This window comes from Lissotriton helveticus, chromosome 5_1 (genome assembly GCF_964261635.1).
Source record: "Lissotriton helveticus chromosome 5_1, aLisHel1.1, whole genome shotgun sequence".
NCBI lineage: Eukaryota > Metazoa > Chordata > Amphibia > Caudata > Salamandridae > Lissotriton > Lissotriton helveticus.
Window position 1 is genome coordinate 1,962,548,481 of NC_136065.1, and position 72,089 is coordinate 1,962,620,569.

The following is a 72,089-nucleotide window of genomic DNA, read 5'->3' on the forward strand; positions in this document are numbered from 1 at the left end:
AGCAGGGGCTTCAAATACCCCAATGCACAACTTCGGGATACCTCAGGAAGTAGGTGCAGCAAAAATGCAGGATGTCCAGGAGTTCTGGTCCCACGTCTCTCGTGTCAGCTACGGGTCTCAGCTTTGCTGGGAGCTCGGGTCAGCTTCAGAGATGTCTGGATGTCCATGTCCTGTGTCGCAGATTCTTCGGGAGCCTCAAAAATGCAGACCGGCAAAAATGCAGTTGGTGCCTGTTTGAACAGGGTGGTCACTTCTTAACCACAAGGGAGATTTCTTCCGTCTTCCAGTCGATATGGAATGTCGAAGGTCAGAGATATATGTTGCAGAGTTTCATCCAGGGTAATCTAAAATCCTAGGGACTGGGATCCTATTCTAACTCTAAGGTCCCACCTATGGGTGGACCTGGGGAGGGGGTGGTTACACCCCTTCCCCTTTGTCCAGTTTCGCGCCAGAGCTGGGGCTGAGTGCCCCAGCAACCGGGTTGAACTGGGAAATGCATGGAGCCCCTTGTGTGCCAGAGGCGGTGTCTGAAAAGCATTCACTGAATGTAACCCACCCTGCCCCAATACACTAAAGCCTGTCTGGGGAGGTGCCTGGACAGGAAACCTATTGTCCAGGCCTCCCCTGCCGGAGTTTCGTCCAGCAGCAGGAGGGCAGACTCGTGTCTGTGGCAGCAGCATCCATTTTGTGATGCTGGGGCTCTGTTTAACTTTAACCGGGTTTACCAGTATGTACATGTCTTCTCCCTCTAGAAGGGTGGAATGCTACCCCCGCCGCCAGAACTGGCGGGGGTGGGGGGGTAGTATTCCAAAGTGTTTGACACCTTACACGACATGTTTTGATAAAGCCAAACCAAAGTTAGCATTAACCACGAGGATTATAATGCACATAAGAGTATAGGGTCTGGCTATATCATAGAACAGCTATAAGGAGATGGTCCCAAAAGCTGCAGAGGGGCTCAGCTCATGCTAGGGCACCCTCTCACACAAAACCAAGCACTCTGCCATCAGGATTGTCAAGGCCTGCCATAGGAGTGGCTTATAGGTTACTATGTGTCTATATATAAAGGTAGATATAGGTATACTATGTCTACGTAAGGGGTGCTTACACCACCTTACCCAGGCTGCAAGTGCAGACCTGTAGTGTCAGTTTGGAAGGCTAACCAGGGGTGGCACAATACATGCTTCAGCCCCTGGTAGGCCTCTGGGGTACCTATGCCCTGGGTACCTAAGGTACCATATACAGGAACTCATAGGGGTGACCCAGTAACCAATCTGGTATGTACCTAAAGTACATGGTATACATTTAGAGAGAGAACAGGTAGGCTGTGGGTCTGATTAGCAGGGCCACAGCCATACTAAAGTCGAAAAACCAGTGAAACACAGCAAAAAGTGGGGATAACCATAGGAAGCAGACCCTAAGGGAAATTAGGTAGTCCGGAACACCCCCAGAAGGCTAGTCACACCCCTAGGATAGGCTACCTGGTCTGTGAAGCCATTTTAAAGTGGCAGAATAGAGGCTTCTGGGTCGAAAAGATGCCACACACCCATGGAAGTAGTCACCCCAAGGGTGGATTAGCTGCTGGGGCTAGTAGCCCATTAGCTACTGGCACCTTCACCCCTAGGTTTAGGATTCAAGGGGCTCCTCTGGCACCAGAACCTCAGATCTAATGGACTTGCAAAAAAAGGACAAAGAAGAGAGCAGAGTCTGCAACTTCAGGACCTGCACAAAGCAAAGGTGGCACAAACTGCACTTTGGCAACCATGCTGCAACTACACAACTGCAACTCATCCTGGACCAGAGACCTGGTTCTAAAGGAAAGAGAACCTGTCTCTAAGCCAAAGGCAGCTCCAGCACTCCTTTGGACTAGAGGTTCTAGTCCCCTGCAGCCAAAAACTGCTCCTGGACCAAAGAATCACTGGCCATTGGGCCTGACGAGGGTATCAGCCAAAAGTAAATGATCTAATGCATTGTGGGAAACACAGTCCTGACCTCCAGCAAGTTTCAGGTGGCTACCGTTTTCCCATGGACTACAGGACATCGTAGTGACCACAGGCTTAGCTTGCCACTGCCAAGGCTTGTTGGCGGCCAGTCTGACTACCACCACCCTTGTTCGACACGATGCCTTGAGGGAAACTCTGAAAAATCTTAACCCTGATGCCTACTTGGCTCCTCTGTTGAGTTTCAACGGGGTATACCCATACAAAACTACCTTGGCTCCTCTGTCAAGAGCTTACATCCCCTTCCTTACCAGCACCATCTAAGAGGTAAAAGCAGCAGCTGCGGCTCCCGTTCTGCACCTGTGCCCTACGAGCCAGGTAAAAATCAACTGACTGTCCAAGCCTGGTCCTGGGACCTGTCTCACCTCTACACCCAGTGGTTTCCACTGAACTCAACCTGTAAGTGACCGTTTGTTACTAGTGTTTTTTACAATTGACAGCAACTTTAAAGTTTTGCAAGAGTGAAATGCACTGATTTCACTCTTGCAAATTGGCAGCTATGTAGCCAATTTTAATCTGCACATTCCAATCAACCTTTTCCCTTTCTAAGTCAGGCAAAGGACAATACCCAACCATTTCACTTTGAACGGTTTGAGTACAAGATCTTTGGCAGAGGGGCCCCTTGTAGGGGCCCACTGGGCATTGCAGTACCCGCCCAGCGAGGAGCACATACGATGATGAAGTATGCCATCTTGGTGGGGGAGGGAATTGACATCCTAAAAAGGATTACTTTAGTGTCAGATCTGCAGTACAAACACCAGTGTTGTGTTGACTTATCTAGGTAACAGTAGACTATTTTGCAGAATGTAATAAAGTATATATACATAAAAAGCAAAATGTGAAATAAAAAATGTTAAAACACTGTGAATGTGAAAAAAGTTGAAATTGGAGGCTGAAAATTAAATTAGCATCCTTAGCTTCATTCCTGGTAGGAATGCATGTATGTCAAACAGTATCGACGATTGGTAGCTTCAAATAGAGAATTGATAGCACAGACAAAAAGAGTGCATGCAAAAAGATCAATAAAAAGAAAGTGATATACTATAATCTAGCACATGGCTTGTTCTTTTAAAATAAAAACATATATCGAAAAGCGCCAACCCTTTGAAATTAAAATTTCGTATTTTTTTTGTTTGGTAATTCATAAAATATTTTGTAATCTGTGTATTTGCTGGATATAAACCTTTTTCTAGACTTATTTGCATTTGTCTTGAGGTTCAAACCAAGGAAATTGCTTAGTGGGGGGGAGTGGAGGGGGGGTGCACAGCTTCCAGTAGTGATTCCTTGAGAGTCCGCAGAAGGGATAAAGTTAGGAGCTGCTACCCTACTCACAGGTTCAAATATCAGCAGCTCAACTAGGCCTTTCATCGTTGTGAGGGTAACAATACGTGTTATCCATCAACAGCACTAGAGACCTCCCCAGATAAATCTACACTACAGATACACGTTATGTTATAAGATGGTGCAGTGAGGGGTACCAAGAGGTGGAGAGGACTATTATTGTTGCAGCAGGAGAAAATATGATCTTCAGCAAGGTAAACGTTTTAGAAGCCAATTTATTCTATCTATTGGTTGAGGTCAATTTGTTTTACGAGAACAATGTTGAGAAAAGCAAATAGAAGAGCGAGTTGAATATATGGCATGGAAATTGTGTTACCTGTGCGTCACCTGCACTATTACAAGGTAGACTGCTCAGGAAATTGACTGTTACACTCTGTACCCTCCAGGGTGTATTCTGTAGGGAGATTCTATAGATCACAGGTTCTACTGCCAGCAAGATACACTGTCCAACAACAGCCAGCCAATCAGTATATTTTTATAAAACGCCACGTTCACCAAAACCTTGTTTCCTGTGCACTTGGCAGTGTATAATGATTAATTGTAAAAAGGCGTAATTACTAAAAAGAAATGGTTGTAAGGCCTTTCTGAAGTGAATTATAGAAGTTAGCTCACGAAGGAGCAAGAGGGAGTGCGTTCCAGGTTTTAGCTGCCACTACTAAGAAGACTTTCTTGCTGAATCGAGTGATTTGAGTTTTAAGAATCAGGAGAAGGGAGAGGTAATACGATCTTTGTTTTCTAGATAGTCTATGGCTGCAGAATTACTTGCCCATGAATTCTGGCAAACTGGAACAGATAGCTTTGTAAACTATTGTCCTGGGGTCGAACATAATTTTGCTATGTAGCAAGTGTCTACTTTTAGTTGCTTCTATTCTATTTTTTTGACGCCACATAATAAACATGTAGTAACCAGTGGTCCTAGTTGGTAGTGGGTGAGGGTGTTTCTTAAAGACGGCTAGCAGTACTGAGTAACCACAGTCTATCCACGACTGAACAAGGGCATGGATTACTTACTGGTACTCCAAGGTTTTTATATAAAAGCAGTAAGATGTAGCATGGCACTTTTCAGGTGGAAAAAGCACATTTTGAAAGTGTTAGCAAACTAGGTGGCTAAATCCAAGCTGGATCCCAAGACTGGAAATTAATTGCTCTGGAATAGGGTGCGGGACCCCTGTGATGGGGTCCAGTGGAGGTCTTCAATCCTATTTTTCGGAGAGGTGGGCAGGAGTTCAGTCTTGTTGAGGTTACACTTTAAATAGTTAGCGTACATCCATCAGCAACTTGCCGCAAAACTGTCAGGGGGAAGGGAATCTGTTTTATTAGTGGGTTAGGACATACTCCAAAAATAACTTGAGTGTTGCCTGAAAACATAAAGAATGTAGTTCCTAACTGGTGCAGATGTGCCGATGGACGCATCTTAGTGCTGAAAAGAAGGAGGGGGAAGCATGGAACACCAGGAAACACTATGTCTGGTGGATTTAGGAGCACATAAAATACAGTGCTATTGACATAGCTTCCGGTCTTCTAAATACGAGTTTAACCAGGCATTCGCTTTTCCTTTGAATTCTGTATCAGTCTGACGTCAAGTTAAGATACCGTGGTCTGTGACGTCAAAGGCAGCTGAGACATCAGGAGCGCTAAGGGCCCTTACCTCAGGTATCCATCATCCTACAAAGATCATCAATGACCAAGATGACGACTCGTTCAGTACTAAAGCCAGGTCGACAGCCCGCTTGTTGACAGTTTAACAGCTAATTTGTTTCTACATATTTCTGAATTTGGGAAAAAGATTTTTTTAAGAAGCTTAGGTAAATAGGGGAAACGAAAGGATAGATCTGAAATCAACATGGTCGGCTAGGTCCAAGGATTTTTTTTTTTTAAACAACGGTCTGATGACTGCTTCTTTCCAACAAATGACTTTAATTCTAGATCTTAGGGTCCTGTAAGTAACTTTGAGCCGCCAGGCTGCACTAATACCTCTTAACAAAATCCTGCTCAATACTCTAGGCCATTACAGCCAGAGCTGCAACTTTGGAGCTGGAGAACCAGGTTTGAGTCTCGGTGCCAGCTCAACATCCTGTGATTCTGGGCAAATCTCAATCTCTCTTTGCCTAAAAAAATGAATGCATACCAGTGTAATCTAACTGGTGCTCATGAAAAGTGCTCCGGTACCTTGGGGACGAGTTTGTGCATTGTAAAACTGCAAAAAAATATATATATTTATCTTTAAGTACTGACAGCCCAGATACTTCTGTTTAATAAAAAACAAATCTCTCCTAGTTCCTGACTGTTAGACCTGTCAGCCCTAGGGTGGTATTTCCCTATTTTGTTTCGCCCTTGCCTCATTTTTCCACCTTCTTTTTGTTGCCCTTAGGTCTCTGGGCACCTTCCCATTGCTAATCAATGCTAAGGTGCAGGTGCTCTCTTCCCCCAATATGGCTGCCACTGACCCCTGCTACTGCAGCATGGTCTTTTAAACGCACTCTAGTAGCCAGGAGCTGGCTGGAACCCCTAAACATTGTTGCGATACCAGCCTACCTTCCCTGCCCATAGCTAGAGTGAGGAAGCTCCTGGAACTTTCTGGAATAGGGGAGTGGTCACCAACTGCCATCTGAGAGAGTGGTCACCTGACCCGGGACTATAAAAGATAAGGGAGGGAAACTTTCCAGTCGGTTGGGGCATCACTGACCTGGGGGACCCTGCGCAGGAGACTTGGGCGGTAGGGCCTAGTCAGGAACCTATACCACTTGGGGTGACAGGGTTTAGGCGCTGCCCACCAAGCTGTGTGAGGAACACTGAACTAGCCCACTGATCTGGCCCGGCGGGAGGGGAACCCAGGTACCACCTGAAGTGACCTGCTGAGGAAAGCCTTCAACTCAACCCCCCCCTCCTCAAGAGACCAAGAATCTGTTCTCTACAAAGGGCGTACGAACCATCTAGCGCCAAGAAGACCTAACTGCCCACATGACTGTTGGGGGACCAACCAGGTATTAGCGCTGTGTCACCCCCTGCGCTCTCTGTCTCCAGCTGGGCCCCCTTTGCTGTTTCACCACTGTCGTGTGGCCTGTCCTGCCTTGACTGAAATTGAACTGACCTATCTGCCCAGCGCCCTCCTACTGTGCCCCGCTGAGAAGCGCTGACATTTCAGAGACCATTGATGCCCTGGAGCGCTATGGCGGAGCGCTAGCTGCTGAACTGCCTAATTTGTTTGTAGTGCTAGTGGGGAGGCGCTGTGTGCTCCTTTGAAGCGCTGCTTGGGAAGAGCGCTGTGTGACCCGGAGCTCCACCTCAACCCCGCGCTGCCTCAGGGAAGCGCTAGCAGGCCAACTCACCGCCGCAGCCCTCGCTGTGCTGACGCGGTCCCGCCGCGCACCAAAGGCCGTCAGACCCCGTAGCAGCCTTGGCACTTCCCCGGTGAGCCTGTCTCTTCCAACTGCAGCCCCTCGGCGGCCCCCTGAGCCAAGAGAGGGCCGCCGCAAAATCACGTCAGGCCGCGGTAGGCCTCACTGGGTTGAAGCCTGCATCACCCTCGTCACGTGGTGGGGGGAACGCCGGCGCGTCACTGGCCACGCCCCCACCTTGCCCGCACTGCGGATTGGTCTGCGAGTTCGCGCCCCTAGCTGGCCGCGCTGCTATTGGCGGCTGGCTCCACATCCTCCGGGGGCCGCGATCCAAAGGAGAGAGTCAGCGGAGCAAGCTGGAGGGAGGCCCGAGAAGAGGGCCGGAGCCGCGCGGGCCTCCCCTGACTGGCCTTCACGCCCCCTCATCTGGATCTGCGCAAGGACTTTAAGAGCCGAAGAACACCAGGTAATTCCCCCGGGGAGGAGGGCAGAAGACTCGGAGGACAAGCGGGGCCCCTAGGAGTGGAAGGAGGGGCCCCGTGTTCGCACCTCCCCCGGGGAAGACTGTGGCCGGGCCCCGTTGGCCCCACAAGTACTGTAACTGGGCCAAGGCCCCAAAAGGCACTATGAGGGGACCTCAATTAAGGAAAGTTAACCCTTGTCTAGGGGGATAGTTAGTTAAAGTCTGCTTTCATGGAAAACCCATTGTTCTTATCTCTACCCACCAGAAGATTTTCACTAGTGGCCTAGTGAAGAGAATGAAAAGTTAAGGCCTGCTCACTCTGGTTACCGGGATTGCACGTCCTTGCCTAAGGAAATGTTCATGTTACTTTGATGCATGGTTTATTAGTGCCTAAAGAGATACCTAGTGCTGAGTAATGAAATGTTTTACTCCTATCCTGCTGAAAGGGTTATTTCTAATGAAATGTTTTTCTCCTATCCTGCTGAAAGGTTTACCTTTGCCTAAGGAAATGCTGACTAAATGCTTTGCTAACTGAAATGTTACTCAAATGTCTCTATAAGGAATTCCTTGCAGGTGCTGTCTAGGAGCAAGGCTGAAGCCAGGCCTATAGTTATTGAATATTTAATATTTATTTATTTATATAGTTATGGCTGAGTGATGACAAAAATGCTCTTTTAAGGAAATGTGAATGGAGTTAATGCTACCTTGATTACTTGATTACCCCGAATGAACTATCAACCGTGACCTTATTCTAGATAAAAGTACCTTTTTTAATCCATTTCACTGGTGTGGTCTCAGTCATTGTGAGTGGTACCCGTCTCAGTGGTTGTGTGTGCTGTATAGTCACTTTACACCTAAGCTTTCGGGTGCCTACCTGCTCGTGCCAGGCTACCCCCGGGGAACTGGTGACCCCAGTTCCTACACTGACCCTATGGAAAACTACAGACCTGTGTACTAGTTACCTTTTCTCACTAAACTGGTTGTGTATCAGGGTCTGCTTTTGTGGAGACCCAGGTACAGCCACATCTATTCAAGCAGGAATCCTAGCAGGATGTATCACAGAAAGTGTTTTTATGGCAGCACTGGATGATTTATGCTAATCTGCAGACAGGAATATCCCTCTTTCAGTGATCTGGTCAGCAGCGCTGGATACTATTGGCAACCAGGTGCCGCTATAGTGCCTGGCTGGATACGGTATTAGATAATCAGTAGATTGGTTTAAAAGCTTTTTACAAAGTTGCTCCTTTGCCGAAATGCTTGCCAAATATGCAAAGTATTTGCTCAAACTGCTCTAGAAATCAGCCTCTAGATCGATATTAAAGAAATTTGAATCAATCTCTCTTTCAATATTGAAATTGCATTGGTTGCCAGTCAAGCAAAGGATAAAACGGGATTCTCTTTCTCTGGTACATGAAGCTCTTTATGGTGGAAGCCAGATTTTTTTAACTAAGAGATTTTCTTTTTTTTGTACTAAGACATCATAGATCTTAGTTAGCCAATCTACTAGATGTGCAGAAGTCTCGATGAGTCACTATGGGTGACCGATCTTTATCTGCAGCACAGGCAACACTATGACCTGCTACAGGTCTGCAAAGAGCGAACGTAGCTAACATTCAGGAAGTGCTCAAAGACCAGGTTATTTCCTGTTAGCTAAGTACTTTGTATTGTGATTGAAGGGTCCCAAACAGAGTCTTAGAGTCAGTCCAGATACCCTCGTGCCATGGTACCTCCAAATGAAGGTCTACTCTTAATAATTAAAAAATAAAATAAGTGACGCGTGAAGTTTCGAGAGACCAGGAAAAGAAGATCAATTCCACGTAGTATTAGTGCAAGTTGTTGAATGTATTTAGGCGCACAGGATGCGGATGGAAAGCCAGAAAGACGCACTCCTAAATCAGCACAATGAGATCAGAGGGAGAGCAAAGACTAAAATTTCCTAAATACATGGTGGGCCCCTTGGTCTGCAGGAAGGTATCTAAGCAGGAGCTGGGCGAGTAATGGTTTCTTTTTCAATATTGGATCTAATTTTGTTAATCTTTTCAATGAAAAAAGTTCAAAATGTTGTTCACGTGCATTGTGAGAGGGAAATAAATCACTGTTGCAGACGCCTGTTTTCCGGAGCTCTTTATTGGTTTTAAAATTAGTTATATCAGCAGCATTTGAAAAGTAATTCAAGCATGCTTAATTTGATCTTGGGTGTTCTTCAGCTTCTAAGAAAATTCTTTTGTTACTCAGTTTTAAAGGTTTTTTGCCTTAGCCTTTCAGCTCTCTGCAGATCCAATACCCTTTGAAGGTGTTCACAATGTACCAATAATTAACTTTCCTAGGGTTGGATTCAGACCCCGTTTTTATAGGGAATGTTTCATTCAGGGTTTGCAGAATAACACAGCTCAAGGTTTGGCGCTATCTGCTTCCCTTTCCTCGGGTCTCATAAAGGTTAGTGCAGCGAGGGCGAGCTGTCAAGAGAGCAGAGTTGCCCAGAGATTGATCGCCCACCTCCTTTTGCTTTCTCGGGGTCAGTTTTTATTTCAAAGCAGCAGGTTTGCCTCTCCAGTTCCTCTTTCATTTCTTAAAAACATTGCTTCCCCGAACCTAAGTTTTAAAATCGTATCCAGGATCTTCTAAATTGGTCCGAGACCCAGCACATGAAGTTGATTTTTTTTCTATATTTCATGAGAAACTGGCTCAGGCACACCCAGAAGTAACAAAGGCAGCCGCATGGCAGCCCGTATACTCACAATCTGATGGCTGCAGCATCCCTGAAGCATGCAGCGTCCCCTGACCACGTCCCCTCCTGTGCTCCGGGAGCAGCTTTGGGGAAAGTGTCCTCAGCTCGCCCTGCCTTGGCATTGTTTGATCCGAAGTCCAAACCAGAACTGAACATGCGTGCACCTGGCAGGAAGCTTTGCCCAGCCTCCCAGTGCTTTAAAAAGCATGCTAACTACCAAAGGCATGAAGTAGACTTTTCTCTCTGCCGTCCCACTCAGATGGGCTAGGGTTGACTTGCTGCTGTGGTAAAAGCTTTCTTATCTTCTTTATGGGGCGAAACAGATGGCCCCATAAAGATAAGAAAGCTTTTACCACAGCAGTAAGTCAAGTAAGCCAGTCTGAAAAGGACAGGGCTTACAGAGAAAGAAGAACGTCACTAGGAACTCTTCTCTAATGGCTGGCCGCCGTTTTGCATGAACGGTGACGCCAACCTTGCTGGTGCAAATTACTCTACCTCATTAAATCTCGACAGCTCGACTGCGCATGTGTGCAGTCTTTCGCAGGCCGAGACCTAAAAAGGTAAATATGTTTAAATACTATCTGTTTATGCTAACTCTCTTATCCACAGGACTTATAGTATGGTGAAAAGGATTGGTAAATTATGGTCTACAGGTATAAGTCCTAAATCGGAGCTCTGGACAAACTGATAGAGTTAATAAATTAGTATATTGGTTAGGCAGGACTACTAGTTCAATGTGTGAATGTTGTATGGGCCCAAGTTGAGTATGGTAAACTGAGCTAGTTGGTCCCTGCACGCTCTATCACACTTCTAAGTGCCCACCCCTCTTTCATGGCCTGCCCCGTCCCCCAACCACCACACACACACACACACGCAAGTCAGTCATTGAAAAACAAAAGGAGTTATATTATCATTTTATTTTTCTGTGACCGACTTCAACGAGTGGGGTGACGCTTCTCCACCATTATAAGGAGCTGCCCCGATCCAGCATATTTCAGCTAAGAATTTGTCCCAGATGGTTTAATGAGACTTTGGGAATTAATCGGATCCTGTGTAGCAGACTGTGTATCTACAAAATGTAGGAGTAGGTAGAAACATGTTATCAACATAATGTAGTGAAGAAGTCAATGATACATAGCTCAGGGTTATTAGAAATACAGCACAGGAGAATGAAGGGGGGGTTTTATACAAATAGGGGATGGGAGATGTGGGAAAGAGGAGAGCTACAAGTACGAATGGCAGGAGTGGCAGGTAGGACTGTCACAGGATTGCAGAAGATACCAGGTAAGAGAAAAGGGATGAGTGCTGATAGAGCAACCAGTAATTCTATCCTGCAGCAACTTTTGTAAATCCAAGTATATGCACAGTATCTTAGGTTAAAAAAGGGAATAATATTTGTGATGATGTGGAGGGTGTGAAGTAGAGAGCCTGGTTCGAATATAAGATGGGCACTGATAAGAGGAAGGATGGTAATGAAGGTGTACAGTGAGTGACAAGAATGGAGATTGGGTGTTGGGGTGGAGGTGAGCTGTTCATGAAGGAGATGGAGGACGGGGTTGTGTTCAAAACTGGGCTTTTCATATGGTTGCGTTGTGTATGGGGGGGGAGGACAACATGGAAAAATAGGTTAGTAAACATCATAGGCTTCATTGAAAACCACCAGCTGTCCGATCCTGCTCAATAGGGATTTCAACCGTCTCATAGCAAGAAGACTGCCTTAGTTTCTGTCAGCAGGTAAAGGTCTACAAAAGAAATCAAACCAACGAACCACTATGGGAGTGACTACATGAACTCAGAGGAAAGAACACGAAAAAGGAACCACCAACTAAACCAACAGATGATTAACCTCTCTAATTTCAACCGTACTGAATACCAGACCAGAAGCAACCAAATTACTAGATACCGATTGCTATAGATAACTCAATAAGTATATCCAGATGAAATGCAAACTACCTGTTTATAGAACACCCTACAGTGCCCACATTTAACTTACTTCCTAAGATACACAAAGAGGGATTCCCACCCCCAGAATGCCCGGTCATAGCAAGAATTGATACTATTTGTTTCCACATGGGGAAATACATTGATCACCACTTTCAGGCTTTAATTAAAAAGCTTCCGTCCTACATGCAGGACTTCAACAATATTCTACGCAAACTGGACAGTGCACTATGACTATATCTTGACCACTATCGATGTGGATTGTCTTTATACCTCCATCAGACACAGATTGAATCACCGCAGAACATTTCATAAAACCCAACGAAATCATAACGGAGATGTTGTTACACTTCTGCTTCTCCAGCAAGGTTTTTAGTTTCAATTCAGATTACTATCTCCAGATACAGAGAATGCTACTAGGAGACAAATTTGCGCCACAATATGCCTGTATTCTGATGGGAGAGGTTGAGAAATTCTGGAGCTGGGGTGACACATAAGCAGAATATACACCCCATATAAGTTGTGAGGGGCTGAAACATTGACATCCTCTGTATTTGGCAAGGGACATGGTCCACGTTAAAACTCTAGGAAATCAACAAACATCCACATTACTTCAGATACACCTAACAGAGAAATAGATTCCCCGAGCTCACTATCTATATCAAGGACAAAAAAAATACAAACCAACCTTTACAGAAAAAGCACAATGACAAACTCAATTTTACGAGCAGACAGGTGCCACCCACAAAGTACCATTAAGAACATCTCGAAAGGATAATTCAAACACATTTAACGCAACTACAATGAAACTTAGTCCTTTATAACAAAAGCAAAAGAACTGATTGAGGACCCAGAGGATACCAAAAAAGGCAATAACAATTTGATCTGAGCATCAAAAACCGAACCATCCTGACAGACTTTCCTTATGGGCATTCACAAATCAGAAAAAAATCTTAAAACGCCACTGGTACTTACTCCGCATGAAGTCATCCATCAACACCAATATTTTACACCTACCACAAATGGAAGTTCGCAGAGGCAAAAAAACCTAAAACTACTATGCAAAGTGAATCCATTGACAAAATAAAAACGAGCATTGGCAAAGCCAATAGGTCTCGCCTATGGGACCTTATAAGTGTTTAGCCATAGCTATTGGCTTTGCTATGTTGTAGAGCAGTGAGGCTTGTGTGCAGCACGTTGCAAAGTAATAATAAAAAAATCCAGTTATAAGCATTTTTGTGACCTTGTCCTTAATTAAGGCGAGATTATGTATATTTGAACGACCTTATTAAAAATATTTAATATAAAAAATGTTTACTGTATGGTTGAACAGTGCACACTCGTCCGCAGCATAAGAAGAGCCTGTGCTCTCAGTAGGAGAGGGGAGACACACACCCTACATCAAGCTACCGAAACAAAACGCCGCTCACAAACTTGCATATTCTGCACAGAGGAAACACTGCATGCACCATGCGGTTCTCGCAATGCAGTGCACATAAGGCAGATGATGCAAATTAAACTTTATATACTACTGCAGCACAGCATGGCCATGTATTTTACTCTGCACACAACATACACCGATGTCAGTAGTCCAGCTGATCTAATGAAAATCATGTTGCCCTGAAGCTCCTCTTCAAAATGTTGTCCAACAACACTTCAATGTTTTGTCTAGCACTGAAGTACATATCAAGTTTATTGTTCCAGAAATCAATATAAGCAATTTGTGAAATCAGATTGGGACCCCGGTTTAAATGGGATGCAATAACGAAGGTAGCTTTCTTCATATTATCTAGGCATATATGGCAACACTCAGGGGTAAGGCCTGCCTCATCTGGATGGCCATGAACCAGGAGGCGGTGTGGGGATTATTGCTACAGAGCTCCAATTCACTTGCCTTCCAACATAACAATCGTTATTGACTCTCTACAATGAAAAAGGGTCAGGTATTTCAGGGCTCAAAACAGAGGCTTGGGGCTGCATACATCTCAGCAGAAAGTTACATTGCTAGGTAACTGCATATCCCATGATCGACACCATTGGGCGTATATGTGCACATAAAGACGTAGATTTATAGAAATAACAAAAAGGAACCAGGATATGTAAATGGATCCAAATGTTCTCTAAGAAAGCCCGGGCATCTATATCTGAACGCTACAATTCGCTAGTTTTCTCGGGTAAGGGTCAAATAGTTAGAAAACGGCAATACATGCCAATCGTAGAGAACAAATAACTGGGAAATTTACATACAAAACGGTAACATTGTATATCCTCTTTAACTTGCATTATACCTTAGGTAATTAAGAAGCAGCACTACAAAACGTCATAAATGGCTTATAGTAAAGCAGTAGCTTGGAAAATAATTTTGGGGTCTGAAAAGAAACCTGCCTGGTCCCACTCGAGTTAGTAACATAATACTGCCCGGCCAAGTTGGACGCTCTACAGGCCAAACACGTAGCCACAGAGTAACGTCACAATAGAGTGCGGTGCACAGTACGCTGCCACTAAGCACCCTGGGAGCTGTATTTCATGAAGGTGAGCCTAGCAGCCATGATAGAAACAGAGAGAGGACTACGCATTACAAGAGGCAGCTACAGGAAAATACTATTGACACAGAGAAAGGACTGTGCGCGCATCTGGCATATTATTTGAACATGAAATCAAGGCTCTCTAGTTATTGGGTAAGGTTACACCGAGTCAGTAGAAAGTATGATATTTTATGTACTTTACCCCCTGGAACATAATACTTGGGATATGTATTGAAGAAAAAACATTTGTCACTTGTACTAACCTGGATGTAAAAGTAGATTAAAAGCGTCCAAATGTATTAAATCCGTCAATAAGATTAACAAGGAATGTGCGAGTGAAAATGCACTGAAAGTAAAAAAATAAATAAAAGAGGAATGCGAGTCAGAGAGAGGGGGAGCAGGAGGTGAGCCCGGGAGTGGTGCGTGGTCGGTTCTTTTTGGAAGCACTGCACTCATGCTTGTGGCATGCCCCTGCTCGCTCCCGCAAGCTGGATGCAGCCAAAAGCACGTGTGTGCTTCTAAAAAGAGCAGAGCGACGGCTAAAGGTCCTCCTATGCAGCTCATGCGTGCTGCATAGGCGAGACCTAATAACCAGCTTCCTGGACTAGTCAGTAGACTTGAACACATGCCAGAATTGTGGTTTCCAAACTGGTATGCAGCAAAAATGAAAGAATTCTCACCAGTACCAAGTAACACATTGAAAATCTAAGACTGGATTAACTGCAACAGCAGTTTTATGATCTACATCATTGAATAACATATACACTACTCAAATTACTTCACATTTTACTATACTAACTTTCAACACTAATCCTTTATGGGTTTCGGAGTGGCGTGCTACTAGCCAGAAAAGCGCTTCAACATCCATCAGGGGTAACAAGTGCTATATGAATGCAAACCTTTCTTCCCCTTTTATCTCTCCGCTATCCTTCTCACTCCAAATAACTGACTAATATCCTCCACTGAAATTACTTTCACATTTCACCATATTTCACCACTAATCCTTTATGGGCTTCCTGAATAGCAACACCCCATCAGAGGTAACAAGCGCTATATGAATACAAACCTTTTTTCCTCCTCTCTCCTTCTGCTATCATTCCAAATCTAAATAACTGACTAACCTTTCCACCACTTAAAATGTACTTGCATGTTTCACTATACTAATTCAACACTAATCCTCTATGGGTCCCGGAGTAGCGTGCTACTCGTTGAAAAAACGCTTTGACGCCTCGTCAGGGGTAGTAAGCGCTATATAAATGCAATTACAATACAATTCAATGACTGTGCAATAAACTATGTTGGTAGCACATTCAGAACTCTACAAACCCAAATACAAGAATACTATCGAAACTAAAACTGGAATTAGTCTCTCCTTTGACAGGACACATTCAACAAGATCATTTCCATAAAAAAACTTCATGTTCTTTACACTAGAACACATCAAACAGCACACCATATCTGCCGACAACCAAAGAAGGAGGAGATGTGAAAGTGAGTTAATCCTTAGGTTGGGTTCTACCAAAAAGGGACTGAGTAACAATGCAGAAATGTGCTACAGGTAATATAGCAAGCAGTATATGCAGTGGCGTACAGAGGTGTGGAGTAGAGCGAGTGGCAGGGAGTAGTGTCGTAGAGTGGAAGGGCATACAGTGGAGTTGAGTTGCATGGAGTAGTGTTGTGGAATGGTTTGAAGTAGTGAAGGACAGTGGCGTGGCATAGAGTGTTGTAGAGTGGAGTGGTATGGAATGGAGTGTTGTAAAATAGAGTGAAGTAAAGTGTCATGGACTGACAGAGGGCGTTGCGTAGAGCATCGTAGATTGGAGTAGTGTTGTAGATTGGCAAAGAGTGTAGTATCATAGGGTGGAGTATAATAGTGTAGTGTCGTGGAGTAGAGAGGCCCAGAGTGAAGTGCCAAATGTACAGTGGTAGAGTAGATTGGCGTTGAATGCATTTTGAGTAAAGTGGTGTAGAGTGTATGGACATAAAAGGCAGTGGAGAGAATAGAGGTGCAGAGTAGGCTGCAATTGCGTAGAATGCAGTGGTTCAAGTAGAGTGAAGTGGTGCAGAGTACAGTGGCCTGGAGTGATGCAGAGTGCAGTGGCACAGAGTGCAGTGGCACAGAGTGCAGTACAGTGGCATAGATTTGTGTGGTGATGAGTAGAGTGCAGTGGCATAGAAAAGAGTGGCGTAACATGCAGTGGCATAGAGTGCAGTAGTGCAGAGTAGTTGGTGCGGAGTGAATTGGTTTTGAGTAAAGTGGTGTTTCACTGGCAGAATGCAGTGATTTCGAATATAGTGGCGTGGGGTAAATGGCAGTGGCATAGTGTGGGGCACACTGGAGCAGAGTAGCACAGCGTAGAGTTCGGTGGCAGAGTGCAGTGCTTCAGAGTAGACCGTCATAGAATGCAGTGGTATATAGTATTGTGCAGTGGTGTAGAGTGGTGAGGCATGGAGTGGAATAAAGAGCCGAGGCATAGAGTTCATTGGTGCAGAGTAGAATAGAGTGGCGTAGAGTGTAGTGATGTAGAGTACAATGGTGCAGAGTGCAGTGGCATAGAGTTGTAGGATATAGTGACAGAGTACAGTGGTGCAGAGTAGATTGGCGTGGAGTGCATTGGGTTTGAGTAAAGTGGTGTAGAGAGCATTGGCATAGAGTGGAGTTGCACAGAGCAGAGAGGTGCTGAGTGCAGTGGTGTAGAGTAGATGGTTTCAGAGTTGAGTGGAACACCGTAGAGTACAGTGGCGTGGAGTGCAGAGTAGATTAGAGTGCCATAGAGTGCACTAGCATGGAGTGGAAGAGTGCAGTGTTACAGAGTAGAGTGGCATAGAGTGCAATGGAGAAAAGTGCAGTAGTGTATAGTAGAGTACTGTGGGGTAAAGTGCATTAGCATTGAGAAGAGTGGTGTAGAGTAGAGAGGCGCAGGGGGGAGTGGCGTGGAGTAGAGTGCAGTGGCGTAGAGTGGAATATGATAGTGTGGTAGCCATTACAGACAAGGCATCGACAATTGAAATAACCATTACATGTGCACAAACATACAGTTTTACTGATAAAAGTTTACAGCACACCAATGATGTGTGGAAATGCTATCACCTAGTGTATTGATTTGTTTAGATCGTATTAAAATATTTGTTTCCACCACACTTCAGAATGACCCAAAAATGTGCTTCGTTTGTGCTTTGCTAGCTAAGATATATTCTGATATTTATCTGCACAGTCCATTTACAGACGTTTACATTTTGTTGTGCGCTAGAAAATAAAATAACTTTGTACAGCGTTCCACGAGCCCTCCCCAAGTAGCCAGAAAGATTGCCACATAAATCCTCTCACTTTGAAGTTGGAGAGAGAATGTAAACACCAAACTCATTGGAAGGCCGAGACGGACATTTGACCTCCGTATTGGAGTACACAGCAAATGTGACAAGGTAAGAACAAGATTTAAAGTCCTGTTTACAGAAATCCAGTACTGGTAGAAAAATACAGTAAATAGGGTTTGGGCAAGGCAAGCGAAGGACTGAAGCTGGAGAGCCTAAAACAAATAGAGCCAGCAAACAGAAAGCAATCAAATGTGAGTCACAAAGTTAATGGTAAGCAATGGGCGGAATGCATTCCAAGGGAAGCTTTTGTGAATGTCCCTAAGATGCCATTAGCAAACCACACGGATGTGCTGTCTTGTAGTCTTTGAACTAAACATTTAAAAAAATGAATTAAAAAATAAAAACAATCACTCAAATGACCCTCTGATCACCTGTACAAACACCACCCCACCCATTCCTGGACAGCTATTATCCATTTCACTTTTCAACTGATAAGAGTGGAACATGGATAGGTTCACCCTACAAAACAACTTTACCTAGTAAATGATATGTGATTATGAATTCGTTTTTTGTAGTCGGATCAACTCGTCACCTATTGTGAGAAGTTGGCCTGATAGGTGATGTTTCCAATTCTGGAACCACCTGTTATCAGACCAAACAATCCCTTATGGTGTCTGGTTGTAAGTCAACCTTATTAGACAAGCTATCCTAGGGGTAGCATGGACTAAGCAGCCTAAAGGCTTAACTTAAGAGGTCGTGTTAAGCGAGCTGTTTTACCACATACAATCCTGTAATATCAAATGAAAGGACACCACACAAGTATATATTATAAAAATATATGTATTTATTACTAAAAACAATCCCCAGTATTCTTTATGAATAAAGGGGCACAAGCGTTAAATCAAAAGCACAGTATAACATACAAAGTTGCACAATTTTGGATGAGGCGTAGGGGCCACTCAAACCATATACTAAACAAGTGGTATAAGAGATACCAATCGAACAGTGCTAAGGCCTAGGGCCTAGGGAATCGCTGGGAGCAGTCGGGACAAGCAATGCTGAAGTCGGGAAAAGCCCGCGGGATTCGGGTGCAGTGCAGAAAGTGCACGCATGCATCAATGTTAACCAATGGTGCGTAAAAGTTACAAAGTTAAAGTTTAAGGACACTTCCGCTGAACCTAGAGGAACAAAACTTAAGACACAGACCCTAGAGGTGTGTACCAGTGTGGGAACACCGGCGTTGCAAAGTTACCTCACCCACAGGAAGTGGGTGCACAGGGTCGAAGTTGAGTCGGGTTTCGTCACGCAGGTTCTTGGTGCTTGGAGCTGAAAGGGCTGCAGGCGGGGTGAAAGAGAAGTGTCCGGTGGAGTCCAAGGGTGGACTCAAGTCGAAAAGTACCTGAAAGCAGAGGGGACAGAGTCTGGGTCACTCAGCAGTGACCAGGGTGGAACCAGGACGGAACCAGGCAATGTCGGGCGCAATCAGGTGGTTGTCGAGGAGCTTCTCTCCGCTGCCACGTGGGCTCTGGGGCATCTGAGACGTCCAGGAGCGGGTCACGATCTGTCCCACGTAGGCTCTCGCCGTCGGCGCTGTCGGCTTCAAGATTGGAGCAAACAACACTTGGCAAAAGCAATCCACGCGAAACCGGAGATTGCTTCTCACTCGAACCAGGAGGGTCAGAGTGGGGGCTCCTTTTCAGGGGAGCTGGTGCAAATCTGGAGCAACCAGAATCGCAGGTCGAATTTCAAGTTTCGTCGGTACAGGGGCCACAAGCCGGCTGGCAAGTGACCGGACCAACGCGTTGAGCCAAATGGAGCAGAAGGGCCCCACGCAGCACTCGTCGAGTGTGGAGGGCTGAACTTCGGTGCAAGAGTGGCTCAGGGTTGGGGCTTCTCAAACCCCGGTGCACAGCTTCGAGGGTCACTCGTGGGCTGCACGGTCAGCGTCTCGTGGTCAATTCAAGATGGCGTGCCCCACGCTTCCGGTCGCCTCCACGGGTCTCAGCTCTGCAGGGACTGTGGATCGGGCTGTTGGAAGGCAGGCAAGCTTGATCTCGTCGATCTCTGTCGCTCGAGTTCCGGCGGGAACTGCAACAAAGCAGACGTCGAAGGCTGGATGGTGCCTGCTTGCACAGGGTGGTCACTCCTTGACCACAAGGGAGATTCTTCAGTCTTCTACGTTGAGTAGGATGTCGAAGGGTCCAGAGTTTCGTTTCTTATGTTTCATCAGGATAATCTGAAGTGCATTGGCACTGCTCCCAGTCTTATACTAATCTAGGGGGCTGGATTACCTGCTAGGTCCCCTCCTATGGGTGGGACCCAGGAAGTGGGTGGATACACCCCCTTCCTTTGATCCAGGCCGCCCTGGCACGAGGGCTGGAGTGCCCCAGAACCGGTTTGGCCGGATTATGCAAGGGGCAGCCTTGTGCGCCCCAGGCAGTGTCTGGTTTCTTTCAAACCTCCCTGCTACATCCTGTCTAGGGGGGTGTGACACCTCCCTGCGACAGGAAACCCTTTGTCCAGGCCCCCTTGGCTGAGTTTCGGTCAGCTTCAGGGGGTCAGACTTGTGTCTGTGGCAGAAGCATCCATTTTGTGGATCCAAGGTCCTTTTAGAAATTAACCGCATTTAAGTAAAGTAACATGTCTTACCCCTCTAGAGGGGTGGAATGCTATCCCCGTCGCCAGAACTGGCGAGGGGATAGTATTCCAAATCGTATGACACCTTACACGACATGTTTTGATAAAGCCAAACCAGAGTTGCTATATAACCGCGAGGATTATAATGCACTTAAGAGTATATGGTATGGCATTATCCTGAAACAGCTTAGGGAGTTGTTCCCGACAGCTGCAGACAGGCTCAGCTCATGCTAGAGCTCCATCTCACATTAAACCACGCACTCTGCCTCCAGGATTGATGAGGCCTTCCATAGGAGTGGCTCACAGGTTTATATGTGTCCAGATATAGGTTTAGATATAGGTATACTATATCTAAGTAAGGGGTGATTACACCACCTTACCCCAGCTGAGTGATCAGCCAGTTGTGTCAATTTAAGAACCAGCCAGGGGTGGCAAAAGATATGCTGCAGCCCCTGGTAGGCCTTGGTGGCACCTATGCCCTGGGCACCTATAGTGCATAGTACAGGGGCTGACAAGGAGTCCATTTCCAATTATGGTATGTACCTAGGGTACATGGAATCCATTTTACAGAGAGAGCAGATGGCCTGGGGCCCTGATTAGCAGGGAACCAGGTCAACTAAGTCAAAAACCAGCTAAACACAAGGCATAAAATCTGGGGTAACCATAGTCAGGTAGCCACCTTCCTACACAACCCCCCCCCCAAACGAAAGGAGATAAGGCTATCCTTGGCCAGGTAAGCCTATATTGCCTGAGTGGCCATATAAGGAAGTACCTGCACTAGCATGGGTACCCCCTGTCTCATGGTCCACTAAGCAGTCCCTCACCCTTGGGGTATTAGAGGGTCTCCACCATAGGGAATCACTACCTTGGGTGTGTTTATGCAAAGTTAAAGGCTGGTTTGGATATGGAGTATTGAAGTGAGGCTCCACTAATGTAGGGCTCAGCTTCCTCCAATTATCTTCCACCATGTGTGCCTTTCTTTCTTTAACTGAGTTGCACTGTGCTCTCAGGGTCAACCTCTGGCTACCTAAAGCTGGAGGCTGGGTCCCTCTGTTTGGCTTGCTGGAGGGACAGTTCAGGTTTGGGCCCTTTGGGTCCCAGGTTTGGCTGTGCCCAACAGAATCCATCTGTGGGAGGTCCCTAACTGTTTTTAAGGGGGCTCCCTCAGGAGTTTTTAAAGTTTTCACCTCACTAGGGCTACTAGTTTTGGTGCCCCTAATCTGTTGATGGGGGTGCTTTATTTGACAGGTGGCCCTCTGGGTCTCACTGTCTTTCTTGTCCTCTGCAGCCCTGGGCTGGCTAAGGCAAGAGAGAGAGGGGCAGGTTACCTGCTCCAGACTGGGTCCCACCTGAGAAGGGTCCACTGACATCAGAGGCTCTGTCAGGCTAGGCCCAACCACCTCTGGGGCAGTTCCTTCATCAGGGGTAAGATCAGTTCCCTGAGGAGGCTGATCCTGTCCTAAAGTCTGGTGAGGGGGAGATTTCTCTTCCTCCTCCATGCTCTCAGTTAATGTGGAGTTATCCATCATTTCAGGTTTCACAACACACATATCAGTTTGAGTTTGGGCTGTGGCCATCACAGCCCCACCAACCTTTTCAGGAGGGGACTCAGTTTGGGTTTCTGCTGTTATCATAACAGCTTTGCTATTCTGTTCAGGAAGAGCTTTTGCTAAAGATGGGGCAGAGAGTTGCTCAGCCCTACGAACCTTTTCAGGAAGGACATCTTGAATTGGGGCTGTAGCTATTACAGCCCCACTAACCTTTCCATTGGAATTCACCATTCTAGAATGGGTTTCCTGTTCAACCTCAGCCCAGGCTGAGATTTCCAAATCATTACCAAGTAGGCAGTCTACAGGCAAGTTTGCTGACACTGCCACTCTCTTTGGGCCAGTGACACCTCCCCAGCTGAGACTTACTACTGCCATGGGATGATTTGTTTGGATTCCATCAATGTTTGTTACCTGGTATGTGGCACCTGGTAAAAGTTGCTTAGAGGGGACTATACAGTCAGCCACCATGGTGATGCTAGCCCCTGTGTCTCTAAAGGCTTCAACTTTCAAACCATTGATGATGGGTTCTTGTCTATATTTGCTCAAAGTATTTGGGCAATCAGAGAAGTTGGCAAACCCCCTGCCAGTCTCATAAACAAGATTATTTGGGGAGGGGGACCTGGATAGGCCAGGGTCCTCCTGGGCTCCAAAAGTAAACCCACCCAGATTCCTGGGTGTGCTCCCACTTCCTGGGGGATTACTGCTGACAGTAACAGGAGGCGTTGGAGCTGGCTTTGGAGGTATATTCTCTTTATTGTTATTCTTGGGACAACAGTTGTCTGTTTTGTAATGCCCAACCTGTTTACAGGCATAACAATAAGGCTTTTTCTCAGTTGAAGAAGTGTCTTGGGACCCACCCCCATTCTTGGAGTTTTGGGGCCCTGGGGAAGTCTTTTCTTTACTTTTATCCCCACCCTTATCTTGAGGCTTGGTAGACTCCTTCTTCTGGTTACTGTCCTGATTCTTAGGCCTAATCCTGGTTCTGACCCATTTATCTGCCCTCTTTCCCAATTCTTGGGGAGAGGTCAAATCTGAGTCCACCAGGTGCTGGTGTAAGAGCTGGTTCTGACAATTACTTAGGATCTGCTCCCTCATAATCAAATTATACAATCCTGTAAAGTCATGTACTTTGCTGCCATGTAGCCAACCCTCCAGAGCCTTAGTAGCACAATCTACAAAATCAGTCCAGTCCTGTGTCTGTGTCTTCTGGGTGTCTCTGAACCTCAACCTGTACTGTTCAGTGGTTAAGCCAAACCCATCTATTAGGACACTTCTCAGGACTTTGTAATTGTTTGCATCCTCATGTCTAACAGTGAGGAGCTTATCTCTCCCTTTCTCTGAAAAGGAGTACCATAAGATTGCTGCCCACTGTTCCTCAGGAACCTGCTGTACCATGCAGGCTCTCTCAAGAGCAGTTATCCATTTGTGGATGTCATCCCCTTCCCTGTAGGGGGGCACAATCTTTGTCAGGTTTCTACTATCATAGGACCTGGGTTTCTCTTTAGGAATATTGCTGCCACCAGTGGCATCTAAGCCACACAATTTCTGCTCTCTTGGCAAGGCAAGTCTAGCTTGGGCCAGGGCTACCTCCTCCCTCTCTATTTGGAGTTTGACAGCTCTCATCCTGGCCTTATGCTCTATCTTTTGAGAGGCAGTCATACCTCTGTGAGATTCTCTTGAGGCACTAGAAATATGAGAGTCCCCTGAGGGAGATCTCACTCTTCTGTTACCTGGGAGAATGCTCTGGTGGGATCTGGGGAGGTGCTGGCCCTCTCCATTCCCCAGTAGGTTTAAGTTAGCCTGGTTAAGCCTGGCAACTACAACCTGGTTAACCCCTAGTTCCTGATCTTCAGGTTCTTCTAAGTCTGAACCATCCTCCTCCTCTTCCTCCTCTTCTTCTTCCTCCTCTGGAGTGGTATCAGTTACAGGGGGGGTTCACTCCATCTCCTGACTCTAAGGGAACTGCATTCGCCTTTTCTAAGTCATCCTGTTGTAGAATGGCTATCAGGGAAGGACTGGTGGGACTTCTGCCCCTTTTTAACCCTCTTGAGATGCACAAGGCAACCAAGTCTTTGTGGGTTAGCTTGTCATAGCTGGAAGTTGCCTTGGTAAGGTCAACTGTCACAGGAGCAGACCCTGAGGCTTTTCCTGTGTCAGACATGACTCTAGTGTGGTGTAAGTGATGCACCTACCTACACTAAGTGTTTCCCTACTGTACCTTGCTAGTGAGTTGTAGTCAGGGTGTGCTAATCCCTTTAATCTACAACTACTAAGTTCAGTAGAACTTAATATGCTAAGCTTTTGATTTATATGTACCTAGAGGTACTTGATGTGATCTTTCAATTTGATAAAAAGATTGCAATGGTAAAACAACAGCAAGCTCAAATCCGCACCGCTGCTCACCAATGTGAGAAGTTGGCCTGATAGGTGATGTTTCTAATTCTGGAACCACCTGTTATCAGACCAAACAATCCCTTATGGTGTCTGGTTGTAAGTCAACCTTATTAGACAAGCTATCCTAGGGGTAGCATGGACTAAGCAGCCTAAAGGCTTAACTTAAGAGGTCGTGTTAAGCGAGCTGTTTTACCACATACAATCCTGTAATATCAAATGAAAGGACACCACACAAGTATATATTATAAAAATATATGTATTTATTACTAAAAACAATCCCCAGTATTCTTTATGAATAAAGGGGCACAAGCGTTAAATCAAAAGCACAGTATAACATACAAAGTTGCACAATTTTGGATGAGGCCTAGGGGCCACTCAAACCATATACTAAACAAGTGGTATAAGAGATACCAATCGAACAGTGGTTAGGCCTAGGGCCTAGGGCCTAGGGAATCGCTGGGAGCAGTCGGGACAAGCAATGCTGAAGTCGGGAAAAGCCCGCGGGATTCGGGTGCAGTGCAGAAAGTGCACGCATGCATCAATGTTAACCAATGGTGCGTAAAAGTTACAAAGTTAAAGTTTAAGGACACTTCCGCTGAACCTAGAGGAACAAAACTTAAGACACAGACCCTAGAGGTGTGTACCAGTGTGGGAACACCGGCGTTGCAAAGTTACCTCACCCACAGGAAGTGGGTGCACAGGGTCGAAGTTGAGTCGGGTTTCGTCACGCAGGTTCTTGGTGCTTGGAGCTGAAAGGGCTGCAGGCGGGGTGAAAGAGAAGTGTCCGGTGGAGTCCAAGGGTGGACTCAAGTCGAAAAGTACCTGAAAGCAGAGGGGACAGAGTCTGGGTCACTCAGCAGTGACCAGGGTGGAACCAGGACGGAACCAGGCAATGTCGGGCGCAATCAGGTGGTTGTCGAGGAGCTTCTCTCCGCTGCCACGTGGGCTCTGGGGCATCTGCGACGTCCAGGAGCGGGTCACGATCTGTCCCACGTAGGCTCTCGCCGTCGGCGCTGTCGGCTTCAAGATTGGAGCAAACAACACTTGGCAAAAGCAATCCACGCGAAACCGGGAGATTGCTTCTCACTCGAACCAGGAGGGTCAGAGTGGGGGCTCCTTTTCAGGGGAGCAGGTGCAAATCTGGAGCAACCAGAATCGCAGGTCGAATTTCAAGTTTCGTCGGTACAGGGGCCACAAGCCGGCTGGCAAGTGACCGGACCAACGCGTTGAGCCAAATGGAGCAGAAGGGCCCCACGCAGCACTCGTCGAGTGTGGAGGGCTGAACTTCGGTGCAAGAGTGGCTCAGGGTTGGGGCTTCTCAAACCCCGGTGCACAGCTTCGAGGGTTACTCGTGGGCTGCACGGTCAGCGTCTCGTGGTCAATTCAAGATGGCGTGCCCCACGCTTCCGGTCGCCTCCACGGGTCTCAGCTCTGCAGGGACTGTGGATCGGGCTGTTGGAAGGCAGGCAAGCTTGATCTCGTAGATCTCTGTCGCTCGAGTTCCGGCGGGAACTGCAACAAAGCAGACGTCGAAGGCTGGATGGTGCCTGCTTGCACAGGGTGGTCACTCCTTGACCACAAGGGAGATTCTTCAGTCTTCTACGTTGAGTAGGATGTCGAAGGGTCCAGAGTTTCGTTTCTTATGTTTCATCAGGATAATCTGAAGTGCATTGGCACTGCTCCCAGTCTTATACTAATCTAGGGGGCTGGATTACCTGCTAGGTCCCCTCCTATGGGTGGGACCCAGGATGTGGGTGGATACACCCCCTTCCTTTGATCCAGGCCGCCCTGGCACGAGGGCTGGAGTGCCCCAGAACCGGTTTGGCCGGATTATGCAAGGGGCAGCCTTGTGCGCCCCAGGCAGTGTCTGGTTTCTTTCAAACCTCCCTGCTACAATCCACTATCTCCTGTCTAGGGGGGTGTGACACCTCCCTGCGACAGGAAACCCTTTGTCCAGGCCCCCTTGGCTGAGTTTCGGTCAGCTTCAGGGGGTCAGACTTGTGTCTGTGGCAGAAGCATCCATTTTGTGGATCCAAGGTCCTTTTAGAAATTAACCGCATTTAAGTAAAGTAACATGTCTTACCCCTCTAGAGGGGTGGAATGCTATCCCCGTCGCCAGAACTGGCGAGGGGATAGTATTCCAAATCGTATGACACCTTACACGACATGTTTTGATAAAGCCAAACCAGAGTTGCTATATAACCGCGAGGATTATAATGCATTTAAGAGTATATGGTATGGCATTATCCTGAAACAGCTTAGGGAGTTGTTCCCGACAGCTGCAGACAGGCTCAGCTCATGCTAGAGCTCCATCTCACATTAAACCACGCACTCTGCCTCCAGGATTGATGAGGCCTTCCATAGGAGTGGCTCACAGGTTTATATGTGTCCAGATATAGGTTTAGATATAGGTATACTATATCTAAGTAAGGGGTGATTACACCACCTTACCCCAGCTGAGTGATCAGCCAGTTGTGTCAATTTAAGAACCAGCCAGGGGTGGCAAAAGATATGCTGCAGCCCCTGGTAGGCCTTGGTGGCACCTATGCCCTGGGCACCTATAGTGCATAGTACAGGGGCTGACAAGGAGTCCATTTCCAATTATGGTATGTACCTAGGGTACATGGAATCCATTTTACAGAGAGAGCAGATGGCCTGGGGCCCTGATTAGCAGGGAACCAGGTCAACTAAGTCAAAAACCAGCTAAACACAAGGCAAAAAATCTGGGGTAACCATAGTCAGGTAGCCACCTTCCTACACCTATCACTGATTTGTGGACACTTCAGTCATCTGACTGCTACAATTCACCATTGATTGACACATGAACAGAATACCCATGGGACTTCTATTGCTTACAGATAAACTCGTTGATCAGCAAATATGCATTCTTGTGCAATAATACCACCATATGTAAGCCGGCACTTCATATGGGATCAATTGCGTCAAACCGAAAATGACAATGATACCGGCACCCAGAACCAGTACATATTACTTTAGCTTACTTTATACTTTGATTTATTAACACACGTCACTATCAGTAGCAAACACTGCTCATAATACCACAAATAGCCCTAGCTTTTATCTTGTACACACTCTGCTGCCATTGTTACTGCCATCCTCAAACTCTTTGTAGACCCTGCTATACCCTGGAACTATCAGCCAGTTCCATTTCTGCCCTTTGTGGTCAAGACCACAGAAGGTATAAACACCCAACTATCGTCTTCTACAGATATCAACTGCATTTTAGATCTTGCCCAGGTGAGCTGTAACCGGTTAAAATATCATTGTTTCCAGAACCACTGGGCAATCTTCACTACTTTGGAATAATGGCAAATCGGCGATTATGGTAATGTTCAAATCTTCCCTCCAAGATAGAAAGCAAAGTTTCTCGAAGTCTGTTTAACTGAAGCAAAAAGATGACCTATTGAGCAATTAAAGAAAATATATGTTAAAGTGCATCTATTTATAAGTTTTATCTTACTTAGGACAATAGTGTGTACCATCATTGCGAATAACACCCTGTGTTTCTAGATATGGTTTATGGTTGGCGTCCATTCTTATTGGTCCCATTTATGGCAGTGTTGGTTTTTTCATCATTAACACAAATGTATTTGCATTTTTGCAGTGTCTTCTTTAAACTGTCTTTTAAGGATTGCAATAATCTGAATAAAGATTCATTTGACTTGACATGTTGAGTATTGTAGGGTTCTTGAATTGGCCCTACATTCTTATAATTTATGTCTATTCAATAGCCCAGCCTCCATGATCGCCTGGGTTTTATTTTATGAATAAGCAAATGATAATCGGCTAATCGTACAAATTAAGGAAAATATAAAATGATGTAGAGATCTCACACATGTATGCCAGCTACTGGTAGTTGAATACATAACAATGAATTGCAGTAAGACAAAACGGTGGTCCTGGTAAATGTGGACTGGGGATTGGGGAAAGAGCTCAATTGGCCCTTGAAACAGTTGTGGAAGTCAGAAATCACGGTTTAATTGTTGAAAGCAAATTCATGTTTAAACCACAAATTAATAAACGGTCATCTTCACTTTTGAATATTTTGACAACTCTAAAGAAAAATGACCTTCCACCTACATTACAGGAAGCATCGGTATGTTAGTCTTCCTGATTATCGTGGACACTACTGATTATACAGAATGCAGCTGCTGGGCCGATTGTGGGTTCTAAGCACAACAAACCAGTTTCCTTGCACCTTTCAACATTGGTTACCTGTGGCAAAGCAGGTTTTATGCGTTTCCGAAAAAACAGTTTACCACTTCAGGTTCCAACTGGTCCTGTTCAACTTTAGCAGATATTCCTCCGTCAAGATCCCTTAGCCTTAGTTTAGCACTAAGCTTCTATAACTTCACAGAGTAAAAAAACTGATAACACACTATATATATATATATATATATATATATATATATATATATATATATATATATATATATATGTGAAGAGTTTTCAGTAGTCTCCTTTCCTCTTTCTAAAGTTACCTTCCGCTTAAAATTTAGGAAACTTTTTTCAAAACTTGGTTCCTGATGGGTGCCTTATAGAAAAGCGTACACTTACTACAGTAGGCTTGACTAGGTCATGGTGACAAGCCAACAATAAAGACTATAGGCCGGATTGGATGATTAGGAAACGTTAGGTCTTATTTATTATGAAAACTATATAGAAAAGTCATGTATTTAATGGTAGACTGTGCTAAATCCTGTAGCCATTTTATTTTGTTACATGGAGTCTCACATTCACTTTGTAGGCAAGGGTCTTGACAGTGAGTAGACCCTTTGTGGTGGATTTCCATTCTTTCCTTATCTCTATTTTAAATTCTGTAAAGATTTCTAGAGCTCCACATATCGGTTGCTTGCAGCTCATTTCATCTGCAAAGCACCACACCCGACCATCATAGAATGGTACTGTCCATGGAGTATCGGTGTTTTATCATTCCAAGATAAGTGCCAACCATGTTGGTGCTTCACAACAATGATACAATTTGCACAATACAATTTCAAAATGGCCTCCTGCTGCTAGTTTACTTTTGTTATCGCAAGCATATGCCCACCATGATTAGGCTGCAACAGCAAGTTTTGTTTTTTACTGTAGTGTTGTTTGTGTGTTTTATTGTAGTTGTGAAAACGGGTTAGTACCACAATGAGTCAACGGACCCATGAATATACAGATGAGCGAAAGTTCATTATGATGGTTTACTGAGTGCCTTAACCCATCAGTGACTCCAGAAGCACTTGCATATACAAGCCAGGCCCTGTGGAATTGCCAATACTTGCTTTTATTTTTTTAAGACTATTTGTATACCGCAGTTAAACATAGGGCGTGGATGTACACTCTCAAGAGGCAGAAAACAGGAAGCATGAGACAATCCCCCTCGCCTAACACAGACTTACAAATCTAACATTAATGCTCGGTATGACATGTTTTGGTTTTCTCCAACAATGCCCAGAATTGTAAAAATATTGGGTTTGCCCAACATGGCTTGTCTTTATTGCCATCGTTTGGGAAAAAGGCATTTTCCTCCCACTTTGTGATATCACTCACCAAGACAATATAATGTTCTACATCATTGTGACATCACTAATTAACATGGTATTTGCTCAAGACTGGCGAGGTGATGGGGAGAAAGTTTCTTTTCAGTACAGTATTGGTGTAGATAGAAGATTGTGATACGAGAATAGCACCAAGAAGCTCCAAATGGCCTTGAGATCAGTGGTGTGGAAGGGAAGGTTAAAGCAGTAAATGGGACTACAGAGCACCCAACACTCTTATCCAAACACCACAAAAACCCAAACGGAGGTCACCTAACAGCACAACCCAGAACATGTATGTAAAATCGCACCAGAGTACACACAAAGCTCACATCCTCATACCACCAGCATCAAAATCCAGACAGAAGCGGAGGTTATACTTTCCAAAGGCACATTTGTTGAATCAGATACTAAGTGTAAAGTCCTACAAATCACCCGCTGAAAAATAAAATGTAAAGAAAAACACTGCAATCATCAAAATACTTCAAGCTTGCTAAAATGTGTCTACCACGTGGCCCTCAATAAATGCTATGGTGAAACCCCGCAACCCAGTAACCACAGCGCTCAGACCATTACACATTACTACACGTAGTATTCATGGCATGATAACTTATTCAAAGTTCATAACACTGCAGAAGTAATACGGCATGATTTAGACTGCAGTCAGCATGCCAGCACATGGCCACGAGAAAATGCACTTTCCAACCACCACATTAAGGCCCTCACTAAGATGGGTCTGGTGTGGTATCCCATGGGGATACCTTACCAAGTCAACTCCAAGTGGGAGGGTGTTTCTTGACCTGTAATGACTGGGCCCAGAAACACCAGATAGGGTTTTATCCGGTGCCGTACTAGGGAAAAAACCCAGCTGTAGGAAGGGTAAGTGCTCCAGGCAGCGGCACAGCACAACCTTCTCGAGCACTGCAGTGATATCGAAAGCCCACAGCCTTCCTACCCTTCAAACCACACAGCCACATCCCCACTGCAGATATGGACCACCTGCTAGCAGCAATTGCTAAATATCAGCTTTAAATTCCCCAGAATTGAGGAAAACGTTCCTTAAAAAGGACCCAGTAATTCTCGGCCTGGCAGGTAACTGTACTTTCTGAGAATTTACCCCTAAATCCTGGTTAAATCACGGGACGATATCAGCTGGGAGTACAGTGCAGAGAACCTGACTTGGTAAATAGCATCTCTATTAAGGTGCACTCTGCAAAGTCTAGAATGAACCAGAGGCAGCTTTGGAATAAAATTTCCACAGGGCCCTAATAAAAAATTTACAAGGGAAAAAACTTAAAGTACAGTTGGAGTTGAATTCCAGCTCAAGTCTAAACTGGTATGAACTGGCTTCCAACGAGAGCGAGCAAGCAAAAACACTGAATAAGAAACATAACAAGTTATTCACAAGTTGGCCGTAAACAAAAGGAGTGACAATTGCTGTATTACCAAATATTTTTTTTCACAATGTTCTTTATTTCGCACCACATTTTAAAATAAAGCAATTGCTGGTTTTAGTTATGAAAAACATATCGAACACCATTTTTTTTTCCAGCTCCATGAGGTCATACCGGTAAATGACCTCTGAACATACTCTGTTAGTTTGCGTTAGGCCTGTGGCTGCTCTTTCCCATGGGGAAGGGGGCACAGGGACACAAAGCGTGACCTCTTTAGAGGGAGGGAGTTGCACCGAGGTGAAACGAACCGGTGACAATTGGAGGCATCTATCATATCCATAATACTACACTTTGGATAAGTCGCCACATATCAGCAGTGTGCATATAAACACATCAGGATATTGTGAGCCTTAACTATAGAATGAGAATTAGGCATCTCTCCTGCTACTAAACTTGCTGTGTACATCTTTGGATACATCACCTGTTAAGGTGATACGGTTTACCCCAGGATTTCGGATTCTGAGACCGCCCCTCTACATTGTGGACATCTCATCATCTCCAATTTGTATATGCTAGTATTGTACATACATTAATGCTTTCATATGAGACTGCCTGGTTAAATCCATTAAGACCATATATTTCTGTTCATAACATAGTTTTTCAGAGATAGTCAATGAGTGAATAAGATGAATATCCTCTTCGATGTGACACTGTATAGCCCATGATATCTTGGCCCGTAAAATATAGCATCGGTGTCTTAAGATAGTGTAACCGTCGTCACATCCTGTGATTTGCTCACAGCTGCTGTGATGAGCAACTCGATACGAGTATTTATGTCACCAGCTATATTGTTTGCCCTATTAAATCATTCATACCCACAAACGTATGCTTCAGTGTCATACTCCTAAATGCTCCAATGCACAGTATATCCGAGATGACATTTGTTTACTGTGGTTTTTGTAATGTACCGCTCAATTGTGCTGTTGGGTGTGTAGATGGAGTTGGCTGCTCACTACTGCTGTAGCAGAACATTGGAAGTTTGGTAGGTTCATTGGAAACAATTGAGTGCTCCAGACTTCTAATGACTTGTATAAGCCCGGAGTTCCAACATTCCAATGTTGTCCTTCACAGCTGTTGCTTTGAACAAAGCTTGGGCTCCGTGAGGTTTTTGTTAGAGCATTCTGTCCTTTACCGGTAGAATGTTCTAATAGCATTATAGCCCACCATAGCTGGGCTATACCGACATTAATGTCCTGCACCCTTGTTAAAAGCCCCTGCCTTTGGCTCGGACCTTCAACATTGGACTAGGTCTATAATGGCCAGTATAGCCCATTACGGTGGGTTATAAGGCTTTATTAATATTTAGGGTCCCATTATTTGCTACAATCGGTCTATCCATGTGCTGAAAAATATGGACTCACAGTGTTATGGGCATCTTGCAGAATTCGAGGTAACCGCGCTCATGGCTCAAGGGGGCGCTTTGAAACAAGGCCTCATCGGGGATGATGTGGTAAGGGCTGGTGGGGTAGTGAATGCTCTTCCAAGCTAACCCATGCAGACAAACTTTCTTGGGTACGCTTCTCCTGAAGCATCAGCATTCCCTGAGAGGCTGTTACCCCCAAGGTTGGCATACATGCAGAGCCAGTGTTGGGGCATGCCACAGGGCAATGAAATGATGAATGACTGATTAATGCTTCTCTGCAGCGGACTGCACCCTCAGGGAAGCCAGTAGGGCAATATTGATCATTAATGCCTGTCACAGAAGGCATTCATGAGGGAACGGGCCTACAGACAACTTTCTTTTATCAAAAGACACAGAACACTCAAAATATATTCCAATTGGTAAATAGGAATGATATCATCGGACGTCCATGATCATTACAACGGACTGCACTTGAGGCAGGAAAAGAGGGGCGGAGAGTTTCAACGGGTGGCCAAGTTACTCACATGCAGCTAAGGACTACCTGCATGTTGCGTCAAAACAAAAACTCTCCTTTCAACAGAGCGGAGGCGGCCCTCCTTGTAGACAGTCTTCTCCATGTGACCCAAAATGACCCAAAAGGATCCATCTGAAAAATATGACTGCCAAAAGGGCATAGCACCAGTTCTCAGACGACCCAAATAATCCATCACAATTAGATCCAATAAAGAATAGCTTTCGACCAAATTGTGTGCCTTCCTAATGAAAGGCCATCCAACCAATGTCGGGTCCTTTTCTTAAGATTAGTAGCTTCAAGACCTTCCGTGTCCGCTGATCACAGGCTGCGAGAGGCTCTATCCACTCTCATGATCTGAAGTGTTCTTTAGCGGGAGGTATGAAAAAGGAAGCACAAAGTACATTAAAAATAAATTCTACCCGTGTAACTTATTAAAATTGCCCTGGAGAGGATCTTGGCCGCTGCATTACACTGGCAGAGTCTCATATAGAGTACTGGGTATCAGCCAACCAGGTCTGTCCAAGAGCTGACGCCATGTTTGTTTCTGCAGCATGTAGAACATTATACTGTAACACTGTAGGTCAGTCTCCTTTCCAAAAAAGTTTAAAAAGAAACTCCATCCATGATGCACAAAAATAGATTACTTGTATAAAAACCCGGTTTCCAAGTCTTAAAATAGAAAAGTTGAAGGGGTTCTCCAAAAAAACACAAGCCTTGTGCATAAAAAAAATAATAAATAACAAAGAAATGCATGCCTTTAGAAATGTTACAAGGATCCCAGGGTCCATTAAGATGGCGCACTCAGCAGGCATATGCAATAGAAACTTCAGTTGGCGTCTGCGAGGCAGGCCTCCATTCGGCCCTTAGTTGGCATCTGTGGGGAAACCCTCAGGTGGCAGCAGCAAGAGGGATCCTCAGTTGGCATCGGTCAAAGGCATTCAGTTTGTGGTCATCAGTCTAGATTTCATCCACTCCAGTCCAGCTGGTAACCTAATTTAGAGAGAGAGAGAGTGCAATGTTACAGGCCACAACAGCACAATCAGAGTAACCTTGAGAGTCAAGTTAGAGTTTGAGGAGAGGGTTTGGCACACTACTAACATTTACGACTAGGAAAAGGATTAGGAAGGGTGAGGTAATAGAACGACTACTACAGGATGCAACAAGGTGGGTAAAGCAATGCAGAGTGTGGATCTGCGCTCCATCGCGTGGCAGTGAGTCTTCCAACCCACTACCAGTAGCATTTTTCACTTTTGGAAATCTAGATGTTCAGTTTATTCTTTTACCCCTGTAGCCCTACTCAAGGGAGAGGCACGAGGCCTAGACTCCAGTCACCTTTTACATCATCATAAAGCACAAATCTAGGCTCCGAGAGCATCAGGGAATTGTGCAAAGCAAAAGGGATTTGTAGCCAACATGTGGAAAGAGACATGAAAATACACTTACGACATGAACTCGGACATTAAATGGATACAAAGGAAGAGACAGCACATGGTTATGTATGGGGTATACACTACCGTCTAGAAGGTTAAGAGCATTGTGATATGGGTTTTGAAATCCTGTAAAACTGTACAACCAGAGGGAGAAGTTCGTTCAGAGTCTTGTCCATCTACTGAGATGGCCTTTTGCTGGGTACATTGAGAGTCTGCTAGATTTAAAGGCACTGTCGTTTTCACCTAGAATATGTTTAAACTGTACTTGCATACAGATTAACTGACTTATGTATGCAATGTGCGGCCCTTTGTATGCAATTTTGAAAAACGATAGATTCCAAAACGTAACCACTTTTTCTACATTAAGAAACTAAATCGGTTATTATAGTTTAAATTGATAGTTAATAAATGTACTTAATACTGCCTTTGCTAGACACATTGGACTTAGAGGCAATGTAATTAGGTTCACACAAGTGGATTGCCTTATAGACCCAATAAATTATGAGTGGATTTTTGCTGGGGCAGCAGTACTTAATTTGAGCCGGTGTTGGCAGGTGGGGACCACTGGCCCTCTGTTTGGGAGCCGGTACTTATTTTTCCTAATCAGACTGACCCAGAGCATGAGACACAACAGGAAAGGAGGAGAAATAAGGAGGGAAAACCCATAACTAAGGGAGGAAATGGGAACCTGCAAGAGTGAGAATATTTGATGATGCGCGGAAGAGGCTGGCCGCACGCTTCAGAGCAAAACTTTGGGCCTTGGCATTTATTCTTTTACAAATCAAGCATGGCTTTCTTGCAAGGAGGGAAGCGCTATATGCTCCATACTTCTTTGGGTGGGGATTAGCAAAGTCACTTCTTGAGCAGGTCTGACTGAGGTCAGAGAAGACCAGTGGCGGCCCGCCGAGGGAGTGCTGCAGGGCGGTGAGGCGGGCGGGGGAGGGGGCAAGGTGGGGCGGGGGGAGGGGGTGAAGAGGGTAGTGGAGTTGGACAGGAGTAAGGAAATAATCAAATACATAAAACAATTTACAGCGCACGCCCTGCATCGCAGAGTAGGCGATGCAGTGAGCGCAAGGTAAATTGTTTTATTTATTTAATTACTTACCTTACTCCCGTCTCTCTTATGTCGGACTCCACTACCCCCCCACCCTACCCCTCCCCTGCCTCACCGCCCAGCAGCACTCCCTTGGCGAGCCGCCACTGGTGCAGACTCTGGGACAGACCAGTCAGTAGCGTCATTAAATGAGTCTGGGCCAGATCAGAGAGCCACAGGTTTCTCAACAGAGAAACAGTTTCTGAAGCTTTCCAAGACGGCCAGGAATTTACTCCATGCTGGCAGGCTGCCTGGAGTCTGAGTGCAAGTCTAAGAGTTCTGGTAAAAACACTTCAAGTGGGTGAACAATCAGTCATTTATATAGCGAGGCACATCACCTGTGGGGGTCTCGAGGCGCTGCCTTCTGCGACTGTGTAGTAAATAGCAGCCTTTCCAGCAGTACTTTTCCCGCTGTACCCAATATCTGCTTTCGGGATTCATGCTCTACTACCGCATTATAGGTGATTGGGGACATCTTGCTTCCAATAAACAAACGGTTACATAGGTTGTCAAGGACCCTGCAGACCTTGCTGTTTCACCTGCACTAGAAAGTCGGACCTTTAACTATGGTTTATTTGAGAACAGTTCTACGCACTGTATTTTACCACCACCAAGTGTCCAAGCAGACAGGTAGGAGGGTCTCTTTCCGAGCCAATGCTTGCGCTCTTGTCCTCTATACAGGACACCTGATATAGTCCTTGCATAGATCTCCTCCCTCTCAATGGAAGATGGCTGACTTCACACAGCAAGGAATAGCATTTAGACTCCATCCCTTCCTGAAGTTTAAGTAACTTCCCTCGCCAGCCACTGCCCTTCCAGGATGCCCTGTTCAGTGAGACGCAATAATCTGCAGGAGTTGACCCACTGCACCACTCATCTTCCAAGTCTCTCAGGAAGAACAGAGCAGTGTGTAACAGCACAGTCCGAGGGTTAGTTTGCCATGGCCGAGGTCTGTTTTTAGTGGTAAAGGCAACCCGTATTGTTCCTATCAAAGCAACATGCGTTTCACAAAAGGATGCCTTCTTATGCCAGCTGTAGCTGACCATGGGTTATATGGAAGAAGGGATTGAACCTGCCACCATTCTGAATCGCAGACAAGTTTATTTTCTGTCTCTTCTTCGGAGTACTCGCATAAAGTTAAGAGACGAATTAGCCAGGCTGGACCAAATTCATACTACTCTTGATCACTCCAAAATCTAAGAAATACTGCACCCGCTCCTTCTCTGGTAATGCTAAAAAAAGTGGGAACTCCCAGCACCGGGACAGGAGGGAAAAAAATCAACGCTTACCTCACGTCAAGAAGAAACTGAAGCTTCTTCTCTTCAACAACTACCTCAACCCACCTTAAAGCTCCCGACTAGCCTTCAGACTCCCTCCCCCTCCAAATGAATCTGTGCACCACTACCCCAGGGATATCTGCCTCTAGTTCCACACCCATCCGCAAGAGACCATACACCAGATTCCTTAGACCTACAACGTCTTTCTCTACTTCTGTTCATCCTGTTTTGTTGTATTTATTGATTCTATGTGTTTTGCTGTCATTATTTTACTCAACTGGCAAATTTGTACAATTGCAGCGATATGTATTTTGCACACCGTAACTACTTGAACATTGTATCTGCAGTCTTCCCACAATGTCCTTGTACACCTCGTCATAAAATGTCACCAAGTATCGATTTCTACCCCAAATGTATATTACGTATTTTGGCTTACGCAATGTCATACCTTGTCACTCGCTGTCACTGTGTAGCTGTATTTACTCTAGCTGTATTTACTCCAACTGTATCTCAAGGATATGCTTATGCTAACTCTATGAAGCGTTCTGAAGCCCTCGGGTCAAGTGTGCACAATATAAAACTCAATAAATATATAACACACACATACCTCCTGGGACCACAACAGAGGTCCTACAGCAATTGTTCATGTGATCTGGTGGCTAAAAGAATCAGATCCTCTAACTGCACTTTAGCTACAACCTGAAGAGCTCGATTCACCGGTGTTAGGTGGCTGATCTGTTAGATTTTCATTCAGACTGCCCTTGGTTCATATTAACCACAAGCCTTATTCTCAAACAAAACACCGGCTTTTGCACCATGCCTGTAGCTGGGTTTGGATTCCCAAACAGGACAAGTTAGACCCAGCTGAGATGGACAGTGGTTTGGTTATGTAAGGGAGAAACAGGAGGGTTATTTTAAGGCCACCTTATCTTGGCAAAAAGGCAGACTGCCATCCTGGAAAGTGGGTTGAGAGATTGGGGTGACTGTCACAAGTAGCCTAAAACTAACATTTTGGAAGTGGAGAAGATAGACCACATACAGAAAGGAGTAGAGCAGAGACATCACAGAGAAGGGCATTGTGGAGACGATTCGTAGAAAAAGGATATGGATGGTCATCCGTGGAGGAGCTGGAGCCAGAAGTCTAGTTTAAATCAATAACTGATACAAGAGGAACCTCCACCCCCACCTCACCATACACCCGAGTATTTAATACATACCCCTGGCCCTCCTAAGTGCCTCTGGCATGAACAGATTCCCCCCCCCCTCATTATAGTCACTTCGCTCTAGGTCATCAGTCGTGGAAACAACTATTTGAGGCGTCATTCACATTCGCACCCATCGTGGTATCACACATTTGCATTAATGTGACAGCACATGATATACAGTTCCAGTGAACATCACAACAAATCACTTCTACACAAAGGCATACAACTGTTTGACAGTTTACACTCACTTCCGTCAAGACAGACGAACAATCCTCTGTGGTACAACAGGATAGAGGAACACAAGCCCTGCGACACCCCCCTACACCGACTAGAAAACACTCCACTCACCAGACCCCCACCCCGCAAACACACAAAGGTAGAAGCCACACTTACCCCTCCCCAGTGAGAGCACAGCAGGCCTGGATGTGCCATGGGTGGTCCTTGATGCCACTGAGTGTGAGGTATTTAGAGATCTCTGACGTGGACATGGAATTCTTCACATCCTGCTTGTTGGCAAATATGAGCACAGCAGCGTTCTGCAAATCCTGGAAGGGGAGCAGGAAGAAGATTGAAGCAAAGAAAGGAATGACCATGGGTGGGGGCATTAGCAGTGAAAAGAAAAGAGTGTACGACAACCCTCCCAGAAACTTGCCACTATTTCAGAGTCACATGGACTGCCACTGCCTGGTTATAGTTCATAGAGGACTTTTCAGATTTCCATTCTCATGATGTTCCTAATCTTAGTAATATCGGACAGTCTAAAACAAGGTTTCACTTAACACCTCTCTAATAACATGGACATATCTAATGCAGCCCTTACCAACTTCACCGAATTCTTTGCAACAGACCTATTCAAAAGAGTACTAATTGTCTGCACTGAGTGAAGTCTGTACGTCCACAAGAGTGAATGTTTGCACCTATGACAGTCAATCTATATATTCAGTTCCTTGCAGCTCTTTTGGACAAAGTCTCCTAGACCCCACAGCCAATAGCAAGAGCCTTCCAAAGTGATCAATACTTCTCTTCCAAGTAGATGTCAAAAGCATCTCAGTTAACCCGATATTAGATAAGCCTATCTACGAAAGAGGACAGCATCTACCCCAACCCACACCTACTTTTCCAACATGCAAGGACTTTGTCAGAGGCAACACCCTACTCCCCATGCATCCAACTTACAGTGGTCTTTCTTGGTGAATTCCTGACACTCAACCAAAGCGAACAAATACCACCCCATACTCAGACCTCCATGCCCTCCCTCTTCCACTCGGATTTGTGCAAACCCTAAAAGTACTTTATAAACCTATTCTTTTACCCATCTATTACCTGGGCATAAACCTCTTGTAGGCGCAAAACTCAAAGCACGAGTCAGTAGGTCCTATACAGCATGAACTTGAAGATGTGATCTACCTCCTCCGAGTGTTACGCAGGACCAAAGTTCATTGCTGCCCCTCGAACGGTGCCACCCACTGCAAAATCTTCATCTCTGTTTATGTGTGCCAACTAATCCTTGTGCACTAATCTTTGCTCCAGTACAAATATATAAGACTGAATTTATTGTACGCCAGAACCCCCCTATCCTCTGTATTTCTATTTTGCTGCTGCAGTTAAGGCATTTAACTTGCCCGTAACAGGATGTATCCCATTTTCTCTGTGCAGCCCCTCGGCTCTGCCAGCACTCGAAATACTTCCAAGTAGGGAGAGAGAGATCTAAGAAGCTGGAACATGGTAGAGATCAGAGCAGTATAAAAACTTAGGATCATAAAAAACAGTGCAGTGGCACCAGAAAGATAACACTGCACTAGTGTGAGCATAAAGGACCTCAGGATGGGAAGTGGCGGCTCCTCCGCTAAGGCTAAGTGTCGCCCAACTGAAAAAAAGGAAAAATAAAAGGATAACTATGATTATCATCATATTATTTTTCCTATATATGTCAGTGGCAGGACTCGCGGAGTAGGGAGAGGAGTGGTTTTCACACCTGAAGTGCAGAGGACTACTAGACTGGCCCTCTTGTGCCGCCCCAAGCAGTCCTGTGCATTTTGCATATCCTCCACCAGGCTGCACTACACAGTCTGGTGAGGAATATGCAAACCCTCCTAGTAACCCGTCTGAGCGCTGACCCACGGCGCTCAGACCAATCACAACGCTGTATTACAGCGCTGCGATTGGTTATGGGGCGGTTGGTAGGGTGGGTGCTTCCTGCTGCTGGCTTGGAGTGCAGAAAGATGTGGGAAGGATGGAGAACGAAGGAGCGGCGGCAGCCGTTTCAGGTAAGTGGGGTTTTTTTTGTTTAGGTTTTCCTTTTTGGTCTTACCCCACCCCTGCCCCACCACCCAGGTCTGGTAGCAGCTGCTACTGAGGAAGGGTAGAGCGTAGGCAGTGGCAAGCTACTCACCTCGTGTGCCAGCATTCTGTACAGCTCCTCCCGGGTCACAGTCAGTCTCTCCCGATCAGTGCTGTCAACAACAAGGATCACAAACTAGGAAAAAAAAGAATAAACTGGGTTAAGCTTTCTGCAAAATGTACCTGAAAAACTTGTATATGAGCAATCTCCGAGGCTCCTGGAAATGCACCTGCTGGGACTATGGAGTAGTAAGTACATATTTAGCTCATGGCTGCCTGGCACACATGGTTCAGGTGCTCCCCTCATCTACATGTACGAGGTCAACATGTGGAAAATGACAATGTATATGTACATAAGCGGCGTTCATTTGTGTTCACCATACCCCTCGCTGTAAGCAGAACGAATACCGCGAAGCATTGACCGCATCATCCCGCCAGCATAGGCCCATGCACGCACGTACACAACAGCCATTTTGATTACCATGGCCTCTCTGCCCACTCCCGATAGCCAGCGTCTCTCTCTCCCCCTCACTCCCCAGCCTCGCAAGCATCCCCGACAGCCCCCGGTCTCTCCTGCTTGGGTCATAAACACACCTCCAGCGCGACCCTGTCTCTGAGCCACATCCCGTGCTGAACCCCCCTCACTCTTTCATCTCATTCATAGAACAGGCCCTTTTGATAACCTCTTCCTCCCTGCCCGATTGTCCGGCCTGACCCCAGGCCATCACCTAGCTCAACAGATGCAGTTTATTGCCCCCTACAGTAGGACCTCGCCCCACATCAAAGGAGCGGGGATTAATCAATGCCTTCACACCCCTAGATCCGACCGATCGCCCACATTCCTGTTCCCAGCGGAATGTCCAGCTGCGCGATAGCTATCATGCTGTGATTTGGGTGGGGACCTCTACTGTAGATGTGTGAGAAGGGGCCTGAACCGGGGATTCCAAAGATGCCTTTTTGAACTTCAAAGCAATACCACGGATGTCATAAATGTAATAAAGCCATAAACCTGTGTATAAGAGGCCAGGCCTCAGAGATGCGGTTAGAGCACCTCTTGAAGACATTGTGCGCGTGTCCGAAATGACAGGCTCTCCTCATGAGAAATAAAAATCTGTTCTTGCACTCCCCCTTCCAGCGCCCGTCTCTTTATTTGGTAACTGACCAAAATGGGAACTAAGAGGCGTCTTGTGCCAGCAGCCTGGGCATCGGTTGTAATTTGGGCTGTTTTTCCTCAATTGGCGTCCCAACGCGGGGCCCATCAGCGACATAAGGTCCGGTAAGAGAGGTCCAGACGATGGGGTGAACATCTGAACGATTGGAGTATACCTGCCTTGAGAGGGCCCTCGTCCGGCTGCCGATTGAATGAACTTCACCGATTCCGAACGGACCTCTCTCAAGCGACCTACTGTCCTGACTGGGATCCCACAGGAATGCTGCGGTAAAAACATGGAGTAAGAACGATCGGGCGCTGGAAAGGGAAGGCGAAGAACTGTCCACACGGTCCGGTCCGGGTAAGGTTAAGTAGGACGTCTTTACGTCTGATTGATAGGATGACTTTATCCATCTGATTGATTGAGTGATTGATTGTTTATATTGGAATCGGTATTTAAATACTGGTATTGTTCATTGATTGGTTCATTTAGCCTTGGTTGCTACTTGAAGTATTGGTTCTCTTTGAGACATTCTCTGTTTGTAAACAGCGACGAATAGGAACGTTCCTCTCTCTTTGCAAATAGTGAAGGATAGGTAATGCGGACTTTTGTCCCCCGTTGTAATCCGTCATGCCTGTATTTCTCCCCACTGATTGATTGGTTGCTCTGTTGCTCTTTGAGACATTCGCTGTCTACAAACGGGGAAGAATAGGAATATTCTGTCTCCCTTTGCAGATAGTGAAGGGTAGGTAATGCAGACTTTTGTCCCCCATTGTAATCCGTCATGCCTATCTTTCTCCCCACTGATTGTTTGTTATCGATTTTTTTATCGATTATCGCTCTTGAGATATTCCCTGTCTACAAACAGAGAAGAATAGGAATATTCTGTCTCCCTTTGCAGATAGCGAAGGATAGGTAATGCAGACTTTTGTCCCCCGTTGTAATCCGTCATGCCCGTTTTTCTCCCCACTGATTGATTGATTGTCTGGACATTTATTGTTCAAGGAATAGTTCTTTTGAGGTATTCTCTGTTTGCAAATAACGTGGAATAGAAATATTCTGTCTAGTCTTTGCAAGTAGTGAAGGGTAGGTAATGCGGACCTTTGTCCCCCGTTGTAATCGGTCATGCCTATCTACTCCCCACTGATTGGTAAACTAGTTCCACCCGGACCATTTATTAGAGGTAGATCATCTGGCTCAACCGGAGGGCGCCCCTAATAAAAAGGACATATGTAAAATACGAAGTAATCACTGTATCCTGTTAACAGAAACTTTAGCACGAAACACACTAGAAAAGGAAGGAAAAAGAAATCGAGCAAAATCAGTAGGCCACTGATGAGTTTTTTTGACTTCGCTAGAAATAAGAAATGTTAGAAATAGCCCGCAATAAGAAACATGAAAAGTGGTGAGAGAAGCCAAGCTTGACATCACGGCAGCCACGAGGTAGCTAGGCTCCGCCGCCCCTCACTGCTCCAAACATGTCTGTCCCACCGCCCGCCACGCCCAATAACGGTAACATAAGATAGATACAAGTCAGCAGATACCTACCCCCATTCCGGAAGCTCCCGAAGTGCAACAGGTCCACGGTTACGCCCATCCGGAAGACGAGGCCTCGATACGTGCAGGGCGGGGCCCGGCTGGCCGCCATCGGCCGGAGAGGTCGTGGGGTGGATGGCCCGGAATGTACTGGTCTTCCCATCCTCTTCTGGCGCCTTGCAGGCCACGGGGGGGATGTCTTGCTTATGCCTCCGACCCCCCCCCCTCTCTCATCGCCTGGTCCGGCCATCACGAATGTCAGCGCCAGGAGACGGCGTGGGGTGCACTGGGAGGGAGAGGCGGCGCGGACGAGCCTCTCCCACCTCCCCAGGTGGAGGCCCCTCAGCTGCACCCCCAACGCTCCACTCACCCGACAAGGGTTCGTCCACTCTTGCAGTGCAGCAACGCTCCACTCACCCGACGGGGTCTCGTCCACTGTTGTGATACAACGGAGCTTCGCCCGAACCAGCTGAGTTCCTCCCACTCTTGGGACACAGCGCTGCACCCCTGCGCCTCACTCACCAAGCTGAGTTGCGCCCACCCCTCTTGCGGTGCAACGCCACGCCCGACAGGCTGGAGTCCGTCTGCTCTTGCGATCCAGCGACTGCCGGTTGCCGCGGAACTCATAAAATAACGGTCGACTCTGCAGGATTGGGCCTGGCGTGCAAAGATGGCCTGGTCGCTTGTCAGCTAGAAAATGAGTCCCCCGTCCAGAAGCGTTCTCCTCAGCTTTGAAGATTCTATGAGAACTGCAGGGGCCCCCGACCCCCGCAGGCCCCCCCGATGGGGAATGACTGCCATGATTGCCCGCGGAACGACCAAGATGTAGCCACGAGACGTTGGCGCTCTCATGCTGGCGCCAGCCTCAGTTTGAATGACCAAAATCCTGCAGACTACCAATTTGATCAGTTCCGGTGGAACACCAGTATGACCCGGTAGGAAAGATAGTTGCCTCCCTCCCCCCTTTGACTGATGGTTCATATCGACGGCCCCTTCTGTTGCCCTTTAACGAAACTTTTGGACTGCCGAAAGAGGCTCTGGTCCAGCCACGAGTTGGTGGAGACATTTTGACTATACTTGGACCTGCCTGACCTCACCCAAAATGGCGCCGGTACAAATGAAACTTGCAACTCCCTGTTGTGTTCCGGTTGCTCAGCCTTGATATCATGATATGTATGCAGTTTTGGAAGCGCATGGCCAGGAGGGGATGGGTACTGATTGAACATTCGGACAATGAATTGATATTAAGTTCTGACGCGTCATTGATTACCGTATTATTGAAAGTTCGAATTTTCGGCACTTATGGTACTTGCCCACAATGAATGTTCGATATGATTTTATTGCACTTGTCGCACCTTTATGAAATCAACGACCACCGACTCTGTTACGTTTTCCTCAAATAAATATCCCCTCATGTACAGTTCCAGTCTGCTCCGTGGCCGGCCCACGTGGTTGTAGGCCGTATTTGTGCGCCAACATTTTTAAATAAAGGTTTTTTTGAAAAGCAAACATAGTTGTAGCGCTTAGATTGGTAAGTTTCGAATAAATGGCCACTGTTTCCGATATAAGTAAAATACAGGTGAAATGAAGCAACTCGATTACTTAAAGGTTAAAAAGCAAAGTACACAGAAATATTGCAAATGTGAATGGTCCAGGTTTGTTGTGTGTGTGTTTTTTTTAATATATTTTTATTTTTGTGCAACGTAAAGCAATCGATAAAGGTCCCGGTATTTAGCCTTTACTTTATGTGCCACATGTATCAGGGAAATTGTTTCAGATGCCCCTAAGCCACTCCGAAGGAATGACACCTAGCCCCTCTAGTTTCCGTGCCTGATGAACAAAAAACGACCCTGTACCACTGTAGACCATCCCTCCTCCTCGAAGGAGAGCACGAGTTCACCCCCCACTTTACACTGACTGCCCTTTGTTTTGACCCTTCCCTACACACGATCCGTAATACCACACTTGGGCGATCTATGCAATACACAGTCCATCAATGATTATCTCTCCCGCACTACCGGTCCCTCTGGGCTTAAACGCCGAGATGAAAGGGACTGCATCCCGCGGAGATAGGTCGAGTATGTGGTAAGTAAAAGCATTTTCGGGTTTATGCGCGCTGATGTGTTTTAAAACGCTGCCCCCACCCCTTCTTTTTCCCTTCTTTTCTGCAGGTCACATCGGAACGTCGACTAAAGTATGGAGAAGACCTAAGCAACACGCCATGGTTCCGCACGGAAAAATTGTATATTGTCTATGGGGACTGCCCCTGAGAACGTGACGAATTTGTGTGATATGAATACACGCGTGTATGCCCTGATGTGTATAGCTCGACTGAATACACATTGCACACGTTTGGATTGATAAGAGAAATGTTTTATGTATGACTTAAGTGATGATCGAACGGCCGATGGAATGGGGAAAAGGGGTCTGAACATGGTGCCTATACACGACAAACAAAGATATAGCACTCCCTTAGAAACGACTGTCTCTCTCTCTGAACCCAGCGACTGGGAGGGTGGCCTGAAGCAGAAACTTGGCGGGTTATTGCAGTATGACAAAATATGACTCCAACCGGCACCCCAAATAATGCAACCAAGAATGACGTGCACCCATGAGTAAATTCATACGGTAATTAAATAGGGAAAGGTTCAGGAATATTCCGGGGTGAGGTTTACCCAAGTACCCTCCTCCTGGAAGACTAGGAATATTGTCAATGTTTAAGATTTACCACCTCCTTCTTGCACCCTCATAGACATGAAACTCAAAGCTGCCCCATTGTTCTCCCGACTGACACCCTCCGTTGCCTCAGCCTGGATACCCATTCGCTAAAAATGATTCGAAGATCCCACCGTGAGTATTAGCCCGACCAGGTTAGTTCCCGAACAATTGACAAAGGTGTAAGTATTTGCAACCGAGAACACCAGCAAAGGCAGCCAGATGAATTAAGTAGGATACTAAGGATGCGCAGCATGCAGGAAGAAATCTTTTTGGCCAAGTACTGTTCTATGTTTTGTCTTGGATTTTTGTATATAATACATGTACTATTCCCCCCCCCCCGCCTGAATTCATGTGTACGTAATGTATGGATCTACGTCGTCCCTCAGCCTGTGTTTCTATATAACTTGACCCCTGCTGTTCTGTGTTGTGTGCGCACTAAATGGCCTATTATTGTACACGTTTCTCTCTCTCTCTTTCTCTCTCTCTCCATGTCGTACGTGTACCGAATAGTTAGTTTAAAATGCGGACGACTCTCTCTCTCTGAGGGTCCCCCTGTTCCCTCTTCCTTTGTGTGGTAACGTTGTGCCCCGCCGGCACAAGCCTAATTGGTTTTTGAACACAAAGGTGTTCGGCAAAATTGACAGAAACTAAAACAATTGTAATTTGCCATATTACTACCTCTCCTTTCTGTAAAATGATGGAACTTGAATTGGCTAAGAAGGAAAGGACAGGTAAGATGACTGATGTCCCCTAATCTGGCCTTTTTTATAGGGGGACTATATGTCAGTGGCCTTCTGTTCTCAGTTCGTTAGAAACACAATCCCCAATGCCCAGATTGCCCCACCTCTCTGCACCCAAGTACGGATGTCCAAAGCGTCCTCGTTTCTCCTGATTGACCCCAGCTCCATACCCCGAAGTATAACTGATGACCCTGATCAACTGTTGCTCCCCGAGAAAAGAATGTTTAGCCTCTGTCCCTCTCTCATGATGATAGAAGACTGCCAGGGCTTGGGTTAGAAAGACGAGTCTCTACCGAAGGATCCGATTTCGAGTTTGATGGAATACGCAGTTGATAGGAGTCCGACTTCTCTCCATATACGTCATGAATGAACGCCAAATAGACTTAGTACAAACTCAGTAGAAATGCCCGCATACATACTCCATAGTGATAACTTCTGACCGTGACCGATGAACGTATCCCCAACTACTTGAGATTGGGGGCGGAATTCAAATGTATAAATGTCTTCTCCTGCCAGTTCTCTAAAGCTTGTTTTGTACCCAAAGATACACAATCACCGGAGGAGAGGGGCCGGACGTGACGCACAGCCTAGCCGCAGATCATGAAGCACATGTGACCTCGACCAAAGGTGGAGCCGCAGAGCAACGGGAAGAGGCACCACTCTCAAACACGGAAAATGAAAGGATGGAGGGCTGCCTTGAAGCCCTCTGCTTGCTGACCCACGCGTGCCAGAAGTCCCCGCCCCTTTGAGCCCGATTGATGGGCCTGCCTGCTCGTTATCCTTTGCTCCCTTGGTTTGTCTCAAAGATCTGATCCCACTCCGCCCTCTCTTCCCTCGATTATCCGACAACCCCCCCCTTTTTTTCACATGGATTTTGACTCAGAAGAAGAACAGCATTTAGGTAGAATAGGGTTTGCCACGGAAGGAGAAAGAAATGCAGGTGCCCAGCATGAGGCACCCGTAAAAAGATTAGTTAGGAAACAGGACTGTGGTCTAACAGCAGAGGACAGATCGCACCCTGCGACGTGTAAGGATGGATCCGAGCTGGACCTATAGCTCCACCGCCGGTGCTTAACAGCGCCAACGGAAGAAAACGAACTACTAGAGCCTACCAGTGATGGCTCGCTGCTAATAAGACACTGTGGCGAAGACCCCCCCCTCCCCTTTCTGAACTTTCTACCCCCCCCTGAGTACTTGCTTGTATTGAACTGAATTCCTCCCTCAACCACTTTGTATTGCTTTCAAAATGTTTCATCGGTCACTTTTGACTGTACATGGATACCGCCGGAGAGAGAGTCAGAACATGGTTCCATAATGTGTCGGAACATTTCCTTGATTGACTCCGACTGAGTAGTATACCGATCTCTAGACTCGTATATATATCACGACAAATGTAAATTCATCTGTATTGCACCTCGTCTATCGCATCGACTGCACATGGTTATATGCAATCTGCCAGTATTGACAAACGCTATTTCATTGACCACACATGGCTATATGTACACCCCGTCAGTTATGATAAACACGGAAATGAACTAACTTATGTTAAAAAGCGGCGACTGTGGAAAATGACAATGTATATGTACATAAGCGGCGTTCATTTGTGTTCACCATACCCCTCGCTGTAAGCAGAATGAATACCGCGAAGCATTGACCGCATCATCCCGCCAGCATAGGCCCATGCACGCACATACACGACAGCCATTTTGATTGCCATGGCCTCTCTGCCCACTCCCGATAGCCAGCGTCTCTCTATCCGCCTCACTCCCCAGCCTCGCAAGCATCCCCGACAGCCCCCAGTCTCTCCTGCTTGGGTCATAAACGCACCTCCAGCGCGACCCTGTCTCCGAGCCACATCCCGTGCTGAACCCCCCTCACTCTTTCATCTCATTCATAGAACAGGCCCTTTTGATAACCTTCCTCCCTGCCCGATTGTCCGGCCTGACCCCAGGCCATCACCTAGCTCAACAGATGCAGTTTATTGCCCCCTACAGTAGGACCTCGCCCCACATCAAAGGAGCGGGGATTAATCAATGCCTTCACACCCCTAGATCCGACCGATCGCCCACATTCCTGTTCCCAGCGGAATGTCCAGCTGCGCGATAGCCATCATGCTGTGATTTGGGTGGGGACCTCTACTGTAGATCTGTGTGAGAACGGGCCTGAACCGGGGATTTCAAAGATGCCTTTTTGAACTTCAAAGCAATACCACGGATGTCATAAATGTAATAAAGCCATAAACCTGTGTATAAGAGGCCAGGCCTCAGAGATGCGGTTAGAGCACCTCTTGAAGACATTGTGCGCGTGTCCGAAATGACAGGCTCTCCTCATGAGAAATAAAAATCTGTTCTTGCACTCCCGCTTCCAGCGCCCGTCTCTTTATTTGGTAACTGATCAAAATGGGAACTAAGAGGCGTCTTGTGCCAGCAGCCTGGGCATCGGTTGTAATTTGGGCTGTTTTTCCTCAAACATGCTGCAGCATCCCCATGGTCATGCCACAGAATCCCATCAATGACATGTTGGGGATGTAAGTTGACTCATCTGCCCCAGGGTTTGTCCCGTGTTGTCCACATGTAGCCGAGCATATCTACATCCTGCAGTGTCTGCCGCCTACACCTTTTGCTGTGAGTAGTAGGCAGTCCAAGAGTCTTGCATGGTCTCCCCTTCCCCTGCCTTCTCAGCATGGAGTACTGAGACGCCCACATCCACCTCCACATCTCCTGGCTTTAATATACCCCCTCCTGCATTAGTCTTCTACTCGTGGCTCCCTCACGCCACCTCATTGATGATGTAGTAAGCCGGGAAAAGAATTTTAAAAATTACCAACAAGGAACAGAACTAGGAAGTAAACAGCTACAGCCATCATGTTAAGGGCACAAAGAGCCGACAGCAGTGTAAGGAATGGACAAAATCCAGTTAATCTTATGCATTTAAATAGTAACATCTTTAAATCTTTCAATTCATATATTCAAAAGAAAGCTTTTTTTAGAGTACCGTTGGATTCTTTCCATGTAGCAAGTCGAGTAGTCAGTCACTCCACTCACCTCGGTGTTGGAGTAATACGTGGTCCACGTGGACCTCAGCGCCTCCTGGCCCCCGATGTCCCACATCAGGAAGTGAGTGTTTTTCAAGATGATTTCCTCCACGTTACTGCCAATTGTGGGGGATGTGTGGACCACCTCATTCATCAAGCTGGGGGCCAACGGAGAGCAGGAAAGAAGAAGAAAGTTGGTTGTAGCTCTATGTGGACGCAAGCATTTCCTAAGCAACACACCCCTCTTCAAGAACTTCATATACAGGCAGACTACTGCTACGTAGACACACACAGCCTACTCCGTCACACACTTGCATGCAACCTCCTCCACATCCGCACACGCAGGCAGCCTCCTCCTACATATACACATGTGCAGCCTCCTACAGAGCTCTCAAAAAACACACACACACACACACTCTACCCTACACAAGGGGGATTTCCACCCTCCCAGATTTTGCAGGGGGGATTCTGAAGAGGAGACTGCAGGTTACACCATTGCACAATCTCTCTAAAGCCATGCTGAACATCGCCGGGCTCCTTGAAGGCGCGGCTAACTCGGTGAGGGTGAAAGAGCACATATTTCTTTGTTAATTATTTACATGTGATCATTGAGGTGTTTCAGTGAAACCGAAACATTGAGGTGCTGAACCTCTCCTAATAATCCGTATTACCTCAAGCCAGGTGAGCTGGCAGAACAGGGGAAGGCAGGAGGTACTATTTAATGTAAACGTTATTGTTGGCTCGGCAGACTTGGAAAAAAATCTATTTTCGAAGATGGTCAACACCTGAATCATCACAATGAAATAATCAGCAAAAACCGCCAAGGTCCCGGACCGCCCCAGGATTTGTTCCTGTAACCTGTCCCATGATTTCAGACAGGCAGCGTGTCCTACTGTGAGCTTCAGCGCCTGGAAACTGTCGGAACAGAAAAGCACCCCCTTAAACCTCATGTCAATGCACGTGCACGTTTATGTGCATAATGTCCGTTTGATTTAAGGTGTGATTATTTCAATAAATGTACTTAACAACAATGGAATAACTTGAGCACAAAGCACGCACTGACCTCTGGTATTGGAGAGAGACGGGTGTAGCATTACAGTCTGAACTGCACAATATGCAACCCAGGACTCAAATCTCGGCTTCTCCACGACCAGATTGCATTATCTATGACCAATCGCTTTACTTCACCATGCATCACTTTCACTAAGCATGCAGCTTGGAGGCATAGCCATAATTCAGTGCATGGTCTGCACTATACACAAACCTCACTCATTTGGTAATATAAAATGTCCTTGCTTAACAAAGAACAATTTAAATAAGTAACATTCATATAGAGAACATGTCAAACTGACATTTTGGATAACTCGTGGCAACTTCTTAGGCTATGTGGATATTCTTGAGTGTTTCATTAAAAAAATATATATTGATAAAAGTTAAAGTCTATAATTTTTTACTCATGACGTGGTCTGATTTACATCTTTTGGTGGCCTGGGTCATGCTTTGGCGATTCGAGCCAAGTCAGTCTTGGTTCGGCTCTCTAAAGGCTGTTCGTGTCCCTCCCCCAGAAATGTGGTACCCTAGAGCGCGCGCACACACACGTCCTCCAACCGCCTCTCACACACAACACCTTCCTGCTCCTCCCCCACACACAGAGCATCCTCATTCACACGCGCGCGCCACCTCCGACCCCTCCAAGCCCCTCCTCTAAACACGTCCAGCCTGCTTATGACGCCGGGTGCCATGCCGAGGTGGTAAAGATCCCTAACAGGAGGCTCCCAGGAGCCCCCAGTGTTAAACCCGCCACCCTATCCTCGCCCCACCATCTGCCGCGAGGCCAATACTCACAACTGGTACAGGATGGTGGTCTTTCCGGCGTTGTCCAAGCCCACGATGATGACTTTGTGCTCTATGGGAACAAAAGAGGGGTCAAGGGTTACAGCTGGCTGCTGGGGCGAGAGACCGCGCCGAGGCAACAATACACGTTAAGCATCCCGAATAACAAAAGCGCCCCAAACTCCAGAGGTCACACGCACAATGTTCCAAACAGGTCGGCAAACTGTTCTTGAAGCACCATAAACACCTAAGCAGTGCAGAAACACCAGTGTATCGAGCAAACACTTAACACAGAAGGTGTTTGTTGTTCTAGTCAAGGGAGTTTTTATGTTTAACTATTACTAAATTTGCTGGGGTCATATTTAATGTATCAAAACTAACTTCTCCTTGATTCTTAACCGTGGAGATTTAGGACAGGGGACAAAAAAGCCCCACCCACAGCTTTGGCAAATGGAGGGGGATGTCCTGGCACGCCACTGCCGTTTGACAAAATTACTTTTATACAATACTAGTTTATCCATAAAACCAGAACCCATCAGCTGGCGTCCCTACCCGTGCTCACTGTAACCGCAACCACGCCCCACAAAAGCCCTTAGATTCGTCTCCAGTCGTTGTTTGTCAACGGCAAATCGGTGGCGCGGTGCTCATTTTAAATGTGTATAGCGCACAACTTGCCATTCATGCAGCGTCGCAGCGCATTATCAAGTGCCCTCGAGCTCTCTCTCCTACGAAAAATACTCCTCCCCGAACAGATGGAAACACGTCAGGCGGGTTGTGACCTATGAAATGTACCGTACACTGTCCCCCCTCTCCCGAGGACAGATGGGCCAACGTATGAACGAGTCCTTCAGAACGGGTGAAGCCGGCCCCATGCGGCGCCAATAGGCCATATATATGCAGACGTGCGTGTTAAACGGGCAGCACCATGACTGACCCCACGTGCAAGTCCTGGTCCCACTTCAAATGCTGTCAGAGTCATCAAGCATCTCCCCGTGACTAACCAATGCGTCCTTGTGTAATGCAACTGGCGCTCCAATACCTTTGGTCGAGTTTGCGCTATAATGAAACTGCCAAAAAAAAAAAAAAAAGAAAATTCACGAGAACACCAGGAGGAACCACAATCCGAAGAGGCGAGAGAGCAAACGTTAGAAAGCAACCAAAAAGACAGAGGCAGATTTGTTTTGGGGTTGCAGAGTTATATAGCGCAAACTCGCCCCGGATGTATTGGTGCGCTTTACATGAGCACCAGTTACATTACACGAGGACACATTCTCTTATGGGCAGGCACAGGGAGATGAAGTGATTTGCCCAGAATCACAGGATGTTGAGCCAACCCCAAGACTCGAACCTGGTTCCCCAGCTCCAAAGTCAGCAGCTCTGGCGGTCAGGCCACATCCTATGCACAAGACGAATACAAAGTCCATGACCAACACGCCCTTGTATGACACTCTATGCCATGGGGACTCGCAAACATTTGCCCAGGTGCAACAATGTACGGTCTGTGGTGTGACTGAGGGCCGCACTGATGCCAGCTGGGTGGTGGTAGGGGGGTATGAGTGGGTCAGGGAGTGTGTAAAGGTCTAAAAAATGTTAAATAAACAGGCAAGCATTTATTTGCAGGGTAATAAAAGCTCTCTCGTTTATTTAAAATGTTTTCTAATTATTAGTGCTCAGCAACTAAACAGCAGGTCAAGCAGGCCGTATTTGGAGTATCACTGCTCTTGGCCTACCACTGCAGCAGGCCTTCTACCCAACCAACATGCCGCCCGAAGTGTGTACCTAGTCTGTCTTTCCGTGTGAATCACCCAGAACCACCAATCCAGCACTCTTTCTCTCAACTACCATGCAATCGAATATCCTACACAACCACCATGCCACCTAGCCTCAGGAACGGATATTTGCAGCTAGGCACCATGCCGCTCCCCTCTCCCTCACCTCCAGCCCATTAAGCGACACTCTTGCCAGTTCATACATGCCAACCCTCCTAATTCAGACAGGAGACTTCCGATTTCAATGCTAGTCTTCCGCCTCTGTATTCCTGCATGTGAAAACTGGATTCCTCTGCCGCCTTCAACCGCCAGGTACTGGGGTTGTGTGATTCGGAGTATGCACTGCCAGTAACCTGCTACTGCACGCCAGAGCACATTTTTTTTCCACACTCTCTCTGCAGTCATAGCACTTTATTCTGTGCTCCTGCCAGGTAAAGCAAAAAACATTTAACTTTCTGCCAAGACTATGGACAAGCCTCACCAGCAAGGTTGTAAAACGTGTGGAGCATGAATGGTCCATACCAGAGCTTCACGGTATCCATATAAGCCAAGTACAATCTAAAATAAAGATTACATAGTGTAATCTTGATAGTCTGCATTGGACCTGGCATCCATTGAGGTATGCTGTTCACCAATGGTGTTGAACCATCAACGTGAGAACCAACCAGAAATGGACATCATCAGTTTATTTCGAAGCGCCTTGAGACCCTAGCGGGTGAGTAGCGCCCTCTACAAATTTGCTGATTGATTGATAGAGAACTGGTCAAATCGGAGCTGGAAAAAGAAACCAAATTAACTGCAAAGAAAACGAACCAGAGGGGAAATGCCTACCTCACTTTGAAATGGAATCCATCACGCCTGCAACTGATTGTAATCAGCCAAGACAGCTGCGGTATAACATCGGTTCCTACATGCATGTGAGACAATCAGGCTTAAACTGAAATATTACATATTTGCGTTTACTCGAACATGAAACTTTGACTGATCCTATGCACTGCACCAAAATTCCCATATGGCTTGTTCTCGCCTTAAGTGACAACGCATACAATCTGCCTCTTTTAAAGATTTCACCTCTGAACCCTTTACGCTGCTGTGTGGAATCCCCCAGGGCTCATCTTTAAGCCATACTTTGTTCAAACTTTATGTTACCTTTAGCGGCACTAATCAAATCATTTGGGTTGTCACTGGTATTTTACACTGATGACACCCAGAATGTGGTTTCCTTATAGGATAAAGGCCCATCATGAGTAAGACCTTCAGCAGCTGCACGAGTGCAGTAGGCTCTTAGATGGACCAAAATTGTCCAAAATCCAACTCCTCAAAAATGGAAGTCCTCTTGTTCGGAGATAATCAACCTTTTGGTCCCCCAAATGGTAGCCAAAGGCACTAGGCCCCCTCCCAAAACAGGCCCATAAGACTACAAATCTCAGAGTCATGCTGGCTGGATGACTGTCTAGCATACAAAGAGCAGGTGAACAACGTTATATCTGCTGTCTTCTTCACTCTGCGTATGACAAATTGTTTTTACCCATCAACATGCTTAAAACTGTTGTTACTATACTAGTGTTATCCAGGTTAGACTACTGCAACAGGCTCTATCACAACCTGGACAAAAAAATCTTTGAATAAATGGCAAATTCTGCAAAATCCAGTGACGCGAAAGTTGATTAAAGCTCCCAGATGAGTCAGCCTTTTCATCTATTAACAGTTTACATTGGCAGCTGGCCAGAAAACTGATAATTTTTAAGGGATTCTGTACAGCCTACAAGGCATTGAAAACTTTAAATGGGATCTTCGGGATAGGACTCCAACGTTCCAGTTCTGCCAAGGACTTGCCAACCTTCTAGCAAAGATTGACCACCCGGGTGGCAGGAGTATCATCCTTTGCAGGTTTCAAAACTGGAATCGCCTGCTCTTTGAGCTAATAAAAATGACCACCCCCCTTACCAAGTTCAGCAAGGCCTTAAAACCTGGCTTTTTAGACAAGAATTGTTTTCTTATCCTCTTGATTCCCATCTACTTGCCTCGAGCAGCGCCAACGCGCCCCTGGGCATTAACCTGAGCTTTTATAAAAAATGAAATAAAATCATGGTGAGCAACACAGGACAAAGCAGAATGCGGCCCAGAGCAATTAACCGGGCCCGAGATGAATCGGGCATTTCACATATCGCGTTTTTGTTTTCCTTTGTACCAAACTCTTACACATACACACCAGACTGACTGCTGAAAGAAACAGTGATGAAAATGCAGTGGTTAAAACAAGTGTACCGCAGTAATCCGTGTGAATTATAGCACGGGGTTAACTCATAGGCTAACGTTTATAAAACCGGCATCAGTGAAATATGAGCGCATGTTTATAGCGCTGGGTGAAAGCAGGCCTGTGACAGCAGGAGCTAACAAGATAATTATTCAACGATTGTCAGCGCCCACCTATGCTGGAGTGGGCGAGGACAGCTGCAGGCAGACCAACAGCAGGGTTTTGTTTGTAAACGGCGGGGTCTGGTCTGCAGGATTATTCTGCAAGGTGAGGCGAGCGTGGAACTGGAATCCAGCGCCTACGGGTCGGAATGTCGGCTTCCGAGTGGGCAGATGTGAGGGGGGGGGGGGGGGGGGGGAGGGGCCGCCCCACTTCACATTTTCTGAAGGGCGAACCCCCCTGCGCCCACACTCTTCTCGTCTGGGCTCCAGGCTCTGCAAGCACTTGGGTGCAGCCTTGCCGGCCACCGAAGTGGTCCCGATGCCCTCGCTCAACAGATGTAAGCCCTCCGGCACCAACCACAGCCCAAGCACGGAGACCCTACAGCGGCGTTCCCCGGAGACCCCAGGAGGCTGGGCCCGCCGGGGAGGTGCAGCTGCTCCTCTCGAATCAAGTACCAGGCACCTTGCACTGCAGGAAACTCGTGCGGTATCACCTCGGAGGCCACCAAATGCACCCTAAACTTCACAGCCTGCCTCTGAGGCACGCGATAGACACCACGTGGCCCCGTCAAACTCACCTCCCCTCGAGCACCACGCACAAACATGGCAGACACAGCCGCGTCCAGGGGCTCTAGCCATGTACAGATGTTCACTGTCCCATCATTAGGTTTGTGTTATGCAATCACACACACACAACACCCTGACATGATCTCGCCACAGATCTGTAAAAGTGCTAAGAGGAGACCCTTCAAAAGGCCTGTTCTTCACACAAGAGACTGACAGACTTGGGACAACAAACAGAAGGCTTGTTTTTAGTTTACCCGTTTTCCCGTTGCGTAAATCTGCACGCCTGCTTTAAATGGGAGTGTCTTAGAGGCAGTGACACACATTATAAAAGTTATACAAAGGCGTAGCCGAGCACCGTTCCATTCATTGTCCCTGAAGAGAAGAGATACAAACAATGTGCAATAGTAACACGTTGACGTGTGAATTACAACCGCTGGCCACGACAGCCCGAGCAAACAGTTGCGCTGCACTGAATGTATGTTGTGAATACAGCACACCACGTAAAAGGTGTTTCTGGAATTCTGGCGTTAGGAACTTCCTGAATTTCGACTTGAAGATTGAGTGTAGGTGCTTTCACGAGGAAGAGGAGGCACCTTACGTGAATCTACAGGCGCCTGTTGGTTCCAGAACACAAACTGTCCCCGCTGAACAGTGTCGCCAGAATTCCCGGAAGGTGACGCAGATTACCAAACAATGTTCTCTCGCCTGAGGCTTCCTCCTGGCCGAGAGCACACGAGGGTATGTGTGCTGGCTTTACCTGTCGCACTCACAAAGCCACCAACAGACACGTATGCAGAAAAGGCGCAAATGCTACACAAATATTGTTAGACGATGATGGAAACCCAGAGTTGTCTTTTATGGTCTCCAACTTTACTCTTGTTTCTCTATATATAACAACCATGGACTGCTTGATCGAGACCAGTCCAGTTTGCCTAGCTTTTTATTATTTACTTTGCTACTGCCAACACTCCTAGCATTTGTCCCAGGCCCACCGACGCAACGAATAACATAGCTGGAGATACCGATGCGGCGCTTACTAGGTTCTACCAAGAATATCTGTGGTTTCTCAACAGTGTCACAACAGCTTACAATCCAGACGTATCCAATCTGTCCACTTTCTTACTCCACATCCTTTAGAGATCTCTTTGGCAGTAAAAACAGACAAACTCTTTTCCCATGACTTTAAGAGGTCAGCAAACCACGTCCCCACCTGGGTGACATGGAAAGTATAACAAGCAGCAAACAAGTGTTAAAGTTCAAGCTATTTTGGAATGGCTATTCGAGCAGTAGCAGCGCCCCACCCCGTGCCCCCTTGCTCACCCAGTGCCTTTAGACCCTCACGGGTAAGTAGTGCGCTCTACAAATGTTCTGATTGATTGATTAAGCAGTACGTGTATTTTTCAGGTGTATGCAGCATACCACACAGAAAGCACAACGAAAAATGATGTGGCTCCTATACAGAACATGAAGAGGGTCTGCATCCATCATCTCAAAGATTTTAACTTACGTTGGGCAGAATAGGTCAACCCAGGCGCATTGAGGTCCCCTGTTGGGATGCCAGATTCTCCCCAATGCAGCAGGGGCGTCTGTTATACCCCTGATGCCATCATTGTGAAGGGTAAGGGCACTATAAAAGAAACAAAAAGCTCTGGTCCAAACTCACAACTCGGGGATCTCAGAGAAATAACTGAAAGCAATCCAACAACTCCAGGCAGACATCTGGATTAGGATAAAAAGCAGAGATGGAACATGGGTCTCCTGTAAGATCCAGACTACAACAGGTCTCAAACAGGGATGCTTGTTCGCCCCAGCGCTGTTCAACCTCTTCCTGGCAGACCTCACTCAAGACCTGGACCAGACGAATACCCATACACCCAAAGTAGGGTGCAGCCATTGACAAGTATGTTGAAGAGTCTGGATTGTTTTATATTTTGTGCATTGAAATATTTGTGTTGCCTCTCAGTGCTTTTCTTATTGTATTATAACGGTAGGGTCCTTTGGCAGTGGACCAGGGAGGTGGGCAATGTTGACTCAGAAGTATATCTATGACCTGTGTATAGCAAGGTGTTGCGGCTTTGAAGTATCCCTTACTTCCTTTCCTCTGTTTTCTGTCACAAATTGAGAGCTGCTGAGGAAGACTCACTAAGCTAAAATCTCTGGACTGAATAATCTACAAACACAAGCCTGACAGAATATCTACGGTCTAGCATCGGACCCGTCCAAATAAACAAGCTGTGAGGACTCCCAACGTCATTTCAAGTTTTTAGGAAACATGTCAACAAAATTAGGCGTGAGCTCTTACTTCCGGAGGACAAAAACAACTTCTCTAAGTGTGCTCGCTCATGGATTACCATCCAATGCTATAAAACCTTAGCACAGCAGGAATACCCAAGTTATATTAATTAATTCCATAGGAAAATTACATTAATTCGCCGGAGGTGGGAGAACTTCCAACTTTGGATTGTTGCCTGAAATGGCTTGCAAAAGGAAACAATAAATCCTTTGGAGGCTGTAATCTAACTCTTGAAACCACAGTTGGATCTGCTCAACACTCCTAACTGAGTGACTAAAACTTCGGCTCCATTCTTTAAACTCACTGGGAGTGCAAACTTGCTGGCATGTTTTAATGGGGGCAACATAACAAAACATTTGCAGACGATCAAATTCTTGACAGATGGTGCAAACAAACTGCAGCAAAAAAAATGACAAATATTTTATGCCCTCCGCGTAAAATAGTTATCAGCACCAGGATCCAGATAAAACTTTACAAACAGTAAGATTTTTTAAAAATTTTTAAAGATGAATTTCACTATTTTTGTAGGCATTTCTTTTTATAAACTAAACACATACAATAGAAAATCATAAACAACGAGATTCAAAAGAATGTGCTAGCAGAAATAGCTGTTGAAGGGAGTGTATGCTCCCATTTATAAAAGATACCATTTAATAGCTCTGCCTTCATCTTTATCCACAGCAAGTATTATCGATTTTCTATATCCACCACACTACGTCTAGAGATTTAACAATGATTTTCCAGGAATCCGTCTATAGGTGCCCCAGGGGCACTCACTCCTCTGCCTTGGTCAAGCTTTGTCCAAGGGCACTCACTCCTCTGCCTTTGGTCAAGAGTTGACCGATCGCTCCTCTAAATTTCATACAGGAATATATTAATGTACTTGTCTTTTTTACGCTCTCGGGCTGCGCATGATGTCCACGATACCCAATATAGCCTCAGGCAATTCTCAGTAAAGCATAGCGGCTACCCACAGTACAGTAACAATGCGGAGTGCCCGCAATAGGTCAACACACTGATAATTCACGGACACGCAGAGGAACGGAAAGCAAGCAGAAAATAAAGTATCTGGGAATGGAAAAGGGTAAACGAGACGAAGGCTTCTGGGGGCGAAAGGGAAGCTGGACGAAGAGCCATAATAGAGAAAAGTCGGATGCAAAATAAGGCAACTGATTGGAGTTTAGTTTGATGCATGGCTCAGGAAAAGGCTGGAAAGGTAAGGACAATGGGAAGTAAGGCTGCTGGAATGGAACGAAGGAAACTGGTAGTAAGAAACTGAGACAGGGTTTCAGGAAAAGAGAGGGGCCGAGGAGGGGGATGGGAGGATATACAGCAGGGCGAAAACAAATGGTTTGGGAGAAGGGTGGTGAGATGTGGAGAAAGGGATAGTGGAGAGGTGCGGGGACTACACTTGGGACAGAAGTTAAGCCTGGCACTCACCTTGGTTCCCAAAGATGGCCATAAGCCGGCTGAATAGCTGCCCCATGCCTCTTCTTTCTTCGCCACCCTCACACAGCTGTTCCCGGCCTGCTCCTGCCCGCTACTGGTTCCGGTGCAGCGGTCTCTTTAAAATCTTCCGTCTGACTTCAGGTCCAGCCGCGCCCCGCACAGGGGAGCTCCCTGACGTCACGTTTAGAGCTCCGCCCCCTTCACTTCCAAGGCAGGCGGTTTATAGGCGCGACACCGCCCTCCTTGGAAAAAAGTGGTAGGCCACGCCCACATAGAAGGAGAGTGACGTCAGAAAAGGCGGGGCCCTACACTAAAGGCGGAAGTGCAGGACAAAAGAAGGAAAAACATTATTCCTACTTGTCCGTTTTCGGTGTCACTGGACAGAAAGTCCCTCAAAATTCACTTGTTTCGTCAGAGCACAATAACACCCGGGAAATTACCATTTACAAGGACCCAAAGAATTGTCCTGTAATCTGATAGCTCTTACTTACCATGCTATTAGAGCCTTAAAGGACTGAGGCGTGCACGAAAGATCACAGCTACATCAGTCTGTCTGAGAGTGAGTTAGCGAGCGGCCACGGTCCCCGTTATTTAATTTCCCTAGGCTCTGTCCAAAGCTAGGGCTGCCTATAGAGAGGCCTAGTGGCTTATTAGTCCCCTTCCTACATTAATCATGTTCTTGCACTTTTTCGGTTTCGGTATCATTTTCGGTTCCGGGGCTTGTCTTGAAAGTTTGAAACTAGGGTTGCCACGTTAGCGCAAGAAAATTACCGGCCATTTGTTGTTGCTCCAAGAGTCTGCAAAGGCCCGGACGTGGTACTAAATAGGACTTTAAACAAAATCGGATATATTCAATTGTAAGATGACCTATCTTCCTTTGTTTTCTTTAATTATTAGCCAGAGATCATTGACATAGGACCAGAACACATTTAAAAGTGCTTTCCATTTATATTTGCAGTTTGAAGCAGGCACAGGTAAGTGATAAGCATAGCTGCCATGGTTTCAGATTACTTATGTTTGATATTTTCATAATTTCATTGTAATTATGAGTCACATTCCATGACCAAGAGTGACACTTTATCGCGAGCAAAATCAAGCAATTAATACGAGGGAAACATATAAATATCAGAAATTACATTCATTTTGAGCAACAAGAAACTCATAAGATTTTGAAACTGCTGCAAAGTGCTAGAAATGGAAGGGCACTAACATAGTAAAAAGCTGTAACTCACAGCTAATCCTCATAAAATACAGTTTTGTGAATATGCTTGCTTCGTGTTCTGCATACTCGCGGAGTATGCAGAGTTTTCCGCGTTACGCGGAGCTTGCGGAGTTTCGGAAAACTCTGCTTCACATAGCAGAGATTTTTTCCTCACTCGCGTTCGTCAACGTCAAGCTGGCAAGCGCGAGCGATCAAAATCCACGTCCCAGCAAGATTTTTCCTCGTTCACGAAAGTCAACATCAAGTTAGCGAGCGCAAGTTTGGAAAATCCACCTACCGGCAAGATTTTTCAACGCGGCGGTCAGATTTCTCATTGCGAGTGGTCGTGTATGCTTGTGATCGCTCGCGTTGAGAAACCGTCCGTTTCGGGTTAAGAAAGCTGCAGCTCGAGTAAAAATCGACTTGAGCAACAGAATGGAAGCGCCCACTTGCGCTGTTCATGGGGCCGTTTGCGACGATAACACAGTGCGGACAAGCACCTGGCACTGAAAATCACAGCGAACAGCATTTATCTAACACACTCGACTGCTTGCGGAGCTCCGTGTAGCGCGGCAGAGTTTTTTTGCTCTTCGAGGAGTTCCATGTAGGGGAACTCCGTGAACTCCGCCCAGGAACCATCCAATTTGACAACCCTCAGATAGTGCACGTAAACCTAATCCCTCACTGGGGTGGGAGGGGGAGGTCCTTGGTATGTGTGAGGCAGTACTAATGTAGAGCTCATTGCTTTTGTCCCAATTGGGGTGGCCGACCTTAAAACTCACATGGGAGTTAGGAATTCTATGGATGGCTATCTTTCAAAATATAATAGAAAACAGTGCCTTTGAAGCACATTTGAGTGGTAATAATGCTAAAATAAACCTAACATATGAAGCTGAAGCACTTGATGAGGTCCATTAGCAGGCTGAGGGAGGTGTTGATGAGGAGACCCGAGTTGTTTGAGACTAAATGCCTGTGCTGAAAAGCGGTGATGTAAATGGTGATGTTGACATAATGCTACATCTTTATGGGAGCCTGTTTAGGATAGTTGCTGTAAGAAAGTGGATTATTTGGGATAGGTGACAACCCACCTAAAGGAACAATCGCAATCCATGTCAGAGCGAACCCTCAAAGTCACTAAATAAACCTGTGCTCAACCCCCAGCTACCTAAGGCACAGAGCAGACAGGCTTAACTTACTTAAGTATTTATGTAGTACCAAAACAGTAATAAAGTTGATATTCAACCAAGTAAAATTCCTAAACCAGTTAGAAAAATAGAGTAAAATTTTATAAAATTGACAAAAATATAAGAAAGGGACTGGAGATATATATTTTTGTAAGTTTTAAGTAGGAATAGCACCAAGAAGCACTAGGTGCCAATGATAGTCAATAGTCACAGTTGTCTGTAACCTAGGCGCAATTTGACACATAATGGAGCATGGGTCTGATACATATATAGCGCCCCCCATGACCTCCTCCACAGATTTCCTCACCATCCACCTGTAACATTGCCCCTCGTCTCCCTTTAGCTCCTCTCTTTCACATAAATGTGATTTGGATTATAGCACTACTCCTACCAGTATATGGTGTTAGAGCACTTTATATCACACACACACATTTTACAGAGCCAATCAATCATATGTGTGTAAATCAGTCTATAGGAAATGTTACATAATACAATGAGGATTATAAGGCATAGGAGTTACATTTATTAGTAGGCAGTATATTTTAAGAGTGTTTAGTCCGGAGAAGCTCAAAATCAGGATATAAAACGTACTACAGTGGTTTGGGTTGGCTTTACTAGTAAGAATATATTTCTACCTCCAAAAAAGCCTTTTTTAGTTCACTTTAGGAAACTGTAAGACTGGGGGGGAAAATATAATATTTTAACCTATACAATGCAGTTTGTATGCAGCTCTCTAATGACAGTTCATAGGTCACTGTGCCATATTACGATTATAATTTATGAAATGCAAATAACAAATGGATTTCTGTGACAAAAGCAGTAGTCCACTGAGCTATCCGCATAAAATACAGGTTGAGTTGAAACTGCCACAAGACAAAATTCGATCTCTCTTCAGCAGGAACATTAATCATTAAAGTTAAACACAGCGCCCAGGTGCTGCTGCACTGGTAGCACCGCCCAAAAGCTGGCCCTGGTTGGATACACCAACCAGGTTCATCCTGGTCAAAGATTTTACCTTATGATTTAGTCCTTTAAGTCGCAATGCACAACAGGAATACACTTCTAAAGACTCCTAGGACCTCGGGGAGGGCACTTAGAGACTTACAGGGTGTCCGGTAGAGGCCAAACGGCAGGGTCTAGCAAGGCCCAGTTGTCACTGGCCAGCTGGGCAATTGGATGAAAAGGCGTCTTGTAGCTTGTGTCCCTGTAGCTTTAACAGCAGGTAACCCATATTACCCACGGAGTCCACTTATTTGAAGAGAGAGGATATTCAGTCCCTCAGGGCTCTTCTTGGGTCGCAGACAGCAGGTTCACTCCTCTACTGATCTTCAGGTCCAGTAGTGTTCTGAAATGGCTGCCCTGAGAGGGCACATTTACGACTGGCACAAGCTAGTGGATGTATCAAGTAGTGGATTTTGCCAATGCTCTCCACACTTGGTATGCACATATAATGTATTTGAACAACATGCACAACAATGTTAAAATATATCTGAGCTGTTTGAGATAAACAGTGTAAACGTATTCAAGACTTATGGTATGGTATATGCTGAAAAATCTGACGTGCAGTACTCTGCAAAGCTGTTACCAGAGCAGGTTTGGTTACTATCCGATGAACATTGTATAGAACTGTGTTTTAGCTGCTTTTATATAGCCGGTCATACCTATGATGAACTAACGAAGCGCATTTGATGATGTGTAGAACACTACTCGATGGGAGTGCTGTGGATAGAAGAGTGTGTCATATGACCTATGTGGGTAGTGTTTGAATGTTGTGCATGAGGACCAGAGTTGTGCTTTTATTTAGTTTTTTTGTCGCATCTGGCCATGAAGCTGAAGTGAAAAGGAGTCAATGATGGGAAGCTTCAGCATCAGAACAGATATATGAAATGCCCTTTACCACGCAGTCATAACAACGACCTGCCTCTACAACGCATTCATTACCCTAACTGCAATGTTACTATGTGTTGCTTTAACCTGCAATTCGTTACAACTACTTGCCTTTAGGCAGTGGTCGAAGTGGGGAATAAAAAGTAGGGGAACTGTGGGTGGAGAATCAGGGGGCGGGAATAACCGAAGATTGGATCAGTGGGCGGTGTCAGGGGTGTGGCTAGAAATCGCAAAACATACCAATTTTTAGTACGTTTAGCCTTTTTTACTGACCAGTTACAGCTTATAACGTTATTTAATTTAAACTTGTTTATTTGAGGTTTAATTCAGGAAAAAGCAAATACTCATAGGGAATACAGGTTTATGTAAAGCGTGTGAAATATAAGCAGGAACAATGGCATGGGCGCAAATTCAGGATGGTGAGTGTAAAAATTCAGGACAAGGGGTCAAAATTCAGCACACAAATTCGGGACAACAGGTATGCTTTGCAGACACATCAGTGAATGTCATGCAATAGTATCTAAATAAATAGGCAAGGAACATAAGTACTAGTCACTTCTACCCCGTCACCGCTCCTTCCCTGTCATTTCCTCTGCCCGGTCCCCGCTCCTGCCCGGTCACCGCTCCTGTCCAGTCAGCACTTCTGCCCCATCACCATTCCTGCCACATCACTTCTCCTGCCCCATCACTTCTCCTGCCCCTATCCGTTCACTGCCCCTATCCGTTCACTGCCCCTATCCATTCACTGCCCCTATCCATTCACTGCACCTATCCATTCACTGCCCCTATCCATTCACTGCTGCCCCTATCCATTCACTGCTGCCCCTATCCGTTCACTGCCCCTATCCGTTCACTGCCCCTATCCGTTCACTGCCCCTATCCGTTCACTGCCCCTATCCATCCACTGCCCTATCCATTCACTGCCCAATCCATTCACTGCCCCTATCCATTCACTGCCCCTATCCATTCACTGCCCCTATCCATTCACTTCTGCCCCTATCCATTCACTTCTGCCCCTATCTGTTCACTGCCCCTATCCGTTCACTGCCCCTATCCGTTCACTGCCCCTATCCGTTCACTGCCCCTATCCGTTCACTGCCCTATCCATTCACTGCCCTATCCATTCACTGCCCTATCCATTCACTGCCCTTATCTGTTAACTGCCTCTATCCGTTCACTGTCCCTATCCGTTCACTTCCCCTATCCATTCACTGCCCTATCCATTCACTGCCCCTATCCATTCACTGCCCCTATCCATTCACTGGCCCTATCCGTTCACTGCCCCTATCTGTTCACTGCCCCTATCCGTTCACTGCCCCATCCGTTCACTGCCCCTATCCGTTCACTGCCCTATCCATTCACTGCCCTTATCTGTTAACTGCCTCTATCCGTTCACTGTCCCTATCCGTTCACTTCCCCTATCCATTCACTGCCCTATCCATTCACTGCCCCTATCCATTCACTGCCCCTATCCATTCACTGGCCCTATCCGTTCACTGCCCCTATCTGTTCACTGCCCCTATCCGTTCACTGCCCCATCCGTTCACTGCCCCTATCCGTTCACTGCCCTATCCATTCACTGCCCCTATCCATTCACTGCCCTATCTCCATTCACTGCCCCTATCCATTCACTGCCCTATCTCCATTCACTGCCCCTAACCCTTCACTGCCCCTAACCCTTCACTGCCCCTATCCGTTCACTGCCCTATCCATTCACTGCCCCTATCCATTCACTGCCCTATCTCCATTCACTGCCCAAATCCATTCACTGCCCTATCTCCATTCACTGCCCCTAACCCTTCACTGCCCCTATCCGTTCACTGCTGCCCCTATCCGTTCACTGCCCCTATCCGTTCACTGCCCCTATCCGTTCACTGCCCCTATCCGTTCACTGCCCCTATCCATTCACTGCCCCTATCCATTCACTGCTGCCCCTATCCATTCACTGCCCCTATCCGTTCACTGCCCTTATCTGTTAACTGCCTCTATCCGTTCACTGTCCCTATCCGTTCACTTCCCCTATCCATTCACTGCCCTATCCATTCACTGCCCCTATCCATTCACTGCCCCTATCCATTCACTGGCCCTATCCGTTCACTGCCCCTATCTGTTCACTGCCCCTATCCGTTCACTGCCCCATCCGTTCACTGCCCCTATCCGTTCACTGCCCTATCCATTCACTGCCCCTATCCATTCACTGCCCTATCCATTCACTGCCCCTATCCATTCACTGCTGCCCCTATCCATTCACTGCCCCTATCCGTTCACTGCCCTTATCTGTTAACTGCCTCTATCCGTTCACTGTCCCTATCCGTTCACTTCCCCTATCCATTCACTGCCCTATCCATTCACTGCCCCTATCCATTCACTGCCCCTATCCATTCACTGGCCCTATCCGTTCACTGCCCCTATCTGTTCACTGCCCCTATCCGTTCACTGCCCCATCCGTTCACTGCCCCTATCCGTTCACTGCCCCTATCCATCCACTGCCCTATCCATTCACTGCCCTATCCATTCACTGCCCCTATCCATTCACTGTCCTATCCATTCACTGCCCCTATCCATTCACTGCCCCTATCCATTTACTGCCCCTATCCGTTCACTGCTGCCCCTATCTGTTCACTGCCCCTAACCGTTCACTGCCCCTATCCGTTCACTGCCCCTATCCGTTCACTGCCCTATCCATTCACTGCCCTATCCATTCACTGCCCTATCCATTCACTGCCCTATCCATTCACTGCCCTATCCATTCACTGCCCTTATCTCCTAACTGCCCCTATCCGTTCACTGTCCCTATCCGTTCACTGCCCCTATCCATTCACTGCCCTATCCATTCACTGCCCCTATCCATTCACTGCCCCTATCCATTCACTGCCCCTATCCATTCACTGCCCCTATCCATTCACTGCCCTTATCCATTCGCTGCCCCTATCCATTCACTGCCCCTATCCGTTCACTGCCCTTATCCGTTCACTGCCCCTATCCGTTCACTGCCCCATCTGTTCACTGCCCCTATCCGTTCACTGCCCCTATCCGTTCACTGCCCCCTATCCGTTCACTGCCCTATCCATTCACTGCCCCTATCCGTTCACTGCCCCTATCCATTCACTGCCCTATCCATTCACTGCCCCTATCCATTCACTACCCTATCTCCATTCACTGCCCCTAACCATTCACTGCCCCTATCCATTCACTGCTGCCCTATCCGTTCACTGCCCCTATCCGTTCACTGCCCCTATCCGTTCACTGCCCCTATCCGTTCACTGCCGCTATCCATCCACTGCCCTATCCATTCACTGCCCTATCCATTCACTGCCCCTATCCATTCACTGCCCCTATCCATTCACTGCTGCCCCTATCCGTTCACTGACCCTATCCGTTCACTGCCCCTATCCGTTCACTGCCCCTATCCGTTCACTTCCCCTATCTGTTCACTGCCCCTATCTGTTCACTGCCCCTATCTGTTCACTGCCCCTATCCGTTTACTGTCCCTATCCGTTCACTGCCCCTATCCATTCACTGCCCTATCCATTCACTGCCCTATCCATTCACTGCCCTATCCATTCACTGCCCCTATCCATTCACTGCCCTTATCTGTTAACTGCCCCTATCCGTTCACTGTCCCTATCCGTTCACTGCCCCTATCCATTCACTGCCCTACCAATTCACTGCCCCTATCCATTCACTGCCCCTATCCATTCACTGCCCTTATCCATTCGCTGCCCCTATCCATTCACTGCCCCTATCCGTTCACTGCCCTTATCCGTTAACTGCCCTTATCCGTTCACTGCCCCTATCCGTTCACTGCCCCTATCTGTTCACTGCCCCTATCTGTTCACTGCCCCTATCCGTTCACTGCCCCTATCCGTTCACTGCCCTATCCATTCACTGCCTTTATCCGTTCACTGCCCCTATCCATTCACTGCCCCTATCCATTCACTGCCCCTATCCATTCACTGCTCCTGTCTGTTCACCGCTCCTGCCCGGTTACCGCTCCTGCCCATGCCTAATCACCGCTCCTGCCCCGTCGCTTCTCCTGCTCCATCACTTTTCCTGCCCCGTCACCTCTCCTGCTCCGTCACCTCTCCTGCCCCGTCACCTCTCCATCCCTGTTGCCTCTCCTGCCCGGTCACCTCTCCCGCCCCATCACCTCTACTAACGGGACAGCAAGTAAACAACCTTAATGTATGTAAGTAAATTGGTCAGCGCGCAAATGATTCCCTTAGCATGGGTCTTTACAGGCAAGGGTTTCCACGAAAATTCATGCCACAATCGCTTCAAACCACCACAACTTGCTGTAGAAAACTGGGAGCCTCCGAGATACACGAACTCTTGGTCGCCTTTTCTGGTTCAGAGCAATACATGTCCAGTTCATTGCAGACTAGAACATTCCCCAACACCCCAAACAATTTTGTCCTGCAAAATACGGGTATATCCACAAATGCCGCGTTCAGAGCTGTCTGTTAAAAATGACAGGCCCTGAATAAGCAAAAGTACACAAAGCATCCAAGTCGATAAGCAAGTATCACGACAAAACACCAAGAGACTAACATCACATTACAGAACAGGCCTGGAATGTTAAATTAGCCTGTGCAGGAAAACCCCGAATTATTGTCCGGAAAAAACTATATAGCGTATGCTGAAGCCACGGTGTGGCTGTGGATCTACAGTTTCCGGCCCTGGTTGCTTCATGACATTCGCAGGAATTGACATCTTCAAGGAGCTGGACAAAGGAGTATCAAGTTTAAACTAGATCAGTTGGCACGGACATTAAGGCCTAAAAACACAAGTCACAATTTTTCATGCGTTTGTTTTCCTCACAAACTTCTTACAAAGACATCTTACCACCTTAACTAAAAAATAATCATGCAGGTTTTGCAGAGTTGGTGGCAAGTTCCCGACAGTCCTCTGTCTAGGGAAAGCTCCTCTGTAATCACCAACTCAGCATGATATGCTAAAGGCAGAGGGCGGCGCATTGTCATTCGAAAGGATTAATCAGCCTCAATCGGATTGACAATGGGCCGCCCTCGGTCTGTGTGAGCTCAGGGAGGGGCTGCAGCAGCCTCTCGAGTTCAACAGAGAAGTGCGAGCAGCCCCTGGAAGATGAAAGAATAATCGTTTTGTAAGTTGGACTATTCTTGCTGTCTCGGGACGATTTTTTGAATGACAGAAGTAGGGGAACGGACTGAAAGAATTTTTAAAAGTAGGGGCATGCCGTGCCCTCCAGATCCCGCCCACTTCTACCACTGCCTTTAGGGGACGTTTTGTTGGACTGTTGTTGGATTTTCAAGTCCAACACCTTCCCAACTGTTGCGTAGACTGGAGTTGGAATAGTGACTTATACTATTCCAAAGTCCAGCGCCCCCAAAGCAAATAGTTGTGACGACCTGCGTGTAAAGAAATGCATGGTAACGTTGCAGTCATGGTAGTGACTGCATTGTAAAGGTATGTGGGGTAAATGCTTGCGGTGTTCCCTCATACAACCTGGATGGGTGGGTAAAGAGTGCATTTTGGCCTTTATAGGAAGTGTTATCAGTCGTAAACAACTCCCTTAGGAAGGCACTATAAATGCATAATTTCAAATTCAGAAACCAAATCAAAAGACATTTGTACGCTCAGTCTCTAGTGAGTTTAGAGGTTGCAAGAACAATTCAACCTAAAAATGTCAAGTGAAATTTTTTTAATAATAAAAATTCAATCAATATATAAATGAATCATAAGTAAAATTCATAACAGATTTGAAAATCAGACAATCCGAACAACAACATAAATACAGTGATAAAAAGAGAGACACAAGCAAGACAATCACATTTGTAATTGATTCAAACTAATTTGCAGGAATCAATAAAAACAACACATAGAGGAAACCATTTCCTTTTCTAATTTGATTTTGTTCCCCAAATTTAGTACAATAATTGCATAAACTTGTTTTGGTAGAAATAAATTATAACACCACCTTCTTCAGGACAAAAAGATGTTTCCCCTCTTAAGAAAATCAATATGAACTTCCTGTGTAAAAAAATGAATTATGAATAAATACACAGCTCCACATCACTACATCGTACTAAAACATTTAACAGAGACATACAATTATATAGCACATTCCAAATCCAATTATTATTTACAATACATTTAAGTAAAAAATAATTTCTTATATTAAAACAGCAATCCCCACCATACTTAATTCAGGACTGGGAGTGTCATCAATTACACACAAACCTTAAACAGACCACATCCATACCCATGCATAATTTGATTTGTTAACTCACCGGTGAATGGCATGATATTGTCAGTGTATGCCCAACGTGCACCAACTGTGTTTAATATCTGCCAAATTCTGTGGGACCTGCATTTCGGTAAAAGTAAGGACAAGGAAATCAATCTCCCTGTTCTTGGTCATTCCAATATCAAAGGTTAATTGTTATAAAACCTCATAACATACCTTCCTTTCCAATGTTATGTTCTTAGTCAGATTCTATAAAATAAATAAAAATTGTATCTATAAAGGTTTTAGCCCACTCAGTGTGATTGAGGGAACCAATATACTATGATTCCACCGTCCGTGATTACACCTGCAGCCTCTTCTGAAGGCCTCATTGGTGCCTGGTGGCGGTGCGTCCATTGGGGGCGCTGGGGCGTTGCCCCACTAATGCCACATGCCCCCATTCATGCGGTGACACACATTCCTGCAACTGAAAAAACTTTCAGCAGTTCACGCTAAATTGCATCGGGACATGCCCGATGTCGAGGCAATCGGAGCTGAAGGGGGTGGGGCCGCGCCAGCCGAGGGTTTGGACACAGTCCAGACTGTGTCACTGACAGCCCAGCGCGGCACTAAGAGCAGGCAGCAGCAGCAGGTGCGCATGCTCGAGTTAGGGCTAATCCTTTTTATTCCTAGCTCGAACATGCGCACAGTCAGCCACTGAGCCAGGGACCCGAGCAGCAGCGGGGAGGGGGGGGGGGGGGGGGCAGAGAGCACACCTGCTCTAGCCAATCCTGGCGGCTAATGCAGTGCCTGGATTGGCTGAAACACCGTGCAGCCTTGAGCTTGAGGGCAGGCATAAGAAGCATTGGATGGCGGGTCCGCGCGTGGGTGGTGTGTAGTGGTTATTGGGTAAAAAAACGGTTATGGCCAATCACTTTGGCTTATGTGAAGCCATGCAGACAGTGATTGGCCATTTTTTGTGACGTGCCTCGCTGGTGTGACGACGTTGCAGCGCAGTAGACATCACTGCACCAGAGATGTGGCTTGTGACGTGCTTCTGTCCTCCTCCTACTGTCCAGCAGCAGCCCAGCGCCTATTGCTAGTTCCGCTCGTGGTGTGTGTGGTGACTGAGGCAGTGACGTCCTTGGTTCGGTTCATGATCATGAGATCATCGTTCGACGAAGACAGTTAAAGTAAGGAAGTAGTCACTGCGTCACTGAGTGGGAGTCCACCGCTCGGCTGGGTGGGGGCGGCGTTTGGGCCCTTAATTAAGGTTATAATTATTATATTCCTGGTAGTAGGGTAGGGCCTAGGGGCGAATCCATGCGAGTGCGCTGCCAGAATGGACCGTCCTCAACACCTCCTGCAGTCCTGCTGCTGCTGGCTGCCAGGCCTGTAAGTTACCTACACAGGCTCAGACAGGTATCGGGAGTCGAGTTCGATTGTGCATGAAAGATTCCTAGCCCCAAAAACGGACGTGCTTTCTCTCTGCTGCTCAGTTCTGTGGTGTGAACCTGACCCGTCTTCCGTCTACTGAAATAAAACCAAAGTGAAACTTACACCAAATAGTGTCGGTCTATCGAATTAAACGCACATTACCTCTTTATTTTGGCAGGAAAATCCTACCCTCTTAGGTTTTTGCATGGA

The 72,089-nt window shown here is 46.4% G+C and overlaps 1 protein-coding gene across 1 annotated transcript; it reads right to left on the reverse strand.

The window, feature by feature from the left end:
- Positions 1 to 31,233: 31,233 nt before the first annotated feature.
- ARL5C (ARF like GTPase 5C) lies at positions 31,234 to 60,106 on the reverse strand. Its single transcript, XM_078645636.1, has 6 exons — positions 59,957 to 60,106; positions 51,482 to 51,542; positions 49,647 to 49,794; positions 40,510 to 40,593; positions 38,511 to 38,662; positions 31,234 to 34,102 (listed from the first exon to the last, which is right to left on the reverse strand). The coding sequence occupies exons 1-6, from the start codon at positions 60,000 to 60,002 to the stop codon at positions 34,051 to 34,053; spliced, it is 543 nt and encodes a 180-aa protein (XP_078501762.1). The 5' UTR covers positions 60,003 to 60,106; the 3' UTR covers positions 31,234 to 34,050.
- Positions 60,107 to 72,089: the final 11,983 nt, after the last annotated feature.

What these genes read in the sequence shown, in the direction of transcription:
- ARL5C (XM_078645636.1), bottom strand. Translation starts at nt 60,002, where the DNA reads ATGGGGCAGCTATTCAGCCGGCTTATGGCCATCTTTGGGAACCAAG. An exon ending in GGCCATCTTTGGGAACCAAG is followed by an intron (nt 51,543 to 59,956) that starts GTGAGTGCCAGG and finishes TTGTTCCCATAG; the next exon opens with AGCACAAAGTCATCATCGTG. An exon ending in ACCACCATCCTGTACCAGTT is followed by an intron (nt 49,795 to 51,481) that starts GTGAGTATTGGC and finishes GTTGGCCCCCAG; the next exon opens with CTTGATGAATGAGGTGGTCC.